Source organism: Bufo gargarizans, chromosome 5, assembly GCF_014858855.1.
Source record: "Bufo gargarizans isolate SCDJY-AF-19 chromosome 5, ASM1485885v1, whole genome shotgun sequence".
NCBI classification, from domain to species: Eukaryota; Metazoa; Chordata; class Amphibia; order Anura; family Bufonidae; genus Bufo; species Bufo gargarizans.
The window spans coordinates 439,537,232-439,609,320 of NC_058084.1; the positions used below are offsets into that span (position 1 = coordinate 439,537,232).

The window sequence follows — 72,089 nt, forward strand, 5'->3', positions numbered from 1 at the left end:
CATACACCCTATAGGCTTCCCCAATCGCATCCAGATAGCAGAATAAAGGGGAACAACATTCCGGACTCTTCTCTCCTATCACACTTGCCAAAATAGCAAAGGCCTGCAACCAATTACTAAATGACCTAGGGATGAGGCGAAAACGACGCTTATCATCCTCTTCCTTCCTTACTCCATCCTTCTTGACCACATCAAGATTAAAGCGTTCCAATGGAAGCAGCGAGAAAATTTCTACATATTCTCCCCTCCAAATTTTCTCACGCACCTCCGTCTTCAAATGCGCTCCCAGGGGACCCTCAAAACAAACATACACTTCCCCTTTTGCGGCGTCATCTAACCTGGGCCTATCCTCATCACCTCCCGCCTGCGTCTGCACTGACACTGATTCCGCTACACCTGTGCTAGCGGTCACTGGCATATTGCTATTGCTAGCGGTCGCCTGTATATTGCTACTTCCCGTCCCCAATCCCCACGCTGCTAAAGGGGTGTTCCCAACTCCCCCCCTATCCTGACTAACCCCAGCTAAACCACACAGCAAGCGCCCCAAACCACCAATAATAGCACTATTGTTCCCCCCCACATCAGGCGCCCCATTAAATAAAGATAACAATGCTCCCAGAGATGCCTCACCTGACTGCCCGGGTGCTGTGAACCCGGCAGCCGCAGGTCCTGGTTCCTGACGGACGACTCCTGGATCCGCGACGGTCCGTTGATGGGAACAGGCACTGTTCGCCGGCAGCACCCCAGCCGGCTCACTGCTGGGCGCGTTAGGGAGTGCTCTGGGAAGACATCTGTCCTCCCCGGTGTCAGGACCAGTAGCAAACTGTCCGCTCTCAGGAAAAGGCCCGTCATCCACATATGCATCTTCGCGGCGGTCTTCACGCCCAAGAGGCCTGCTCTGGGGGGGGGGGGGGCATCCAGAGCAGCCTCGTCTTCCGCCTCTGAAAGAAGTAAATCCTGGCAAGGCCTGCGCCCGTCCCTGGCACCTCCAGGCGCAGCCTCGTGTGCCAGTGAAAGGGGCTCATCCTGTAAGGGCCTGCGCCGGGCCGCCCTGGCCGGCCGCGCAGCCCCGCTGCCGCCTCTGCTGCCTCCACTGCTCCCACGCTGAGCAGGCCTCCGCCCCGTGGGGACCGGGGGGGATCCTGCAGAACCCGGTCCTGATTCCCCTGATGCTGCCGCACTGGGCTGAGGGGAAGGCCCCACAGCCTCTACAGGGCCCCGCCGGACGTGTGGATTCCTCCCACGCCGGGAAGCCGCAGGAGCGTTGGAAGGCCCCCGGCGTGGAGGGTCCCTGGAGGGGCTCCCGACACGGCGCCGGGCCCGGGGGGGTAAATCGGGGCTAAGGCGCGCCGGCGGCCATACCCGCCGCGACCGTGTAGCTGCTGGAGTAGGGCTAGACGTACCCACCTCCGCCCCCCCCAGCAAAGCGGTCACCTGCTGCTCCAGCCAGTCGGCGCCCCTGGTGTCCGCCGCTTGCCTCAATCGCCGCAGCATCGCACCAACTGTTTCCGCCATTGCAGTATGCGATGCTGCAGCTCAGATGCCGGCTCTCTGCTCCTAAAATGGCGGGCGCTAACCTGCCTCACCACCACTTAAGCCTGCTGCTCCCCGCCCCTTCCTGGCTCCTCCCCCCTTTCCCTGCACGCTTCCAATTAACCCTTGCCCTACTCTACCCTCGCTAACAAAACCCCTCATGCCGGCCTCCCCTGACGCGTACCGCTTCGTCCGGCCTCACTTGACTGAGGGCCCTCGTCTGTGTGGTAACGACTGGGTTTTTCAACAGGACAACGCTACAGAACACAATGCCTGCAGGACAAGGGACTTCTTCCAGGAGAATAACTACACTCTTTTGGCTCATCCTGCGTGTTCCCCTGATCTAAATCCAATTGAGAACCTTTGGGGATGGATGGCAAGGGAAGTTTACAAAAATGGACAACAGTTCCAGACAGTAGATGGCCTTCATGCTGCCGTCTTCACCACTTGGAGAAATGTTCCCACTCACCTCATGGAAACGCTTGCATCAAGCATGCCGAAACTAATTTTGGAAGTGATCAACAATAACGGCGGAGCTACTCATTACTGAGTTCATGTTTGGAGGTTGGATTTCTGTTTTGGGGGGGTTTATTTTTATTTTTTGGAGGTGTGGTCCTAAACTTTTGATCAGCTGAAAAACAGCCTGTTTCAGTTTATTCGTTGTTTTCATTAAATTGAATGCTCAAAAAATGTTTTGTCTCACTCCCATTTCTTCTTGTTGCATGTTGAAGCTCTACTTGGAACCTTGTTAAGATCCAGCCATGCTGAATATGCTTTTTTGCAATTTTTCAAGTGGTCTTAAACTTTTGATCAGGACTGTATTATGTAATGTTATGTTATGTATTATACCCATCATAACTGTGTATGGATGGCATTTTTATATGGTACCAAACTTGGTGTCACTAAAGTTGATCTCACTGCTATTGATTTTATTACACCTATTGAGGATTTCAATGTTCAGGTATTGTTTACTTATGTCTACATTCTCCTGAATACACTCACTATCATCCACTGGCTAAAAATTGGTCTAAAAACTGGTCTTAATACTAGATACACCTGGTGTTAATACTATTGATCCAATAGGGGCCAACTATAAATGCCTTCCAGATACCTTTACTGATATTCTCTTCCGCCTCAAGGGGCGCCTCACATTGTGGTCCTTCCCTCTTTTTATCGTCTTCATTTTATGGATGGCACAACCAGGGTTAATACTCCTGGTTCAGCCCTTTGCAGGAGGGATGGGGATCCAAGATTTGACCCCAGCTCAGTTAGTCTAAGGGAGAGTTAATTTAGAAGGAAGTTGTGCCTTATGCTCACTCTTCGCAGGCCCAGAAAGCTTCAGAGACTAACAGATCTCTGTGTAAATTACTGCAAGATTAAGAGAAGGAGAGAAAGATAATTGAGATGAAGGGGAACTTAGAATCTGCATGGCCAAGCATAGGAGTCAGCAAGGTAACTTGCTACTACAGCCATTCAAAGTTTGCAGCTGTGAGGGACACTGTCAAGATACCCTTCACACTTGGACATGTCTTGGCCAGATATGCTTTAAAGACCCTGTAGCCTGCAGTGGACACTACATCTCCTATTTTTCACTTGAGTAAAGAGAAACGCTTATTCTTCTACCTCGGGCCTGGTTTTCTGACTCCTACACCATATGCCGGCCACTGAACTCTACATGCCCTGGCTTGCACCTATAGAGACAGTGAAGAGACAGTCCCATTTGGCTTGCACCTCCTTTTCCCTTATTTGTCTGGTGCTGCCATTTTTCTTTTTTAGATAGATAGATATTAGCTAGAGATAGATAGATAGATATTAGACAGCCAGAGCAGAGGATTTGAGTGGCAGTGGTCCTCATGACATGTTTAGAGATGAAGCGAATTTCTTAAAAGTTCGATTTGGCTGATTCGCCAAATTTCACCCAAAAATTTGCTTTCTGACTAATTACTTTGTCACGAAGCGCATTTTTTTGTAGCAGTACAATGACAGGGAGCTGCGATAGCATTGTACCCCTCAGATGCCACGTTCATACATGATAGCGGCATCTGAGTGTAAAATTAACAATAAAAAATAATAATTACCGGTAAATCAAACTTACCGCCTCCATTTGCTCGTGACGGGCCTGGCCGCTGCCATCTTCCTTGAAGAACGCAGGCTGAAATCCTGTGCGACGCGAGATTTCACTGCAGTGAAAAGATGGTGCCAGAAGTAAAAGAAGAATAGTCTTTCTTAGGGCCCTTGCACACAACCGTATGCCCTCCGAGATATACGGTCCGTGAGCGGGCCATATGTCCCGGAGCGGCATTGATCGTGTGCACGGGAGCACACAGCATCATAGATTACAATCATGCTGTGCACATCGGGTCGCCCGCAGGACTATTGTCCCGCACTCATATGATCTTATGAGTGCAGGACAATATCACCGCAGGTGATCCGACATGCACAGCATGATTGTAATCTATGATGCTGTCTGTTTGCTCCCGTGCGCACGATCAATGCTCACGGACCGTATATCTCGAAGGGCATACGGTCATGTGCAAGGGCCCTTACTAAATGCAAGATGAGTGCAAAAGTACATCCAGCAGTAGTTTGTACAAAGTAAAATTTCTCTCTCCAGATGATGAGGTATGGTGGCTGATGATGGCGCTCTGAGTATACCGTATTTTTCGCCCTATAAGACGTACCGACCCATAAGACGCACCTAGGTTTAGAGGAGAACAATACAATACAAAAAAAATTTCATTACATCTCAGGTCAGACCAGCAGTCAGACCCCGAATGTTAATCAGACCTCAGCTCACAGCCCCTATCAGACCCCCAATGTTAATAAAATCCCAATCAGACTTCAGATAAGAGTCCCATGCCTCTTATCAGCCCCAATGCCTCTCATCAGCCCCCATATGAGCCCTCATGCCTCTCATCAGCGCCCATATGAGCCCCCATGCCTCTTAGCAGCCCCCATATGCCTCTCATCAGCCCCCATTGCCTCATATCAGACCCTATATACCTCTTATCAGCCCCAATGCCTCTCATCTGCCCCCATATGAGCCCTCATGCCTCTCATCAGCCCCATATGAGCCCCCATGTCTCTTATAAGCCCCCATATGAGCCCCATGCCTCTTAGCAGCCCCCATATGATCCCTCATGTCTCTCATCAGCCCCATATGAGCCCCCATGCCTCTCATCAGCCCCCATATGAGCTTTAATGCCTCTTAGCAGCCCCCATATGAACCCCCATGCCTCTAAGCAGCCCCCATATGAACCCCCATGCCTCTTAGCAGCCCCCATATGAGCCCCCATGCCTCTTAGCAGCCCCCATGCCACAGAGAACTTAAAATAAAAAATACACTTACCTCTCCTGCTCCGGACGCCATCGCTCCTCACCCACAGCGTGATCCTCTTCATCCTGCTGCCGGCTGTGCTGTGATCTGACGCGCACAGTGTGAGGTCACAGAGCGCCCTCACGCTGTGCGCAGCCACAGCCGAGGACCAGGAAGTGGTGAGAACAGAGCCTTCATCGCTTCCTGGTCCTCCGTTCTAAATGAGTGCATTAGTATTCACCCCATAAGACGCAGGGGGGGACATAAGACATTGGGGGAAAGAATGCGTCTTATGGGGCGAAAAATACGGTACTTGTCGGCAAAATTCTCTCTCTCCTGATTCTCTTGCTAACATCTATAAATTGGCAATTGTGGCTGTAAATGTCCACTTGTGAAATGCAGGCTTCCGAGTGTACCAGTCCTGTGGTGATGGGTGTCTAAACACGTTTCCCCTCACCTGCAGCAGAGTCTGTATAGCTGTAGTGCTGATTGTCTTTTTGCTGACTGTAAATGCTGTAACTTATAGATCTACTGGTGCCCTGGGTCCCTGTCTCTCTGGAGCTGGATCTCTAGTCCCTAAGGCCCTTGGAGCAGGAGCAGATATGCAGGCTTCCGAGTGTGCCAGTCCTGTGGTGATGGGTGTCTAAACACGTTTCCCCTCACCTGCAGCAGAGTCTGTATAGCTGTAGTGCTGATTGTCTTTTTGCTGACTGTAAACGCTGTAACTTATAGATCTACTGGTGCCCTGGGTCCCTGTATCTCTGGATCTGGATCTCTAGTCCCTAAGGCCCTTGGAGCAGGAGCAGATGGACGTGCTCCCTTACTCCAGGCTTGCGAAACTAACTCTTTTCTCCTGGCAGGCAACTGGGCCAGCCCACTCCTATCGAGGGGGAGATGGTGGAGTGGTTACCTCTATTTCAAGTGCCACCTGTACGCCATCTGCTGGTGTAACAATGCATGGTATATCAAAAACATTACAAAACATTACATAACAAACCCAATCCTTGCAGATACCCCCAAGTCTGTGGTACTGCAGATATATATTAGATAGTTGGGGAGCTGGATAGATAGATAGATAGATAGATAGATAGATAGTCACTGCTTGAGAAAGATCCCATTGAGCGGATCGAAACATCGCGTGTCTGGTGAATAAAGCTATTTTTCTACTTTTTACTACTTGGATGTGATGTGGAATTTTTTATTTTTATACATTGGAGGTGGATCGCCCCCACAGCCGCTGGCACTCCTACCGTACCCTACAGATAGTTGTGCTGCCCACACCCTTCTACCTGTGCTAGATAGATAGATAGATATAGAGGTGGGAATAAAAGTTTTAACAGGTGCCCTACTCAACGGCGGACATGTGGCATCACCTTACATGTTTACATATACATACAGCAGATATATCCAACACACATACACATAAATACACCATATATACACTACACACACATACCACCAAACTTTTAAAAAGTCTAAGGAGCTAAACTATGGAATGGAAGCAGTCATCTCCAACTGCAGCTACCAGAGCACCGGATGGGGTTTCAGCTGGTAGCACGGTTCTCCGATCTGGCTATAATTTTAACAACTGGATCTGGAGAACCTGAGGGAACTGGCTGAATCTGATGCCTGGATAGATAGATAGATATCAGATAGATAGATAGATAATAGATAGATAGATAGATAATAGATAGGCTCCTAGGACCCCAAGGTACAGTAGTGAAGATCCTCAGACATGTCCCTTGTGCCCTCCTTATAATCTGGTTCTGTTCCAAAGCAGATGTAACCTGTCAGGAGACTTGTCCATTCTACTGCATCCACTATTTCTTTAAGTAAAATCTGTATTTTTCACGATAACCTCCTTTACCAACAAAACAGGAAAAAAAAAAAATCCCTCAACCTACTTCTAAGCATTGTCAGCAGGCCATAACTAAATGACTGCCCGCTTTGTAATGTAAATCAGAGAGCCGTCTAGACAAAGTGATCCCCATCCAAATTTCTCCATGCCTTCCGCCGTGTGCCGCAGCGCCTGCCGCAAAATGCGGCGTGCCAAAAATCTGACTCTACAGGACTTAGTTGACCTTGTGAAATGCTCCAAACCTATACAAAAGCATCACAGCGTACAACGTGTCTCCTCTCTGCGATGGTTGGCACAGATCTTGGAAAGTGGACACTTTTGCCCTGTCGTCTCCCACTCGCCTATTTTAGCTCCTTATGGGTCCGGAGAAGCCATTTACGTGATGCATGCAATAAAAATAACCACAGCGACGAGAAGAGCGAGTCCCCTCGCATTGTTACAATTTTGGGATGCGGAGTCGGAAGGCTATTATGACTAATTCATCCTTGAGATCAAAGCCCACACACAGGCAGCTCAGCGGCCTGCAGCTATTTTCCTTTAACTCCGCTTCTTGACAGAGGTCCTTCATATCTACAGCTCTGTTCCCTTTTGAAAAAATATTGCTTCCTTCTTATTAAAAGAAATGGAATCGCCTATCTATAGCGGGCCGGGAAAAATCAGAGCTTTTGAGTGTTGGCGGCTGACGTGGGTACCTGCGAAGGATGGTCCCGTCTTTAATAAAGTCTACAAAAATAGTGCCTTTCATGTACGTATTTGCCAAGATCACATTTGTTTGCTTGCATAGAGGAAAACAATATTTATCCCCCCCCCCCCACCTCCATCATTTGTGTCTGCATCAGGACCACCCAAATAGCAGCATTCAAAGTCAAAGAGTTCAAAGGTTCACCATAGACCCAACCAATTTAATCAAGATTTTCCTTGCCTTTCTTATAACCAGATTGGATGCAAAACAAAATATCCCAAGAGACGAGCTGTCTAGGAGTCTAGGAATTTCAAGAGAACAACCTCACACTCATGTCAGAGGGAGGGGAGTACATTGGGAGACCAGAGCTCAGTAGAGCATCCCCCCCCCCCTCCCTTACAGGAGCTGGAACAAACAGAACCCAGCACAAATACAGAAGCCACATTACAGCCATATTCAGGGACCTGCACTATGTTCGACCATACTCAGTACCCCTATAATTGCTTTAACTATGATGGAGATGAGTATCCGACCTGCAGCTCCGACGAGGAAAAGAAGTGCACCAGGCCGGCCTATAGGTAAGCAGTTTTAGTTTTTTTTTAGTTTTTTTCTAATAGTTTTGCAAGTAGTTGTTCTTTTTAGCCGTCAAGTCTTCTAAAAATGAATTAGAAATTACAGGAAAGCTGAACTAATCTCTTATCTATGGGGATATAATAGTCATAGAAACAATAAGATCTTAGTTTATAGAATATCTAAAATAATATATTATTAGATTATTAACATATTAATATTAAACATTATTTAATAATACTTTATGTATAATTAGCAAACATGAATGATTATAATAATAGAAACAAGAGATTTGTTTATAGTGGCTTATAGAATATCTAAAATAACATATCATCATTATTATTAGTTATTATTTAATCATAATTTATGTCTAATAAGAAACCATTAATAAAAGCAAAATAGTAATTGTAATAATAGAAACAATAAGATGTTCATTTATGGTGGTTTACAGAATACTTCAAATATTATTTAATAATCAATTTATTATTAATATTATTTTATTTAATAATAATTAATAATAATCATCATCATGAAATATTCATTTATTGTGGCTCATAGAATAGCTAAAATGTTAATAATAATAATAATCATCATCATCTATGTATGGTAACAAAACATTTATAAAAACGACATAATTAATATAATATATTTAATATAATAATATATTTTCTGAGATATAATCATAATAATAAAGCAATAATAAAAGTCATATATAGTGGCCTATAGAACACCTCAAAGAACTTACAATCTTAATTAATAATAAAACTTTAGTATTATCATTAATTAAAAATCCTATTAATCGCAATATTTTAGAGTTAAGGTTCTCAGCTTGCGGCACATGTTCCCCAAGGAGTACATGTCGTGTATTTAGGGGGGGCTCACACTGTCCTCGTGCTGTACTTTTGATGTGCAGTACAGTGTATGATCAGAACTGTCATATTACTTTGACGTAATTTATTTGAGTTGGCTTAGGGATGATGAGAAACATGGATCTAACCTGTAGAACATAGATAATCTCGGTGTACTATATAAATGCTACTAATAATAATAACTAGTAATAAACTGAAAAAAAAGTAAGTGACTAAAAATAATACAAAAAATACTAATAAAACAAAACTAATATGGATATATAATTATTTGAATGTATAGTGACCTATGAAACTTCATATAATTTACAATATAGAAATAAGATGAAAACTACAAATACTATTAATAATAATAATAATAATAATAAAGCAATGTTTTCCTATATTTCACATATAATTCTGTACAAATGACATTTTACTTCAACATCCACTGCAGACCTAATCTCACTCCATCTATAGATCACGCAGATCACGCAGTGCAGTTCCACAACATTGTTTTACAATTGTTGATGATTTGTTTTGACTGTATTTTTCATCCACGTCCGATCACTTCAATGGGTCCACAAAAGATGCAGAGAGCGCATCCGCATCCGTAGGTCCGTTCCGTGGCATTCACAAAAATATAGAACATGTCCTATTCTTGTTCGCTTTATGGACAAGGACAGGACCGTTCTATTCTGGCCCCCGACGTTCCGCAAAATGGACCGCAGAAACGGCTACAGCACTTTTTTGGTGTTGGATGCTGCAGAGCTGACACTGTCATTTGTCGGCGACTACTGTCATTCTTTATGAGTTTGCTTCAAGTCCTATACTAGCCAAATGACAAACTTAACTCTGCACCATCTTATAATATTACATCTCCACCGTAGGTTTAAACTCTCCGTAATGAAAGGTCCTAATCTCTGAAGGCTCATGCTGGGAGTTATAGTTCCTCCTCGGCAGGAGAGCTCCAGGTCCCATATACCGTTCCTGAATGACAGTACAGTCTGTGTCATCTATTTCTTTCAGCTACATTGCACTGATTGCCATGGCCATCCAGCAGAGTCCGGACAGCAAAGTCACCCTGTCTGGTATCTATGACTTTATCATGAAGAAATTCCCTTACTACAGATCCAACCAAAGGGCTTGGCAAAACTCCATAAGGCACAACCTGTCGCTCAACAGCTGTTTTGTTAAGGTAAGAAGGAGCTGAATTTGTCAGATGTAGCAGAGCTGATTTCCTCATCAGGCACATTCACACTTCGGTTATTTCCATCTGTTAGGGTCCATTCACACGTCTGCAAAATGGGTCCGGATCCATTCCGCAACTTTGCGGAATGGATCCGGACCCATTCATTTCAATGGGGCCTCAAAAGATGCGGACAGCACACATATGATCTTATGAGTGCAGGACAATAGCCCTGCGGGCGGCCCGATGAGCGCAGTATCATAGTAACCTTTGATGCTGTGCGCGCCATGTATGCCACTCACGGACCGTATGTCTTGGAGGTCGTATGCATGAGCCCTAACTGATGGAAATAACTGACGAAATAACTGGTGTGAACTTGGCTTAAGCGTGCTATATGTAGTTATCCCACTGCACAAGCAATGCAGCTCTAGAGCTAGAGAGAACCCGTCCCCGCTCCTGACATGTCTGTTTTAGTAACTACTTGCATTCCCCATGTTATAAGAATTCTGCAGCATCTGGTCCTATAACTCTGTGTTGTGCTGTTCCTCTATTATTCCTACTACTAGACAGTTATCAGCGAATTGCCAACAGGCTATTACAAGTTTGGGCAGGTCGGCTCCATGCACACTGACAGCACTAAATGGATAGTGTCAGACTGTGCAGGGACTTACCCCCAACTGGAAACACCCTGTTGGCAACTTGTTCATAATTATCTAGTATGAATAATAGAGGAACAGCAGAACATGGAGTCATAAGAATAGATGCCCAAAGAGACATGTCAGGAGAGGTGACAGTTCCTCTTTATATGACTTATTCGGCTCTGCTACATCTCTATAATGCATTGCATTATACGGAAGGGGAAATAGATAACAGACTTATATTATGTACTTTAGACATGTATTGCCCCTTTTTTTAGCAGCAGCAGTAAGCATTACACAGTACTGTGCCCCAACTGTGCCAGAACAGTGTAATGCACTTTATCTGAAGTTTCTTAAAAGTTGTTTTCATCAGGACACAGTTCACACTAAGGCTCCATTCACACGTCCGCAGAATTTGTCCGCATCCGTTCCGCAATTTTGCGGAACGGGTGCGGACCCATTCATTCTCTATGGGGACGGAATGGATGCTGTCTGCATCCGCAATTGCGGAGCGCGTCCCCGATCTTCAGCTCCGCAAAAGATAGAACATGTCCTATTCTTATGGGGGTGGCAGGCTGGTGTGTTGCGGACCCGCAATTTGCGGGTCCGCAACACATCACGGATGTGTGAATGGAGCCTTACCAATTTTCCTCGAGAACAACAGATTTGTCAGTAACCAGGCTTTGTGTGCCCTTTTTTTTTATGGGCAAAGTACCCGTGAAAGTCACACTTCCAAGCTCATCTCATTACGTGAAGCACCTCCTGCCGCTCCTGCCAATTAGTTATTGAAGACGCCGTTAATGTGGGATTTCCGGTAATCAAGACATTGACGCAGGGTTTCCAATGCTGTCTTTTTGAGCCAAAACCAGGAGTGGACATGCTGCAACTGCGACGCGACAGTTGCACAAAAATCCAACTTGGATGGAATTTGTACAACTGTGGCATCGCAGCCGCTGCATGTCGGAGTGTTGCAGTGCGACACCATTGATTATCATTACAAAAACATTTGCGCGACACATGTCACAGTGTAGCCTAACCCTTCTCCCAGGTTGAGCAAATCTTGTGCAGCACAGGTGGCGGTGATGGTGCAGCTGGACAGGACAGGTGCAGCAGAGTTGTACAGCTGATGCAGAAGAACAGCATGCTGGAGACCAGAATAAGGCCTCTTTCACACAAACGTAAGGGCTCTGTGCCCGTCCTGCGGCAGGGGCACCCGTATGCGGATCGCAGCCCCATTCACTTGAATGGGGTCCGCGATCCATCCGTTCCGTAAAAAGATAGAACAAGTTCTATCTTTTTGCGGAACGGAACACCACAGAAGCACCCCGTAGTGCTTCCGTGGGGTTCCGTTTCCTTGCTTTCGTTCCGCACTGCATCTCTGGATTTGCGGACCCATTCAAGTGAATGGGTCCACATCCGTGATGCGTAATGCACACAGCTGGTGACTTGTTTATTGAGGAACCGCCAGTATGCGGTCCGCAGCACAGGCACGGAGCCCTTACGTTCATGTGAAAGAGGTCTAATAGCTGAGTTGATGATGCAACAGAAAATAAGATATAGCGGCGGCGATAATGTAGCAGAAATGAAGATGTAGCGGAGTTGATGATGTAGCGGAACTGAAAATATAGCAAATCCAATGGTATAGCAGACCTGAGTGTGTAGCAGAGCTGATGGTGTAACGGAACTGAAGCTGTAGTAGAAATGCCTGTGTAACAAAACATAAGATGTAGCAGAGCTGATAATGCAGCAAAACTTGTTATGTATCAGACTAAATAATGTAGCAAACTTGAGATGAAATGGAACTGACGGTGCAGCAAAACTTGACATGTAGCGAAGTTGATAACGTAACGAAACCTGAGATGAAGCAGAGTTGATAATGTAAACAACTTGAGATGAAACAGAGCTGAACCCATCATAGTGTGGAAGGAGAAGGCGCAATACTGTAACACCAGAACTAATCCGAATAGTCAGACAAAGCCCCGCCACCCAGGCTGCCTTCAATAGTGGACTGACATCATTACTAAGGCAAAGGAGAAGAGACAGAGCCGGGCCTAGGAGGGGGAATAGGCAGCATGTGGCTCTGAATGGGGGGGACAGGTGAGTACCAGACTCACTTACTGTTTCTGACAACTGTATTCATAAAGGGAGGTCCTCTGGTCAAGTTCGTCATCTCTTGGCCGGAGTGGAGAGCAATTACAAAGAGCCCCGGCCGTGTATATGAACAGTGTATAATTTGATGGAAAATTTAATCAAGCCAGCAAAGTAGGCAATATGGAGAATCACAATACATTAGTAAGTGCTTTGTATTTGCTTTGTCCTCACAATAAATGCCATTTGCTGAAGTGAGACAACCCCTTTAAGGCTAAACCTAAGGGTCTTGTCCTGGCGGCTCCCTGGCTTTCACCCTTTAACCCCTATACGGGGATTTTGTCTTTGCTGCAGGGAACACACCAGGTTGCTACCTCTTGGAGTAGTCTCCATGTGGCTGGCTGCTGACCCACGGAGATCAGAGACACAGGTGCGTGGCACCGAGGGATCAAGTAAACTCGTAGTCAGAAACAAGCTGAGGTCAGGGCAGTCAGAGTTGGAGGGGACACATGAAACAGCTCAAAGGTCAGGGCAGGTGACAGTGTGGCAAACAGGTACAGGTCAGGTCATACAGCAGAGAGTCAGAATCCAGGGATCAGGCAGAAATTGGTACATAGGAAGACAAACAGATTATAGCATTTTTACAGGCTTTGACAAGTTAGAGAGAAATAGCAAGACCTGTGCAGAGGAATGAGAGAAGCAGCAGAGCTTATATAGGCCAGGTTGGTAGGCAGTTAGAATCAGCCTAGCAGCAGCACACAGAGCATGAGGAGGTTAACCCTAGCAGTACTGCAACAGAGGAGGGATACAATGAACAATAGCCCTAATTCACACAGGAAACGGGCACCTGTGCGCACAAGACAGCAACGGCCATGAACCGCCATTGTAACATTGTTAAGGGACCCTTCTTTCAAGTAGGGATTGCCCAAAGCAGAGAGGCCCCTTTAACATCAATAGAACTGTAATGTACATGTGCAATACCACAGAAGGGGCTATCTGCAATTGTTTATTATGGATTGTTATGTAATGACACATTATGTGTATCTGCCTTGTGCTTCAGGAATCATACGGTGTGGTTGGCATTAGGAATGGAACTTACCATTCCATTCCTTTCCTCTTCCTGCCAGGACGCGGGAGTTCTGGGGAGAGTTAGCTTGGCAAGCCTGGAGTGAGGGAGCAGGTTCATCTGCTCCCGCTCCATGGGCCTTGGGACAGCTCATCTGTGAGGACTTCTACTCCAGGGAGACTACAGAGTCCCAGGCCACCAGATCTGCAAGCTACAGCATATAAAGACAGCATTATGATCAGCACTACAGATATACAGACTCTGCTGCAGGCAAGGGGCTAACAAGTTAAGACACCCATCACAGTTCAGCGCAGGCACATGCAAACGCCTGCATTACGCAAGTGGACACCTATAGCCACAAGTGCCAGACATTGCACGATGCACAGACGACAGCTGGATGTACTGTAATTCAACCTCTGCACTCAGTAAAGAAAGGCGTTTTTATGTCCTCCTACCGTATGTCTGCCTGATTCCTGCACCCCACCTTTTCACTGCACCGAACCGCAAGGAGCGACGGCCTGAGGGAGTATACTGTCACATATCATAGGGTCACCACCACGCCCATCCTCTTTACCTGCTCCTCAGGGGCTCGGTGCACATGCTTAGCATGTCTATATCTTGACGTTTCTATATCTATGTACTGTATAGCTCTATATGTTGACAGTGCTTGCATTGAAATCAATCAACAGTAATTCACAATAATTAATGAGTATACTGTCAACTTTAACGGAAATGCTTTTGAAGTTTTTGGGAATTTAATATCATGTTGTCCTATCCTCAGAATAGGTCATCAATATCTGTTAGGGTTTGACTCCCGGAACCCCATCTGATGAACTGTTTGAAGCAGCTGCTAATTAATATGTAACTGGTTATTATTTATTACCAGTTGGGGATTTGTCCCTGCACAGGCTGACATTATCCCGTCAGTGCTGACAGTGTCAGTCTGTGCAGGGACACCCCCCCAACTGGTAACACCTAGTTGCAGACCAATGAATAAACATCTAGTTGAAATAACTGAGGAACAGAACAACATGTTATACGAAAAGATGGTGCAGAATTGTTATTACATGGCAAATAACATTTTATACTGATGGCACAATGGGGGTCAAATATATATATATATATATATATAATATATATATATATATACTGGGGGCACTGTGGGGGACATTATATATACTGAGGGCACTGCAGGGGCTGGGATTAGTGATGAGCGAAGTATTTAAAAATTAGTTTTGGCTGCTTCGCCAAATTTTACAATAAAATTAAAGTAAAAAGTAAAAAATTGCAGTACTTTTTCACGAAGTGCATTTCTTTGTAGGTAGCGGGTGCAATGACAGGGAACGACGATTGCTCTGCTCCCCATCCTTGTACCCCTCAGATGCCACGTTCATACATTTCATACATGATTGCGGCATCTGATATTAATAACAGAGTGTAAAATAAAATGAAATAAAATACTTACCTGATCCATTTGCTCACGACGGGCCTCTCGCCGCCATCTTGCTTGAAGGCCTGGAGCGAAATCTCACGCAGCCCGAGATGACGTCATCATGGCAGCCGGCGCAGTGACCGAATATGTCACCGCGCACGGGATTTTGGTCAAAATCTTAAAGCAAGATGGCGGCGGCTTGCCCATCGCAAGAAAATGGGGGGGCGGGTGGTTGAGTCCACTTTATTTTGAGCTGTAGCTGCGCTCAGTTTGCATCAGTTTGTGTCACTTCTGTCGGGTTTCTGTTATTTTTGATGAAAGAAAAAGTAAAGCAGGCAAGACTTTCTCCCTTTAAAAATAGCAGAAACCTGGCAGAAGTGACACAAACTGAGCATAACTGTGAACTCCGCATTGACTTGAATGGGTCGGCGACCATGTCCTATGTATTGCGATGCAGAGACATGGGCACAAAAGGGCTTCTGTGTGTTTCCGTGGGCTTCAGGTCCATGCCTCTGACTACGCAAAAGATAGGACATGTCTTGAGGATCGCGGACACATTCAATGTCAATGGGTCTGCAACGCGGTGTGGAGTTCAGATGGCTGGTGCCCATGTTTTGCAGTCCACAACACGGACATGGCGGTTATATGGTCTGTTCTTCTGACAAACCAGAAGAATGAAAAGTCCAGGGGTGAATACAGCCTTAAGACTTGTTGATACGAATGTAAGGGCTCTGTGCCCATGCTGTGGACCGCAAATTGCGGTCCGCAATGCACGGTTACCAACGGTGGGGCAGCCGCATGTGGATCGCAGACCCATTCACTTGTTCTATCTTTTTGTGGAACGGAAGCACGGAACAGGAACACCACAGAAGCACTCCGTAGTGCTTTTGTGGGGTTCCGTTCTGTGCTTCCGTTCCGCACCGCATCTTCAGATTTGCGGACCTATTCAAGTGATGCGGAATGCACACGGCTGGTGACCCGTGAATTGTGGAACCGCCGTATGCGGCCCGCAGCACAGGGACGGAGCCCTTGCGTTCGTGTGAACGAGGTCTTATACTGTGGTTGTATCTCACAGGGGTAACATTTCTAGATGACATCAAACAGTTGGGTTTTGGAAGTTTATTTGCTTTTGTAGATTTGGACTCATATGGTTTATTCATATGCCGAATTCTGACAGCATCTTCTCTGTGCCCACAGGTTCCACGAACAGAAGGGAATGACAAAGGGAAGGGAAACTATTGGTCTTTTGCTTCGGGGTGCGAGTCGATGCTTGACCTTTTTGAAAACGGGAATTATAAAAGAAGAAGAAGGAGACGAAATATGAAAAAATCTCAGAAAGACAGAAGACAAAGCCTGACTAAAAAACATCATTCTGGAGAATTTACCTTGATGGGATCTTCAGAACAAACAGCCCCCAGCCAAGAAAACAGAACTGAACCAAGAACCAGACCGGTGGACTCTCACATTATGTTCTCCAGCAACATCTCCACCAGACAGAGTCAACCGAGCTCAGGCCTTGGAAAAACAGAAGAGATCAAATTTAGTATTGATTATATTTTATCATCTCCAGGCCCTTTACCGATTCTGAGACCCCAACATAATATTCTTGAAAACAAATTCCATATTTTGGACTCTCATTCGAGGAACCTTCACCTCTGGAATCTATGACGTTTAACACGTGAAATCTTCATCTTAGCGTTTTGTCTTTAGTGATTTCAAGTCATATTTGGCACTGAACACTTTAATAACGCCATCTGGTTTATTGGGTCAGTTAGATGTACATTTTGGATTGAAGTAGAAAATAGTATAAAAAAGGAATAAAAAGGGCTATGAATAATTAAAGGAATATTCTCATATTCTCATCCCAGACATTGATGGCATATTGGAAATATATGCCAGAATGGATAGGTGCGGGTCCCACCTCTAGGAGCTGCTCCTATCTCCAGAATCGGTCCCTCAAAGTGAAAGAGAGTTTCCCGTGCAAGTGCAGCCACCCTTTATTGACCACTATGGAAGGTCCAAAATTATTTCCAGCAGTCCCACAGCGGTGAATATAGAGGTAGTCGTGCATGCGCAGTGATCTCTACATCCGCGTCTATGGGACATACTAAAATAGCCAAACGCACTCGTTCAGCTATTTTTGGAAGTCCCATAGCAGTAAACGTAGAGAACATTGCACATGCACGGCCACCTCTCCATTCACCGATGTAGGACTGCCGAAAATAGCTGAACCTGCATTTGGCTATTTTTGGACCTACCATAGCTGTCAATTGAGGGTGACAGCGCATGTGTGGTACATTCTCATTCACTTTGGAGGCCCCGTTCTGAAGATAGGAGCAGCTCTTAGAGATGGGACCTGCACCTATCTGACATTGATGTCCTATCCTAGCAATATGCCACCAATGTTTGAGATGGCTTTAACCCTTTAAGCACTAAAATAAAAAAAATAAAAAAATTGTAGCTTATTTCCGAGCTCTGTCGGAAAACATGGGTGCATAGGCACCTATTTTAGTAGAACCAGGTTCTCATCTTCATAAGCTCTACTTCCCATTGAACTTCTGACCCGTTTTACTCTTTGCTGCTTCGTTGGAAGCCCAAACTATATGGCTTCCAATGTTCTGAGGGTTGTTGCTTTAGCTATGTTATCATAAGGTCAGGTTCACACTGAGCGGCTGAATGTAGATTTCACGCAGTGGGTTTTTTAACATTTATTTTAATGCAAAACAAGAAGTGGATCTTAAAGGGAGCTGTGATAGGACACTCATTGGGGTACATAGGGTTTTAGGCAAAGCTAGAGGGGTTGGAGTAGAAGCCGTGCCATCTGGCAGGCAGGAAGACATCAGTATTATAAATGTTGCATGGTTGATGGAGGCCCGGTTAAAAATGTTGAATTGTGCCGGATGGGAAAATACAAACACTGAACGCCATCGCAGACATAATGGATTGAACTTGTTTAACCCTGAACAGATCCTAACGCATTCTGTATTGCTGGTGTGAATGAGGCCTTACACTTTTACACTATAAAACTCCGTCCATACATTTCCTTATTTATTCGTACATAACTAATGTCTAGTCTGATTCCCATAGAGACGTAAAATCTGAATTAAGTTATTAAATACATTATTATACAGACATCTATTTTTCTAGCTTATTATTTTAAATAAAAGGATGTGCTAATATAATGTAGGCAGCATGTGAGGCCGGACGTCAGTGTCTGATGTCAGATATAGGTGTTCCAGTACTTTGTATGTCTTACTATGTAAATATACTGTGTTGTAACCTTATTATGACTTTAATTTTAAAAAAGTGTCCGTCCCCCCCTTTCCCTTCCAACCGTAAAAATGAAATAAAAATCACCAGTAAATATAATTATTAGCTCGTCTTCTTCTGCCGTTAAGAGTCACAGCCATAATGGCTTCCTGGATTGTCATCCATGTTAATATATCCTTGCCCACAGATCAATGCCCAAATAAGCAGATTTTCTGTGCAGGATTTTAGGAAAGTTGGTGTCATGCTGCCTTTCAGTAAAAACGAAAGAAGCACTCTCACAATAGTTAGAAAGATACATGATGTAAACTGTAGTGATAGGAATCTTCTTACCAGTGACTGTATTTGTGAGTTATAACCTCCCTTCCGATCCTCAACTGTGTCATGTGACCAGCACTCTGACTTTCCAAATAACACAGCATCTTATGTGTGGACAGGAGGCCGGTTTCTCTATGTATTCCTATGGGAGCCTCAATGTCAGTCTCATAGGAATGAATACAGAAGTACCTGACTTCCTGTCCTGTGTCAGTTGGAGATCAGAGTGTTGGTCACATGACACAGCTGAGGATCAGTAGGGAGGTTATTTATTTATTTATGTTATGCACTTATATAGCGCTAACATATTTCGCAGCGCTTTACAAACATTAGCATGATGCTGTCACAATCTAAGTATGTCATCAGTATGTCTTTGGAGTGAATAAAAATATTTGTGGGAGTGCTACTTTAAAGGGCATCTGTCAGCAGTTTTGTACCCATGAACTGGCTGACATGTTACATGTGCACTTGGCAGCTGAAGGCATCTGTGTTGGTCCCATGTTCATATGTGTCCGCATTGCTGAGAAAAATGATGTTTTAATATATGCAAATAAGCCTCTAAGAGCAACAGGGGCGTTGCCGTTACACCTACAGGCTCTTTGCTACTGCCGAGATCTCTGCACTTTGATTGACAGGACCAGGCAGGGAAAACATCATCACTCATGGCCTTGTCAATCAAAGTAGAGAGGGCGCGGCAGTTAGAGACAGAGGAGCCTTTAGGAGTAATGGCAACTCCCCTGTTGTTCCGAGAGGCTCATTTGCATCTATTAAAACATAATTTTTCTCAGCAATGTGGGCACATATGAACATGGGACCAACACAGATGTCTTCAGCTGCCAAGCGCACTTGTAACAGGTCAGCCAGTGTCATAGGGACAAATCTTCTGACAGATGCCCTTTAAGGGTGAATTCTGATTTCAACCAATAAAGGTTATTCTTTTATTCTATTTATTTTGAAAAGGTAGACCATTTTCCAAATTAATTTCCATATCAATTCCTTTCACTTGTTTCAAAATATCTGCTTGCTGTCAATTAATAGGAACCTTCCTTGGTTACTTCCAGTCTATATTATGTGACTGTGTCACACAATGCACTTCTGATAAGTGTTCTGGGACATTAAGATGTTGACAGTAGGGATAACTGAGGGACACATGTTTACAGGTGATGTTAGCTGTACACAGGGGTGCACCTAGCCTTTCTGCTGCCTGAGGCGAAAATTGAAAAAGCGCCCCCCCCATACCAAATTCTCAACCTAAACCCTTCCCTCCTAACATTACATATATCACTACAGAACATACAGGGTAATACAGCGCCACATACCTCTTACATCCAGTGACGTCTCTTTGATGTAGATGTTCTCTTTCCTCATCTTCTCCTTTCAGACCTTCAGACCAGACCACCATTTTTTAGCTATTTCTCGTCTCTGCAGTTTGACAAAAAAAAGTCTTAGTTTACTACTTTTCCATCATCCTCCCATCTTCTGGACAAATCATCCTACCACCCAAAATACTGTGCTCACTGTGCTCCTCAATATTATACTGCAGAAACAGCTAAACCCCCTGATAATACTAGTACCATGCAGATAGTGCCCTTCAATAATTATTGGCACACAGTGCCCTAAAATAACTGCACCCAGCAAATAGTGCCCCTGACACTAATAGTGTAAACATAACGTCCCCCCCCAGAAATTGTGGTGATACTGTGCCAAGGTGCCCCCACAGTAATTTTGCTCCCAAAAGTCCCACCAATATTAATAATTATCTGCTAGAGCACACATGGTATTAATAGTGCTCCTACAGTGCCCCCAACATGTCCCCACTGTGCCCCTGAAGTAATAATGCCCGCTAGTGCCCATACTAGTAATTATGTTCCCCATAGACCCCTAGTAGTAATAAAGCCCATCTTAATGCCCCCCAGTAATAATAATTCTCCTTATAATGTGACAGTGCAAAAAATACCCCCTTTTAATGCCCCCAGTTGAGCTAATGTCCCCATAGTGCCCCCATAATGTGCCAGTATAAAATATAAAATACCCCTATATAGTGCCCCCAGTAAATACCCCCATAGTGCTCCTCTCCCTTCTTCCTCCTAGTGCCCCCCATAATGTACCAGTATAGAATGCCCCTATATAGCTCAGTGTCCCCCATAATTTGCAAGTATAAAATACCCCTTCTTAGTGCCCCCCGTAGATGACCCCATAATACTCCTCTCCCTCCTTCCCCATAGTACCCACCATAATGTGTCCCAGTATAAAATGCCCCTATACAGAGCCCCCCCATATAAAATACCCCTTCTTTGTGGCCTCAGTAGATGCCCCCATAGTGCCACCCAATAATTTGCCAGTAAAAAATGCCCCCATGAATGCCCCCCAATAGTGATGAGCGTCAGGAGCAATATTCGAATTTGCGATATTTTGCGAATATTTGTGCGAATATTTATCATATATTCACGAATCGAGAATTCCCGATTATTTTCTTGATTGCGAAAATCGGCAATGTAATATGCGCGCATTGCGCGCGCAATACAGGCGTAGGTCACTTTTGCTACATTTTTCAAGCTTTTAGAAGTTTCCTGAGGCTGGAGAAAATGGTTGGCACGGAAGAACATTACAATAGCTTTATATGCAGATAGAGTGCTCCAATATCTTCGCAATTGCGCAAATCTGTAATTAATGATGCGCATATTTTGCCGCAATACGGGCAACTTTACATTTTAGCAGGTCTGACTACATATTACTGATTAGTGCACTAAGTATTGTTGTGGACTTGTGACATCACAGCACTATGTCTGTAGCATGTCTGTATGGACAGCAGAACCTATTACACTGCCTAACACCCTGCACTGGAACCTCTCAGCTCCACTATATAAGGATATAACCTACACTGACTATCTCCCACTAACTATCTGTATTATATATATGAGCTAACTAACTATCTAATGTAAAGCACAGAGCACAGCAATGACACTGCTGTCTCTCTTAGAACTCCATAAAACTACAGAAAATGGCTTCTGGGGAGGTTCTTATATAGTTAGGGGTAGGCAACTTTCCTATTGGTTGCTAGGGATGTTACTAAGCTCAGACAAAGACATTGCAGCCTTCTCATTGGCCCACAAGGAAAAGGGGAGGTCACTGATGAAAAAAAATCTAGAATATTTGGGAATACGAATATATAGCACTATATTCTAAATCTTTGTGAATTCTCGAAGTGGCGATATTCCTGATGAAAATTCGCTATTTGAATATTCGCGCCCAACACTACCCCCGAATAATGTGCCAGTAAGAAGTGCCCCCATAGATGCCCCCCAATCATGTGCCAGTAAGAAGTGCCCTCCCATAGATGCCCCCCAATCATTTGCCAGTAAAAGGTGCCCCCGCAGTGCCCCCATAGCGCTCCTCTCCTGTATTGTACCATATAAAAAAAATAAACACACATACTTACCTCCATCAGGCTGGCAGCGATGCGATGCAGGCCTCTTCCGGCCTGTGTCCCGAGCTGTACGGCTCAGACGGCGCAATGACGTCATCGTGCCGCCTGCCCTGGCCTCTGATAGGCTGCAGGCCTAGTGCCTTCAGCCTATCAGAGGAACAGGGAAGGGAGACGCCTCTTCCCTGCCCCGCCGCACCATTTATTTGTATCGCTGTGCTGAGGACAGCGATACAGATGACTATGGAGATGAGCGCTTCCACAATGTAAGTGCTCATCTCCCTGTGCCCTGCCACCCCCCCCCCACTTGTCACCAGGGCCGCGCCGCCTGAGGTGATCGCCTCACCTTGCCTAATTGGCGGTGCGGCCCTGGCTGTACGTACTGTAATGTATGCTTATTACCTCCTACATATGTCTTACGTCTTTCTTGTGGATGTCTACGTCATTGCTGGTATTATACAGAAGCGCTGCATGATCTGAATGTATTACATATTCTCTGCGTTGCAGTCATGGCTGCGTTATTAGTTAAATTCACAATTCATTCTCAAAAATTTTTAAAAAAAATCCTAAATTTCATTGGCAAATACAAGTCCCTGGAAGAGATTTATCAAAACTGGTGTAAGGTAGAACTGGCTTAGTTGCCCATAGCAACCAATCAGATTCCACCTTTCATTTTCCAAAGAAGCTCTGAAAGGTGGAATCTGATTGGTTGCTATGGGCACCTAAGCCAGATCTACCTTACACCAGTTTTGATAAATCTCCCCCATTCAGTTTTCCACTTCTGATAAGGATTCTATTGAACCATTTCTTATTTACACGGGGGTCATTAGCTCCTAGAGGGTGGTCACCCAGCTTTCCTAATGTCCAGAAAAAACCATGTGGATCACTGTATAACTACTGTATATGTTGGGTGTAGGTCCGACCTACCTATTCTCCTACACACCAGCACTGCTGGCCAATTGCAGGGACATTAAAATATATTTACAGCTCTTTTTTAAAGGAAAGTGGTCTGACCCAATCAAAAATCACATTATTACTGCTGCGGCCTACGTAGCCCTAGTCGTTAAATAGCACTTGTCAGCAGGGTCAACTCTATTAAATCCTGCTGATTAAAATTAAATCTGTCTTTTGAAAACTAGTTGTGGTTGACTTTTATTCTTGATGGAGGGGTTCAGTGCATGTATTATTTTAATCCGCAGGAGAAACACTGCCAGTGCTTTAGTGGGGTTGATCCTGCTGATTTCCACTTAAAGAGGTTGTATTCACTTAGAAGAAAGAGTATTTTTTTTTTTTTTTTTTAAATAGCTACAACCTTGGTCATAGCTGTGTCTAGTGTTTCAGTATCGAATTTTAATTTAACTAAGCTGCAGTACCAGGCACGGCCCATAGATAAAAGTGGCGCTGTTCCTGGTAAAAAAAAATTGATCCTGTTTTTCTAATGTTATGCAGCCTCTTTATAGGTGCTCTCTATATCCTGTTGAATTATACCACCCTAAATTCATGTTGTTCACCCCCATGTCTGCTGTAAATATCATGTCAATGACCTCTAAGTAATGAATATACAGGTTGCATTGCATTATGAGCTGTATATAGCACAGAGTTAACAAATTGAATAGCAGTGTCCGTTAGGTATTGGCCATTTCCTTTACAATTGGTTAGATTTTCATTTTTATGGCACTTTATTAATAGATATGGATAATTAAAGGGGTTATCCCATGACTAATGTAAAATATAAAATTCAGACATCATATAGGACATGAAAATCTCTTTCTAACAAAGCTAGAACCAGCCCTGCACCTCACATGGATCCAGAGATCTCCCCATTCATTGCTCTGCTAGATTTATATCAAGCTGGCAGCTCACAGGGAGTGTCTTTCCTGCTGCAGCTCAGGGGGCGTGTCTCAGCTCTCCCTATCACAGCTCAGGGGGCGTGTCCATGCTCTCCCTATCACAGCTCAGGAGGCAGTTGAAGGATGGAACTGAGCATGTGCGGCCATCTCAGTGAGCAGGACAAAGAATTAAGAAAGAAAGCAAACAGCAGGTGGCGCTATACAGATACATTTTATTGAGTAGCTCAGTGGCTATGCAAAATTTTATGTTACATGCAATTACAAAAGTATTCAGATCCAGGTTCTGGTATGAAGGCTGTAGAATATTTTTCATGGGACAACTCTTTTAATAAGTTATTCGATATTATCATTAGATATTGTATATTGTAAGCTCTAGATAAACAGCAATGGCGTATAATAAGTGCATGCTATATATATGTAGTAATAATAGTAGCAAAATAAAAGAAGATTGAAGTGAATGAGAGCAGGGCTGCAGTTACCAACTCTGTCCACTACACACAGGGTGGAGCTGTGGAGCACTGGCACTAACTTCCAATGCTAAAACTATCGATGGAGGTGCTGAGTGTCGGATCCCTGCGCCAATCTGATATTGATGACCTATCCTCAGAATATTACAATTCTGGATAACCCCTTTAAAACTGTTTTTACTATTGCTGGGAACTAAAGTGATCAGCTTTAACCTGACAGCAAGTGTTCTGTGTCCCTGCAGCTCCTCCATAGGTGGAATAAAGCATTACATGTTGTCCAGAGAAATCAGTGGACCATCTGTATAATGTATGGATGACCCAAGTTCTCCGTAGTGAAAGGTGTTTTTTTTTTATTTTTTTTTTGCAGCATCCCTTAATAAATTAAGGTCACTAAATAGAAGACCCCCTCTATTACCTATACTATAGCTTTTCTAACCAACACTTTAATTATTGTATTAGGAAACTGCATAGCTATCAACTCCCTAAAGTGGGAGCGCTATGATTAGTTGTGAATTTGTACAGTTTCTCAGAGGCCGTATCATTCGAATTTCTCTGGGTTTTTAAGTTTCACGCAGCTTGTATGGTATATAAAAGCCTCAGGATAGGCCATCAATATCTAATCTTTAGGAGCAGGGGCGTACATAGAAATCACTGGGCCCCATAACAAGAACCTAAATTGCACCCTCATGCCCCATTCATAGCCCATCCCATTACCCGTTCCTGGCCAGTATATACAGCAGTGTACTGATAAGTGAGGTATGAGGTATAAATTACAGCTTGTACCTCACATATCAGTACACCGCTGTATATACATACAGTGGATATAGAAAGTCTACACACCCCTGTTAAAATGTCAGGTTTCTGTGATGTGAACAAATGAGACAAATATAAATCATTTCAGAACTTTTTCCACCTTTAATGTGACCTATAAACTGTACAACTCAATTGAAAAACAAACTGAAATCTTTTAGGTGGAGGGAAGAAAAGATATAAAAATAAAATAATATGGTTAAACTAATACTTTGTTGAAGCACCTTTTGATTTTATTACAGCACTCAGTCTTTTTAGGTATGAGTCTATCAGCATGGCACATTTTGACTTGGCAAGATTTGCCCACTCTTCTTTACAAAAACACTCAGATTGCGAGGGCATCTCCTGGGCACAGCCCTCTTCAGATCACCCCACAGATTTTCAATCGGATTCAGGTCTGGGCTCTGGCTGGGCCATTCCAAAGCTTTAATCTTCTGGTGAAGCCATTCCTTTGTTGATTTGGATGTATGCTTTGGGTGGTTGTCATGCTGAAAGATGAAGTTCCTCTTCATGTTCAGCTTTCATGCAGAAGCCTGAAGGTTTTGTGCCAGTATTGACTGGTATTTGGAACTGTTCAGAATTCCCTCTAGCTTAACTAAGGCCCCAGTTCCAGCTGAAGAAAAACAGCCCCTTGGCATGATGCTGCCACCACCATTCTTCACTGTGGGTATGGGGTTCTTTTGGTGATGTGCAGTGTTGTTTTTGCGCCAAACATATCTTTTGGAATTATGGCCAAAAAGTTCAACCTTGGTTTCATCAGACCATTACACCTTTTCCCACATGCTTTTGGGAGACTTCAGATGTGTTTTTGCAAAATGTCGCCTGGCTTGGATGTTTTTCTTCGTAAGAAAAGGCTTTCGTCTTGCCACTCTACTCCATAGCCCAGACATATGAAGAATACGGGAGATTGTTGTCACATGTACCACACAGCCAATACTTGCCAGATATTCCTGCAGCTCCTTTAATGTTGCTGTAGGCCTCTTGGTCGCCTCCCAGACCGGTTTTCTTCTTGTCTTTTCATAGATTTTGGAGGGACGTCCAGTTCTTGGTAATGTCACTGTTGTGCCATATTTTCTCCACTTGATGATGACTGTCTTCACTGTGTTCCATGGTATATCTAATGCCTTGGAAATTCTTTTGTACCCTTCTCCTGACTGATACCTTTTAACAATGAGATCCCTCTGATGCTTCGGAAGCTCTCTGTGGACCATGGCTTTTGCTCTGGGATGCGACTAAGAAAATTTCAGGAAAGACCAAGTAGAGCAGCTGAACTTTATTTGGGGTTAATCAGATGCACTTTACATGATGGCAGGTGTATGCTGACTCCTATTTAACATGATTCTGAATGTGATTGCTTAATTCTGAACACAGCTACATCCCCAGGTATAAGAGGGTGTGCACACTTATGCAACCACATTATTTTAGTTTTTTTTCCTTTTCTTCCCTCCACCTAAAAGATTTCAGTTTGTTTTTTAATTGAGTGGTACAGTTTATAGGTCACATTAAAGGTGGAAAAAGTTCTGCAATGATTTATCTTTGTCTCATTTTTTTACAGCACAGAAACCTGACATTTTAACAGGGGTGTGTAGACTTTTTATATCCACTGTATGTAAGATATCAGTAAAATGGGGGAATGGGGTGAAAATGAAGAGAAAGGAAGAAAGGAGGAGGACCTCCTCTTATCACTCAATTCTATTCTCAGTGGAGAGCTCATCCTGCAGTTCTTCTCCATGCTGTTGGGGGTTGAAGGACCTGTGATGATGCTCTGTGCAGCTCCTCTACTAAACGTACAGGACATGTGATGCTGGAGATTATGTCATCACAGGTCCTGGCGGTTGCTCCTAACCTGGGAACTACACCATTCTTTGTGCAATTCTTTTACTAGCTGTATAGGACCTGTGATGACATAATCACATGTCCTTTAGCTTTCTCCACTAATGATAGGGATACTATACTGTAGCTGGACAGTAATGTGTGTAATTAGGGGATGGGGCCTTTCATTCACTGCGGGCACCTTTTCCCCCCAGGCCCCATAGCGGCTGCACGGTCTGATTCTATTGGAGGTACACCACTGACTAGGAGTCCACAACCTACCGATAAGCTGTTCCAAAGAAGCTCGACCGTCGGACAACTTGGCTCCACCAGTCACCTCAGTGGGAGCAGTTCTGCAGTTACCAGCAACGTCCACTACATAATGGATGGAGCTCCCTCAGAACAGCTGATCAGTGGAGGTGTGGGTTGTCAGACCCTCACCAAAAAGATATGGATGGCATTTCCTGAGGAAATGTCAACACAAAATTCCTGGACAACCCCTTTAAAAGGGTTGTGCGAGAATGGGGGAAGGGGAGAGTTTGGCAGACCCCTCCACTGTTCCGGACCTGTAAAGGTAAGATTACTTACCTGCTTCTCGGTGCTGGCTCCTTCTCCTCCAGGCCTATGATGCTTCACTGGGCTCCCTTAATGTAAATATCTGATTTGACATCGTCGCAGCCAATCACTCACTGGCTGTGGCGTTGACCAGCTCTACTTGTGTCATAATAAATGGTCCCTTGACGCAAGAGGATCTGGTCTCCACCAGCGATTGGCAGCGGCGATGTAAAACCAGATGTTTACATAGAGGGAGCCCAGCAGACTATCACAGACCTGGAGCCAGCACCGGGAAGCAGGTAAATAATCTTCCCTTTATGGGTATGACACAGTGGGGGGGGGGGGGGGTTAACAAATCCCTACCCCCCCCCCCCCCTTCATTCTTGCACATCACCTTTAAGGTTGTAAAGCAATGTTCCTGAACCCCATTATTCAGATACTTTGTTTCAGACCCTCTTCGTGCTACCTATAGTGATGAGCGGCAGGGGCTATATTCGAATTCGCGATATTTCACGAATATTTGGGCGAATATTCGTCATATATTCGCGAATTCGTGAATTCGAGATTATTTTCTTGATTGTGAAAAATCGGGAATGTAATATTCGCGTAATGCGTTGCAAAATACAGTCGTGGGTCACTTTTGCTACATTTTCCAAGCTCTCTCAGAACTTTAAAAAACTGTAGAAAATGGCTACTGGGGAGGTTCTTATATAGTATGGGGTAGGCAACTTTCCTATTGGTTGCTAGGGATGTTGCTAAGCTCAGACAAAGACATTGCAGCCTTCTCATTGGCAAGAAGGGCGGTTACTGATGAAAAAAAAATCTAGAATATTCGAAAATTACGAATATATATCACTATATTCTAAATATTTGCGAATTCTCAAAGTGCCGATATTCGCAATTAATATTCACGATTCGAATATTCGCGCCCAACACTAGTTACCTACTGAGCCAAATGGAATTGTCAAGCTCTGAGGTGTCGAGGTATGAGAACGAGTAGGAGGATGCCTGTAAGCCACAAACGCGCTGTATATATTACATTATTGTAATAAAGTAATAACATCGTGCACTCATAACTGCTGGCATTTCATTTCTGACGGGATATCAATCATTTTTCACAAAGTGATGGCACAGATTGTGATTTTCCATCCTGCCAACAGTCATGTACGGGACTCGTGTGAATGGCGTTTTAATATCGAGCAACACAACACAGGTGCAGGCGTCGTGACCTTATTTAAATGTCGGAGCCAGCAAACACCGTTCCCGGTGCAATTATAATTTCATTTCATATGCTTCTCCTGCAAATCTCCTGATCGATCACTGATATTAACATTAATATAGTATTACCCCTGAGCAAACGTCAGCTTCTAGATGGATACGGATCACCGGCTTTCTATTAAAAAAGTCCCAGGCTGAGCCTTATGCCGTACGCAGTCAAATTAACATAAATTAATCTGTCACCCAAGGATCTGCCCTTGCTGTAATAGAGGATTTAGATACAGATCAACCTAACCTCTGACTGATGGGTCCTGCCTAAAAAATAAATTCTTAAAACTACTATGCATTTTTTCCAGAGAGTTTTCAGCCAAAAAAAATAAATAAAAATTCTGAATATTTTTGTCAATTTTTTGTACAATAATTTTTCATTGAATACAACACAACAGTGAAAGAAGAGGGAGCATAACAGTCAGTAAACCAGGAGATGAGCCTAGATGGTCATGATAATTATTAGAGATGAGCAAATCGCTCAAAATTTGATTCAGGTTCGTTCAACCTCACTAGTCTAACAATTTGATTTGGGCCTCAAATCGATTATTTCCAAATCGAAAGTGCTCCAGTCTGAAAATTCCCGTTCGTCTCACTTTTCTCTCTCTCCTCTCTCTCCCACTGTCCTAAAAATTCACCTGAATTGAATCACCAAAAATGTTGACGTGTAGTGTCCTCCTTCTACCATAGAGGCACTCTGCAAAAGGGTGAAAAATGTGTTTTTATGTGGTATGTGAATTTACTGTACTTATTGCATGCAAAGAGTTATCAGACCTTAGGAACCAGTTGCTAGGTATGGCTGGTGTCACCCTCTCCATAGGGAATGGTTAGAGGCTTTCAATGTAGAGATGTGGATGTCTGTCTAGTGTAGTGTGTGCTGAGGCAGCACAACAAAGGCCTAGGAAAGCTAGCCCAGAAGAAAACTTAAAAATTGGAAAACGCAGAGAGAAAATAATGTATGTTTAAGAAGCATTCCAATGTCAAGAGGAGGTGCGAGTACAAGCCCTGTGGGGATAAACTGCTTAGCAAGAAGCTTATAGACTCCATAATAGACATTTTTAAGAAACAGAAAGGCTTCGAGCCCTGGACAATCCTAAAATGCAGAATCCAAATATGCCCACCATACTACAGGGTGGGCCATTTATATGGATACACCTTAATAAAATCGGAATGGTTGGTGATTAGGGATGAGCGAACTCGAACTGTATAGTTCGGGTTCGTACCGAATTTTGGGGTGTCCGTGACACGGACCCGAACCCGGACATTTTCGTAAAAGTCCGGGTTCGGGTTCGGTGTTCGTCGCTTTCTTGGCGCTTTTGTGACGCTTTCTTGGCGCTTTTTGAAAGGCTGCAAAGCAGCCAATCAACAAGCGTCATACTACTTGCCCCAAGAGGCCATCACAGCCATGCCTACTATTGGCATGGCTGTGATTGGCCAGAGCACCATGTGACCCAGCCTCTATTTAAGCTGGAGTCACATAGCGCCGCCCGTCACTCTGCTCTGATTAGCGTAGGGAGAGGTTGCGGCTGCGACAGTAGGGCGAGATTAGGCAGATTAACTCCTCCAAAGGACTTGATTAACTGATCGATCTGCAGCTGTGGATCATTGAGCTGCTGATCCTCAATTGCTCACTGTTTTTAGGCTGCCCAGACCGTTTGTCAGTCACATTTTTCTGGGGTGATCGGCGGCCATTTTGTGTCTTGTGGTGCGCCAGCACAAGCTGCGACCAAGTGCATTTAACCCTCAATGGTGTGGTTGTTTTTTGGCTAAAGCCTACATCAGGGTGAAGCTGTCACACCAAGTGCATTTAACCAGCAATAGTCTGTTCATTTTTTGGCCATATACAAAATCAGGGGCAAGCTGCGCCTGTCACCAAGTGCATTTAACCCTCAATGGTGTGGTTGTTTTTTGGCTAAAGCCTACATCAGGGTGAAGCTGTCACACCAAGTGCATTTAACCAGCAATAGTCTGTTCATTTTTTGGCCATATACAAAATCAGGGGCAAGCTGCGCCTGTCACCAAGTGCATTTAACCCTCAATGGTGTGGTTGTTTTTTGGCTAAAGCCTACATCAGGGTGAAGCTGTCACACCAAGTGCATTTAACCAGCAATAGTCTGTTCATTTTTTGGCCATATACAAAATCAGGGGCAAGCTGCGCCTGTCACCAAGTGCATTTAACCCTCAATGGTGTGGTTGTTTTTTGGCTAAAGCCTACATCAGGGTGAAGCTGTCACACCAAGTGCATTTAACCAGCAATAGTCTGTTCATTTTTTGGCCATATACAAAATCAGGGGCAAGCTGCGCCTGTCACCAAGTGCATTTAACCCTCAATGGTGTGGTTGTTTTCTGGCTAAAGCCTACATCAGGGTGAAGCTGTCACACCAAGTGCATTTAACCAGCAATAGTCTGTTTATTTTTTGGCCATATACTACATCAGGGGCAAGCTGCGCCCGTCACCAAGTGCATTTAACCCTCAGTAGTGTGGTTGGTCAAGCTGTGACACCAAGTGCATTTAACCAGCAATAGTCTGTTCATTTTTTGGCCATATACTACATCAGGGGCAAGCTGCGCCCGTCACCAAGTGCATTTAACCAGCAATAGTGTGGTTATTTTTTGGCCATATCCCAGTCTAATTCTGTCACTAAATCCATACCGGTCACCCAGCGCCTAAATACTAGGCCTCAAATTTATATCCCGCTAAATCTCTCGTTACCGCTGTCCTGTTGTAGCTGGGAAAGTTATTTAGTGTCCGTCAAAGCACATTTTTTGTTCTGGGTTGAAGTACAATTCCCAATTTAGCAATTTCATAATTTAGTGGTTTCTGCTATATCAGAGCTATTTGAAATCTATCCCTAAAAGGGTATATAATATTCAAGGTGCACATTGGGTCATTCAGAATAACTTCACACACACCCGCTACTGTGTATTTTCAAGTCTAATTCTGTCACTAAACCCATACCTGTCACCCAGCGCCTAAATACTAGGCCTCAAATTTATATCCTGCTAAATCTCTCGTTACCGCTGTCCTGTTGTAGCTGGGAAAGTTATTTAGTGTCCGTCAAAGCACATTTTTTGTTCTGGGTTGAAGTACAATTCCCAATTTAGCAATTTCATAATTTAGTGGTTTCTGCTATATCAGAGCTATTTGAAATCTATCCCTAAAAGGGTATATAATATTCAAGGTGCACATTGGGTCATTCAGAATAACTTCACACACACCCGCTACTGTGTATTTTCAAGTCTAATTCTGTCACTAAACCCATACCTGTCACCCAGCGCCTAAATACTAGGCCTCAAATTTATATCCTGCTAAATCTCTCGTTACCGCTGTCCTGTTGTAGCTGGGAAAGTTATTTAGTGTCCGTCAAAGCACATTTTTTGTTCTGGGTTGAAATACAATTCCCAATTTAGCAATTTCATAATTTAGTGGTTTCTGCTATATCAGAGCTATTTGAAATCTATCCCTAAAAGGGTAGATCATATTGAAGGTGCACATAGGGTCATTCAGAATAACTTCACACACACCCGCTACTGTGTATTTCCAAGTCTAATTCTGTCACTAAACCCATACCTGTCACCCAGCGCCTAAATACTAGGCCTCAAATTTATATCCCGCTAAATCTCTCGTTACCGCTGTCCTGTTGTAGCTGGGAAAGTTATTTAGTGTCCGTCAAAGCACATTTTTTGTTCTGGGTTGAAGTACAATTCCCAATTTAGCAATTTCATAATTTAGTGGTTTCTGCTATATCAGAGCTATTTGAAATCTATCCCTAAAAGGGTATATAATATTCAAGGTGCACATTGGGTCATTCAGAATAACTTCACACACACCCGCTACTGTGTATTTCCAAGTCTAATTCTGTCACTAAACCCATACCTGTCACCCAGCGCCTAAATACTAGGCCTCAAATTTATATCCTGCTAAATCTCTCGTTACCGCTGTACTGTTGTTGCTTGGAAAGATATTTAGTGTCCGTCAAAGCACATTTTTTGTTCTGGGTTGAAGTACAATTCCCAATTTAGCAATTTCATAATTTAGTGGTTTCTGCTATATCAGAGCTATTTGAAATCTATCCCTAAAAGGGTATATAATATTCAAGGTGCACATTGGGTCATTCAGAATAACTTCACACACACCCGCTACTGTGTATTTTCAAGTCTAATTCTGTCACTAAACCCATACCTGTCACCCAGCGCCTAAATACTAGGCCTCAAATTTATATCCTGCTAAATCTCTCGTTACCGCTGTCCTGTTGTAGCTGGGAAAGTTATTTAGTGTCCGTCAAAGCACATTTTTTCTTCTGGGTTGAAATACAATTCCCAATTTAGCAATTTCATAATTTAGTGGTTTCTGCTATATCAGAGCTATTTGAAATCTATCCCTAAAAGGGTAGATCATATTGAAGGTGCACATAGGGTCATTCAGAATAACTTCACACACACCCGCTACTGTGTATTTCCAAGTCTAATTCTGTCACTAAACCCATACCTGTCACCCAGCGCCTAAATACTAGGCCTCAAATTTATATCCCGCTAAATCTCTCGTTACCGCTGTCCTGTTGTAGCTGGGAAAGTTATTTAGTGTCCGTCAAAGCACATTTTTTGTTCTGGGTTGAAGTACAATTCCCAATTTAGCAATTTCATAATTTAGTGGTTTCTGCTATATCAGAGCTATTTGAAATCTATCCCTAAAAGGGTATATAATATTCAAGGTGCACATTGGGTCATTCAGAATAACTTCACACACACCCGCTACTGTGTATTTCCAAGTCTAATTCTGTCACTAAACCCATACCTGTCACCCAGCGCCTAAATACTAGGCCTCAAATTTATATCCTGCTAAATCTCTCGTTACCGCTGTACTGTTGTTGCTGGGCAAGATATTTAGTGTCCGTCAAAGCACATTTTTTGTTCTGGGTTGAAATACAATTCCCAATTTAGCAATTTCATAATTTAGTGGTTTCTGCTATATCAGAGCTATTTGAAATCTATCCCTAAAAGGGTATATAATATTCAAGGTGCACATTGGGTCATTCAGAATAACTTCACACACACCCGCTACTGTGTATTTCCAAGTCTAATTCTGTCACTAAACCCATACCTGTCACCCAGCGCCTAAATACTAGGCCTCAAATTTATATCCTGCTAAATCTCTCGTTACCGCTGTACTGTTGTTGCTGGGCAAGATATTTAGTGTCCGTCAAAGCACATTTTTTGTTCTGGGTTGAAATACAATTCCCAATTTAGCAATTTCATAATTTAGTGGTTTCTGCTATATCAGAGCTATTTGAAATCTATCCCTAAAAGGGTATATAATATTCAAGGTGCACATTGGGTCATTCAGAATAACTTCACACACACCCGCTACTGTGTATTTCCAAGTCTAATTCTGGCACTAAACCCATACCTGTCACCCAGCGCCTAAATACTAGGCCTCAAATTTATATCCCGCTGAATTTGAATACAATACATTGGGCCAAATAATATATTTGTTGTTGTGGTGAACCATAACAATGAGAAAAACATCTAGTAAGGGACGCGGACGTGGACATGGTCGTGGTGGTGTTAGTGGACCCTCTGGTGCTGGGAGAGGACGTGGCCGTTCTGCCACATCCACACGTCCTAGTGTACCAACTACCTCAGGTCCCAGTAGCCGCCAGAATTTACAGCGATATATGGTGGGGCCCAATGCCGTTCTAAGGATGGTAAGGCCTGAGCAGGTACAGGCATTAGTCAATTGGGTGGCCGACAGTGGATCCAGCACGTTCACATTATCTCCCACCCAGTCTTCTGCAGAAAGCGCACAGATGGCGCCTGAAAACCAACCCCATCAGTCTGTCACATCACCCCCATGCATACCAGGGAAACTGTCTCAGCCTCAAGTTATGCAGCAGTCTCTTATGCTGTTTGAAGACTCCGCTGGCAGGGTTTCCCAAGGGCATCCACCTAGCCCTTCCCCAGCGGTGAAAGACATAGAATGCACTGACGCACAACCACTTATGTTTCCTGATGATGAGGACATGGGAATACCACCTCAGCATGTCTCTGATGATGACGAAACACAGGTGCCAACTGCTGCGTCTTTCTGCAGTGTGCAGACTGAACAGGAGGTCAGGGATCAAGACTGGGTGGAAGACGATGCAGGGGACGATGAGGTCCTAGACCCCACATGGAATGAAGGTCGTGCCACTGACTTTCACAGTTCGGAGGAAGAGGCAGTGGTGAGACCGAGCCAACAGCGTAGCAAAAGAGGGAGCAGTGGGCAAAAGCAGAACACCCGCCGCCAAGAGACTCCGCCTGCTACTGACCGCCGCCATCTGGGACCGAGCACCCCAAAGGCAGCTTCAAGGAGTTCCCTGGCATGGCACTTCTTCAAACAATGTGCTGACGACAAGACCCGAGTGGTTTGCACGCTGTGCCATCAGAGCCTGAAGCGAGGCATTAACGTTCTGAACCTGAGCACAACCTGCATGACCAGGCACCTGCATGCAAAGCATGAACTGCAGTGGAGTAAACACCTTAAAACCAAGGAAGTCACTCAGGCTCCCCCTGCTACCTCTTCTGCTGCTGCCGCCTCGGCCTATTCTGCTGCTGCCGCCTCGGCCTCTTCCTCCGCCTCTGGAGGAACGTTGGCACCTGCCGCCCAGCAAACAGGGGATGTACCACCAACACCACCACCACCACCTCCGTCACCAAGCGTCTCAACCATGTCACACGCCAGCGTTCAGCTCTCCATCTCACAAACATTTGATAGAAAGCGTAAATTCCCACCTAGCCACCCTCGATCCCTGGCCCTGAATGCCAGCATTTCTAAACTACTGGCCTATGAAATGCTGTCATTTAGGCTGGTGGACACAGACAGCTTCAAACAGCTCATGTCGCTTGCTGTCCCACAGTATGTTGTTCCCAGCCGGCACTACTTCTCCAAGAGAGCCGTGCCTTCCCTGCACAACCAAGTATCCGATAAAATCAAGTGTGCACTGCGCAACGCCATCTGTAGCAAGGTCCACCTAACCACAGATACGTGGACCAGTAAGCACGGCCAGGGACGCTATATCTCCCTAACTGCACACTGGGTAAATGTAGTGGCAGCTGGGCCCCAGGCGGAGAGCTGTTTGGCGCACGTCCTTCCGCCGCCAAGGATCGCAGGGCAACATTCTTTGCCTCCTGTTGCCACCTCCTCCTTCTCGGCTTCCTCCTCCTCTTCTTCCACCTGCTCATCCAGTCAGCCACACACCTTCACCACCAACTTCAGCACAGCCCGGGGTAAACGTCAGCAGGCCATTCTGAAACTCATATGTTTGGGGGACAGGCCCCACACCGCACAGGAGTTGTGGCGGGGTATTGAACAACAGACCGACGAGTGGTTGCTGCCGGTGAGCCTCAAGCCCGGCCTGGTGGTGTGTGATAATGGGCGAAATCTCGTTGCAGCTCTGGGACTAGCCAATTTGACGCACATCCCTTGCTTGGCGCATGTGCTGAATTTGGTGGTGCAGAAGTTCATTCACAACTACCCCGACATGTCAGAGCTGCTGCATAAAGTGCGGGCCGTCTGTTCGCGCTTCCGGCGTTCACATCCTGCCGCTGCTCGCCTGTCTGCGCTACAGCGTAACTTCGGCCTTCCCGCTCACCGCCTCATATGCGACGTGCCCACCAGGTGGAACTCCACCTTGCACATGCTGGACAGACTGTGCGAGCAGCAGCAGGCCATAGTGGAGTTTCAGCTGCAGCACGCACGGGTCAGTCGCACTACAGAACAGCACCACTTCACCACCAATGACTGGGCCTCCATGCGAGACCTGTGTGCCCTGTTGCGCTGTTTCGAGTACTCCACCAACATGGCCAGTGGCGATGACACCGTTATCAGCGTTACAATACCACTTCTATGTCTCCTTGAGAAAACACTTAGGGCGATGATGGAAGAGGAGGTGGCCCAGGAGGAGGAGGAGGAGGAGGAGGAAGAGGGGTCATTTTTAGCACTTTCAGGCCAGTCTCTTCGAAGTGACTCAGAGGGAGGTTTTTGGCAACAGCAGAGGCCAGGTACAAATGTGGCCAGCCAGGGCCCACTACTGGAGGACGAGGAGGACGAGGATGAGGAGGAGGTGGAGGAGGATGAGGATGAAGCATGGTCACAGCGGGGTGGCACCCAACGCAGCTCGGGTCCATCACTGGTGCGTGGCTGGGGGGAAAGGCAGGACGATGACGATACGCCTCCCACAGAGGACAGCTTGTCCTTACCCCTGGGCAGCCTGGCACACATGAGCGACTACATGCTGCAGTGCCTGCGCAACGACAGCAGAGTTGCCCACATTTTAACCTGTGCGGACTACTGGGTTGCCACCCTGCTGGATCCACGCTACAAAGACAATGTGCCCACCTTACTTCCTGCACTGGAGCGTGATAGGAAGATGCGCGAGTACAAGCGCACGTTGGTAGACGCGCTACTGAGAGCATTCCCAAATGTCACAGGGGAACAAGTGGAAGCCCAAGGCCAAGGCAGAGGAGGAGCAAGAGGTCGCCAAGGCAGCTGTGTCACGGCCAGCTCCTCTGAGGGCAGGGTTAGCATGGCAGAGATGTGGAAAACTTTTGTCAACACGCCACAGCTAACTGCACCACCACCTGATACGCAACGTGTTAGCAGGAGGCAACATTTCACTAACATGGTGGAACAGTACGTGTGCACACCCCTCCACGTACTGACTGATGGTTCGGCCCCATTCAACTTCTGGGTCTCTAAATTGTCCACGTGGCCAGAGCTAGCCTTTTATGCCTTGGAGGTGCTGGCCTGCCCGGCAGCCAGCGTTTTGTCTGAACGTGTATTCAGCACGGCAGGGGGCGTCATTACAGACAAACGCAGCCGCCTGTCTACAGCCAATGTGGACAAGCTGACGTTCATAAAAATGAACCAGGCATGGATCCCACAGGACCTGTCCGTCCCTTGTCCAGATTAGACATTAACTACCTCCCCATAACCATATATTATTGGACTCCAGGGCACTTCCTCATTCAATCCTATTTTTATTTTCATTTTACCATTATATTGCAAGGCTACCCAAAGTTGAATGAACCTCTCCTCTGCCTGTGTGCTAGGCCTAAATATATGCCAATGGATTGTTGCAGTGGTGGCTGACGTGAAGCCTCATTCTCTGCTATGACATGCAGACTGATTCTCTGGTGACATGAAGCCAGATTGTCTGTTACGGGACCTCTCTCCTCTGCCTGGGTGCTGGGCCTGAATTTATGACAATGGACTGTTGCAGTGGTGGGTGACGTGAAGCCTGATTCTCTGCTATGACATGCAGACTGATTCTCTGGTGACATGAAGCCAGATCCTCTGTTACGGGACCTCTCTCCTCTGCCTGGGTGCTGGGCCTAAATTTATGAAAATGGACTGTTGCAGTGGTGGGTGACGTGAAGCCTCATTCTCTGCTATGACATGCAGACTGATTCTCTGCTGACATGAAGCCAGATCGTCTGTTACGGGACCTCTCTCCTCTGCCTGGGTGCTGGGCCTAAATTTATGAAAATGGACTCTTACAGTGGTGGGTGACGTGAAGCCTGATTCTCTGCTATGACATGAAGACTGATTCTCTGCTGACATGAAGCCAGATCCTCTGTTACGGGACCTCTCTCCTCTGCCTGGGTGCTGGGCCTAAATATCTGACAATGGACTGTTGCATTGGTGGCTGACGTGAAGCCTGATTCTCTGCTATGATATGAAGACTGATTCTCTGCTGACATGAAGCCAGATTGTCTGTTACGGGACCTCTCTCCTCTGCCTGTGTGCTAGGCCTAAATATATGCCAATGGATTGTTGCAGTGGTGGCTGACGTGAAGCCTGATTCTCTGCTATGACATGCAGACTGATTCTCTGGTGACATGAAGCCAGATCCTCTGTTACGGGACCTCTCTCCTCTGCCTGGGTGCTGGGCCTAAATTTATGAAAATGGACTGTTGCAGTGGTGGGTGACGTGAAGCCTGATTCTCTGCTATGACATGCAGACTGATTCTCTGGTGACATGAAGCCAGATCCTCTGTTACGGGACCTCTCTCCTCTGCCTGGGTGCTGGGCCTAAATATCTGACAATGGACTGTTGCATTGGTGGCTGACGTGAAGCCTGATTCTCTGCTATGACATGCAGACTAATTCTCTGCTGACATGAAGCCAGATTGTCTGTTACGGGACCTCTCTCCTCTGCCTGGGTGCTGGGCCTAAATTTATGAAAATGGACTGTTGCAGTGGTGGGTGACGTGAAGCCTAATTCTCTGCTATGACATGAAGACTGATTCTCTCCTGACATGAAGCCAGATTGTCTGTTACGGGACCTCTCTCCTCTGCCTGGGTGCTGGGCCTAAATTTATGAAAATGGACTGTTACAGTGGTGGGTGACGTGAAGCCTGATTCTCTGCTATGATATGAAGACTGATTCTCTGCTGACATGAAGCCAGATCCTCTGTTACGGGACCTCTCTCCTCTGCCTGGGTGCTGGGCCTAAATATCTGACAATGGACTGTTGCATTGGTGGCTGACGTGAAGCCTGATTCTCTGCTATGATATGAAGACTGATTCTCTGCTGACATGAAGCCAGATTGTCTGTTACGGGACCTCTCTCCTCTGCCTGGGTGCTGGGCCTAAATTTATGAAAATGGACTCTTACAGTGGTGGGTGACGTGAAGCCTGATTCTCTGCTATGACATGAAGACTGATTCTCTGCTGACATGAAGCCAGATCCTCTGTTACGGGACCTCTCTCCTCTGCCTGGGTGCTGGGCCTAAATATCTGACAATGGACTGTTGCATTGGTGGCTGACGTGAAGCCTGATTCTCTGCTATGATATGAAGACTGATTCTCTGCTGACATGAAGCCAGATTGTCTGTTACGGGACCTCTCTCCTCTGCCTGGGTGCTAGGCCTAAATATATGCCAATGGATTGTTGCAGTGGTGGCTGACGTGAAGCCTGATTCTCTGCTATGACATGCAGACTGATTCTCTGGTGACATGAAGCCAGATCCTCTGTTACGGGACCTCTCTCCTCTGCCTGGGTGCTGGGCCTAAATTTATGAAAATGGACTGTTGCAGTGGTGGGTGACGTGAAGCCTGATTCTCTGCTATGACATGAAGACTGATTCTCTGCTGACATGAAGCCAGATCCTCTGTTACGGGACCTCTCTCCTCTGCCTGGGTGCTGGGCCTAAATATCTGACAATGGACTGTTGCATTGGTGGCTGACGTGAAGCCTGATTCTCTGCTATGATATGAAGACTGATTCTCTGCTGACATGAAGCCAGATTGTCTGTTACGGGACCTCTCTCCTCTGCCTGTGTGCTAGGCCTAAATATATGCCAATGGATTGTTGCAGTGGTGGCTGACGTGAAGCCTGATTCTCTGCTATGACATGCAGACTGATTCTCTGGTGACATGAAGCCAGATCCTCTGTTACGGGACCTCTCTCCTCTGCCTGGGTGCTGGGCCTAAATTTATGAAAATGGACTGTTGCAGTGGTGGGTGACGTGAAGCCTGATTCTCTGCTATGACATGCAGACTGATTCTCTGGTGACATGAAGCCAGATCCTCTGTTACGGGACCTCTCTCCTCTGCCTGGGTGCTGGGCCTAAATTTATGAAAATGGACTGTTGCAGTGGTGGGTGACGTGAAGCCTCATTCTCTGCTATGACATGCAGACTGATTCTCTGCTGACATGAAGCCAGATTGTCTGTTACGGGACCTCTCTCCTCTGCCTGGGTGCTGGGCCTGAATTTATGACAATGGACTGTTGCAGTGGTGGCTGACGTGAAGCCTGATTCTCTGCTATGATATGAAGACTGATTCTCTGCTGACATGAAGCCAGATTGTCTGTTACGGGACCTCTCTCCTCTGCCTGGGTGCCGGGGCCTAAATATCTGAGAATGGACTGTTCCAGTGGTGGGTAACGGGAAGCCAGATTCTCTGCTATGATATGAAGACTGATTCTCTGCTGACATGAAGCCAGATTGTCTGTTACGGGACCTCTCTCCTCTGCCTGGGTGCTGGGCCTAAATTTATGAAAATGGACTATTACAGTGGTGGGTGACGTGAAGCCTGATTCTCTGCTATGACATGAAGACTGATTCTCTGCTGACATGAAGCCAGATTGTCTGTTACGGGACCTCTCTCCTCTGCCTGGGTGCCGGGGCCTAAATATCTGAGAATGGACTGTTCCAGTGGTGGGTGACGGGAAGCCAGATTCTCTGCTATGGAACCTCTCTCCAATTGATTTTGGTTAATTTTTATTTATTTAATTTTTATTTTAATTAATTTCCCTATCCACATTTGTTTGCAGGGGATTTACCTACATGTTGCTGCCTTTTGCAGCCCTCTAGCCCTTTCCTGGGCTGTTTTACAGCCGTTTTAGTGCCGAAAAGTTCGGGTCCCCATTGACTTCAATGGGGTTTGGGTTCGGGACGAAGTTCGGATCGGGTTCGGATCCCGAACCCGAACATTTCCGGGATGTTCGGCCGAACTTCTCGAACCCGAACATCCAGGTGTTCGCTCAACTCTATTGGTGATATTAACTTCCTGTTTGTGGCACATTAGTATATGTGAGGGGGGAAACTTTTCAAGATGGGTGGTGAACATGGCAGCCATTTTGAAGTCGGCCATTTTGAATCCAACTTTTATTTTTTCAATAGGAAGAGGGTCATGTGACACATCAAACTTATTGGGAATTTCACAAGAAAAACAATGGTGTGCTTGGTTTTAACAAAACTTTATTCTTTCATGAGTTATTTACAAGTTTCTGACCACTTATAAAATGTGTTCAATGGGCTGCCCATTGTGTTGGATTGTCAATGCAACCCTCTTCTCCCACTCTTCACACACTGATAGCAACACCGCAGGAGAAATGCTAGCACAGGCTTCCAGTATCCGTAGCTTCAGGTGCTGCACATCTCGTATCTTCACAGCATATGCTGTGCAGCACCTGAAGCTACGGATACTGGAAGCCTGTGCTAGCATTTCTCCTGCGGTGTTGCTATCAGTGTGTGAAGAGTGGGAGAAGAGGGTTGCATTGACAATCCAACACAATGGGCAGCACATTGAACACATTTTATAAGTGTTCAGAAACTTGTAAATAACTCATGAAAGAATAAAGTTACGTTAAAACCAAGCACACCATTGTTTTTCTTGTGAAATTACCAATAAGTTTGATGTGTCACATGACCCTCTTCCTATTGAAAAAACAAAAAAGTTGGATTCAAAATGTCCGACTTCAAAATGGCCGCCATGGTCACCACCCATCTTGAAAAGTTTCCCCCCCCTCACATATACTAATGTGCCACAAACAGGAAGTTAATATCACCAACCATTCCCATTTTATTAAGGTGTATCCGTATAAATGGCCCACCCTGAAGATCCCACAGTAGAAACCTGTAGTAACTGAGACAGTCAGGATGGCAAACAAAGGTGCACAACTTAGACTGACATTGGGGTCTGTCCTGTGGTTGCATAGAGAAAATGAGAAGTGTTGCACCCCTATTTCTGGATGTTTACACTAAAGTTAGCTAGACAAGTGCAGTGTGAGGAGGATTGTTTTAAAGAGACATCTTGTCCTATTAACTGTTACTGTAACCCGTAAGAACTGTGGAAATTGCACTCTGCGTAAGAACTGCCAGTCCATGTATGCTCAGATCTGTAACCGATGTGCTTGAACTTGATTCTTCAGTAAATAACGGTTCTACTGCAAAACTTCCTCATCATTGCCTCCCCCCTGCGGGGGACCTTCTCTCATACCTCGCAATTCATCCCCATCAAGGGCACCCTAAACCAACACCAGGCACAAAAACCTAGAGACCAAGGTGTGCCCAAAAGGGAAAAAGAGGCGTGGCCTTCCCTTCATGGCACAATAGCAATTATTACACTCTGGAGGCCCCCCAGAATTTACTAGGTCATCATTGGTAAGACATAAAAGTTGTCAGATGGACACTTCTGAATGATCAAACAGTGGGAGAAGGAAATAAAGACAAAAAGAAGAAAGCAGCAGAATTAATTTAGCTAAGGGGCATAACTATAGGAGATGCGGAAGTAAAGTCGTGTCCAGATCCTGGTGTTTAAGAAGGCCCAAAAGATCCTGTAGTACCCCAGACCTGGGGGTACTACTATTGTATTTCTTTAATTGTGGCATTCTTGTATGTGTTTCAATGCAATGCTATGTACAGTGAGATGTACCATGTTATTTAATTCAGCAGGGGAGAGAATGGTGGGCCATGGCTGGTTTTAACAGAGCTTCCACCTTGTCCCCTTCCAGTAGAGTGGGCTAGTTCAACTTCCTGCCAGGAGGGGGAAGTCTAGAGTTAGTTTAGAGCAGTCTAGAGGAGAGTCTCGGGCGGAGAGGGGACAAGAAAGGTCCTGTCCTGATACTGGAGGGAGTTGGGAGGCAGCTAGTGGAGCATCATCTCCGGAGTAGGGAAGCAGGTCACAGAGCACCCACTCTGAAGAGCCACTTCTGAGAAACAGGATCCAAATACCCTTCTCCTGCCAGAGAGTTGGAAAGTAGCTTGTAGAGCACAAACTCTCAAGAATTGAATGAAAAACTCAAGTGAAACCTTGAGATTCCAGACAACAGAGTGATCTGCAACATCGCTCTTACAAGCACTGCTGTGAGGTTAGGAACTATGGCTAAAGACACCCTTATTAAAAGAATACCATGGGAAAATCTAAATGCTAAAATGCAGCCATCCATTTGCCATCATATCTCCTCAGCTAGTCCCAGAGAAGCCTGCTGACGAATGTATTTCATTTTCTACGTTGCACTCAGTAAAAGAGATTTTGTGAAGTTTAACTCTGGCTTCATTCTTCAGTGCTATAAATTTCACTGCAACGGAGCCCAGGGAGTGACGGCCTGAAGTAGGACACCGTGACATCACAACCCTACATCAGGGCCAGTACCACTCCCATCATCTACACCAGCCCTCACGGGGGCTTGCTGCACTATTACTATAAATGGCACATAGCAGGTGGTGGACCTAAAACAGATTCAGACTTACAAAAATTTGGGGTAAATTTGGGCATTTAACCCCTTAAGGACCAGGCTCATTTTCACCTTAAGGACCAGGCCATTTTTTGCAAATCTGACCAGTGTCACTTTAAGTGCTCATAACTTTAAAACGCTTCGACTTACCCAGGCCATTCTGAGATTGTTTTTTCGTCACATATTGTACTTCATTACACTGCTAAAATTGGGTCAAAAAAGTTAATTTTTTTGCATAAAAAAATACATTTTTTACCAAAAATTTTGAAAAATTAGCAAATTTCAAAGTTTCAGTTTCTCTACTTCTGTAATACATAGTAATACCCCCAAAAATTGTGATGACTTTACATTCCCCATATGTCTACTTCATGTTTGTAGCATTTTGGGAATGATATTTTATTTTTTGGGGATGTTACAAGGCTTAGAAGTTTAGAAGCAAATTTTGAAATTTTTGAGAAATCTTCAAAATCCCACTTTTTATGGACCAGTTCAGGTTTGAAGTCATATTGTGAGGCTTAGATAATAGAAACCTCCCAAAAATGACCCCATTCTAGAAACTACACCCCTCAAGGTATTCAAAACTGTTTTTTCAAACTTTATTAACCCTTTAGGTCTTCCACAAGAGTTAATGGCAGATGGAGAAACAATTTTGAAATTTCTATTTTTTGGAAAATTTTCCAATATAATAAATTTTTTCCAGGAGTAAAACAAGGGTTAACTGCCAAACAACACTCAAAATGGGTTGCCCTGATTCTGTAGTTTGCAGAAACACCCCATATGTGGTCGTAAACTACTGTTTGGCCGAACGGTAGCACATAGAAGGAGGGGAACACCATATGGGTTTTGGAAGGCAGATTTTGCAGGACTGGTTTTGTTTATACCATGTCCCATTTGAAGCCCCCTGTTGCACCCCTAGATGAGAAATTTCAAAAAACTGACTCCATCTAAGAAAGTACACCCCTCAAGGTATTCAAAACTGGGTTTACAAACTTTGTTAACCCTTTAGGTGTTCCACAAGAGTTAATGGCAGATGGAGAAACAATTTTGAAATTTCTATTTTTTTGAAAATTTTCCAATATAATCAATTTTTTCCAGGAGTAAAACAAGGGTTAACTTCCAAACAACACTCAAAATGGGTTGCCCTGATTCTGTAGTTTGCAGAAACACCCCATATGTGGTCGTAAACTACTGTTTGGCCGAACGGTAGCACAAAGAAGGAGGGGAACACCATATGGGTTTTGGAAGGCAGATTTTGCAGGACTGGTTTTGTTTATACCATGTCCCATTTGAAGCCCCCTGTTGCACCCCTAGAATAGAAATTTCAAAAAAGTGACTCCATCTAAGAAAGTACACCCCTCAAGGTATTCAAAACTGGGTTTACAAACTTTGTTAACCCTTTAGGTGTTCCACAAGAGTTAATGGCAGATGGAGAAACAATTTTGAAATTTCTATTTTTTGGAAAATTTTCCAATATAATCAATTTTTTCCAGGAGTAAAACAAGGGTTAACTGCCAAACAACACTCAAAATGGGTTGCCCTGATTCTGTAGTTTGCAAAAACACCCCATATGTGGTCGTAAACTACTGTTTGGCCGAACGGGAGCACATAGAAGGAGGGGAACACCATATGGGTTTTGGAAGGCAGATTTTGCAGGACTGGTTTTGTTTATACCATGTCCCATTTGAAGCCCCCTGTTGCACCCCTAGAATAGAAATTTCAAAAAAGTGACTCCATCTAAGAAAGTACACCCCTCAAGGTATTCAAAACTGGGTTTACAAACTTTGTTAACCCTTTAGGTGTTCCACAAGAGTTAATGGCAGATGGAGAAACAATTTTAAAATTTAAATTTTTTGGAAAATTTTCCAATATAATCAGTTTTTTCCAGAAGTAAAACAAGGGTTAACTGCCAAACAACACTCAAAATGGGTTGCCCTGATTCTGTAGTTTGCAGAAACACCCCATATGTGGTGGTAAACTACTATTTGGCTAAACGGCAGGACATAGAAGAAGGGGAACGTCATATGGTTTTTGGAAGGCAGATTTTGCTGGACTGGTTTATTTACACCATGTACCCTTTCAAGCCCCCTGATGCCCCCCTAGAGTAGAAACTCCATAAAAGTGACCCCATCTAGGAAACTACGGGATAAGGTGGTTGTTGTTTTGGGACTATTTTTGGGGTAAATTTGATTTTTGGTTGCTCTATATTACTCTTTTTTGAGGCAATGTAACAAAAAAATTAAATTCTAAAATTGTTTCTACATTCGCTATTTAGTTTTGTGGAACACCTAAAGGGTTAACATAGTTTGTAAAGTAACTTTTGAATACCTTGAGGGGTGTAGTTTCTTAGATGGGGTCACTTTTTTGGAGTTTCTAGTCTAGGCTACATCAGGGGGGGCTTCTAATGGGACATGGTGTAAAAAAAAAAACTGTCCATCAAAATCTGCCTTCCAGAAACCGTATGGAGTTCCCTTCGTTCTATGCCCTGCCGTGCGGCTATATAGCCATTTACGACCACATATGGGGTGTTTCTGCAAACTACAGAATTGGGGCAATAAATGTTTAGTTTTGTTTGGCTGTTAACCCTTGCTTTATTACCGGCAAAATGGATTTAAATTTAAATTTTGCCCAAAAATAGGTGTTTTGGCACCGTTTTTATTTTATATTTTTAACACCGTTCATCCGAGGCGTTTGGTAAAAAGTTATTTTTATAGCGACGACTTTTACGCACGCGACGATGCCCAATATGTATGGCTCTCAGACTTTGGAGACACTAAGCAGGCATCCTAAAACTGCGGCCCTCCAGATGTTGTAAAACTACAATTCCCACCATGCCCTGATGATGGCTGTAGGTTGTCTGGGCATGCTGGGAGTTATGGTTTTACAACATCTGGAGGGCCGCAGTTTGAGGATGCCTGCACTAAAACTAATATTTTTTGGGGAAAGAAAAATTGTTTTCGTGTCTCCAAAGTCTGAGAGCCATAGTGTTTTATGTTCTCTAGTGAACTGTTGGGGATTATAAAAATTTAGTACTCCATGGAAGTGTGATACTCCCTGAAGCAATCGATAATGCAGAGGCCCGGATGATCGGGGCACGTATCACATTGAGTGGTGGTGTCCTTCCGTATCCCCCTCTTGTGACACACTCTGCACTTTTTTTCGGTTCGTCCCTTCTTTCCAGTATGGGGGACCACACCTGGAAAGTGTTGGCCAGGGACGATCCGGGCGCCTCCAGTTCCCGAGGTACTCCGGCCTGCTCTTTCCCGGTCCGAAAAGATCAGGTCCTTGAGGACTGCCTCATAGAATTGGAGGAATGTCCCTGTGCTGCCAGCGCTTCGGGATAGTACAAAAGAGTTGTACATGGCAACCTGCACCAAGTAGACCGCAACTTTTTTGTACCATGCCCGGGTTTTGCGCATGGCGTTATATGGCGTGAGGACTTGATCAGAGAGATCAACTCCTCCCATATACCGATTGTAGTCGACGATACAATCGGGCTTGAGGACCGTTGCCGCGGTACCTCGCACAGGGACTGGGGTGGTGCTGTTACCGTGGATTGTGGACAGCATAAGGACATCCCTCTTGTCCTTATACCTGACCAGCAACAGGTTTCCACTGGTAAGTGCACGGGTCTCACCCCTGGGGATAGGTACCTGGAGGGGGTAGGCAGGGAGGCCGCGTTGATTTTTCCGCACGGTCCCACAAGCGAACGTGGATCTGGCGGCAAGGGACCTGAACAAGGGAATGCTGGTATAAAAGTTATCCACGTACAAGTGGTAACCACTATCCAGCAGTGGGTACATAAGGTCCCACACGAGTTTCCCGCTAACACCCAGAGTGGGGGGACATTCTGGGGGTTGAATACGGGAATCTCGCCCCTCGTACACACAAAATTTGTAAGTGTACCCTGAGGTACTCTCACAAATTTTGTATAGCTTCACGCCATACCTCGCCCGCTTTGTGGGAATGTATTGGCGGAAACTGAGTCTCCCCTTGAACGCAACGAGAGACTCATCAACCGCGACCTCCCTTCCAGGTACGTAGGCCTGCTGAAATGTGGCCCCAAAGTGATCGATGACCTGCCGTATCTTATACAGCCGGTCATAGGCAGGATCACCTCGGGGTGGACATGCTGCATTATCGGAATAATGCAGACATTTCCGGATGGCCTCAAACCGGTGACGTGTCATGACCATACTGTACAGTGGGGTCTGGTACAGGACGTCCCCACTCCAGTATTGCCTGACACTGGGTTTTTGGACTAGACCCATATGCAGCACGAGGCCCCAAAATGTCCTCATTTCGGCTGCACTGACCGGCGTCCAGCCACCGGGTCTAGCCAAAACTGAGCCTGGGTTTTGAGCGACGAACTGTTGGGCGTACAGATTCGTCTGCTCCACCATCAAATTCACCAGTGGGTTACTGAAAAAAAAACTAAAAAAGTCTATTTCAGTAAACCCCACTGTGGGAATCTGGATTCCAGGATTGCCAGCGAAATCCGGAATCTCAGGCTCAAAGTCCACTGGGGGACACCAGCTAAGTTCATCGGCAGGGGGCTCCGGTGGACTTATTTGGTGGGCCGGGAAACCAGTACGAACCCCAGGGCGGCTCGTACTAGGGTGGGCCACAGGATCCCTAGCATGTGCGGCCCCTGGCTCCGCCTGGCGGCGTCTCCGCCGCCTTGGTGGCTCATCGTCATCCAATGATGATGAGGAGGATGCGGATGATAAAAGGAATGTGGGGTCATCCTCATCCTCACTGGGGCTCTCGGAGTCGGCCGAGAACACCCGGCGGGCCATGGGTGTGTGTGCGTGTAGGTGTGCGTGTGTGGCAAACTTTATTATATGTGCGTGTGTGTGGGGGCAACGGGTGTTCGCGTACTAGAAAAGGCAAGAAAAAAAGGGCAAGTTAAAACTTGCTAATCAGCGGTACAACACTGATCAGCGGTGGGGCGGGCGATGCGCTAACAGTGGACGGACGCTAAAAAGTGCCGGCCAGTCAGCGCACGCAGAAAAAAAAAAGTGGTGGTGGGGGGGGGCAAGTGGCAGGGGGGGTCGGGGTTAGGGTTAGATGGATAGATGGAAGTTTGGAAGTTTGGAATAAAAGTACTTTTTTTTTTTTTCCTAACTTACTTTTCCCTTCTTTCCCTGCCTAACGGTGCCTCTCCCTCACTGACCCTAACCTACCTGGGTGGCGATGGGTGCAGGAGGGTGATGGATGGCGATTAGGGGGACACAGGAGCTGGTGCTGGACGATGCTGCCGGGTGCTCGTGCAGAACAGGAAGAGGAGGGGAGAGAGGAGCGCAGGAAGTTTGAATCTCGCGCCTCTCTCCCCTGCACCAATCAGCACCCTGGACAGCAGTGTTCAGCACCAGGGCCAGCACCGCCTCCTCAAATCCTCGGACTGCGATTGGTGGTGTAAAATTACGCCACCGATCGCAGTCTTTTTCCGGTTCATCGGGTCACAGGACACCTGAATGGACCGGAAACGCAGAAAACCGCAGGTCTGAATTGACCTGCGGTTTTCTGCGATCGCCGATACGGGGGGGTCCAATGACCCCCCCCTGCGTTGTTACGGGATGCCGGCTGAATGATTTCAGCCGAAATCCCGTTCCGATTAACCCCCGCGGCGCCGGAATTACATTTTTAAGTCAGGACGTACCGGTACGTCCTCGGTCCTTAAGGACTCGGGAAATAGGGCGTACCGGTACGTCCTATGTCCTTAAGGGGTTAAAAGCCATCCTCAACATGTCCCCAAAACACCTATTTCTTATAAATTCAGGACTGTTGGCAACTATGCAGATAGTGTACTGGGACCCTGGAGCTTGAAGTTGCCCTGCAGCTAAACATCATGTACGTTTATATGTTCAGATGGGTAATCGACCCCCACATATGTTAAGGTAATATGGAAATACGAAATACATAAGTTGTCATTCAGAGTTTATTACATTGTGGATCCGTGGCTTACATCACATGAACGAATCACATAAATCACACAGCACAGAGTGCCAGATCCTTGGTTAGGATGGCTAAAGAAGGAGGTTGGGTCTGGACAGGAAGTAGGCAAGAAGAACTGCACCATCATGCACGGAGATAGAGGGTATAACTTACTCAGACACAGAGCTTGAGTATCACAGGAGAACAGGAGCCAAAGAAGGAGAAGTTACGGCCTCCTATTCAGAATATCGACAGCAGAGTGTCAGAACCAGCTGGATACCAGCAACAGCTGGTATCAAGCAGAGCTTAAAGAACATTTTTCTCTCTACTTTTCAGAGACAGACAAATCTTCAAGAACCATAATGCAAGCCTTAGATTCTGCAGAGAGAGAGATAGACTTTTTGAAAGATAGAGAGAAGGAGCAGTATAACACCCATCATTGCTCATATGTATACAATACGATAGGGGAAGATTTGCACTGTGAATTGTTTGGAACTATGTTTGATACCGTTGGGCATACTTTAACTCCCATTCTGCCCTTTAGTAAGGAGAGGCTTGTCTATTTTCTACAACTGGCCTGGTTACTGACTCCAGCACTATTCGCCGTCCACAGCACCTACTGTACATCTCCTGTCTTGTTCCCATTCCAAATGCATAACACCAGGTGCCCCCCAACTACCGTCAGGTAGGAGCCCCAACATCGGATTGTGTGCCCTGAAGGAAGAAAGTCATTGCCTGGCACTTGGGAAGATCTAAGGACTTCCACTGTGATTTACTGTATATGAATAACTGTTGCAGCCAGAGCCACTACCACTCCCATCCTTCGCTCCTTCCGGGCTGCCGCATAAGCTGTAGTTGTAAGTGTAGCTGGCCAGCTAAGACCTGTCCTAGGTTGCTAATATAGTTTATATGTTTATACCGCTAGACCTGCCAATAACCTTAATACAGTTCCTATGTTTGTGTGTTAAATACAAAAGCAGAGTTAATTACAGTGACTTCATGTTTGGGTGTCATAATGTCACGGCGGACAGGATATCAGATACACAGATAAATAAAGCAACAAGTATCTAGGCGAGAAGCTGGGGATAAGGTCACCTCCTAGCAAATCCCTAACAGCTCTCCCTATACTGCTATGCCCACATTCAGACCCTTAAGGTGGGAATAATGTGTCCTCGTGCCTGGGATGAAAATACCCTAGAATCCCTGAGATGGTGAAAGGGGAATAGGGGCAGCCTGTTCCCTCAGAACCTGGAGGGGACAGACGTAACTCAAACAGCCTAGACAGCAAACAACAAGAAATCAGAAACCAACTTATCTAATATGAGCAGGAACAGCCAATCCTTCCTTCCTTGCTTCCAGACAGACAGAAGCTATAACCCGCACGGAACACTGGAAGTAAGAGTAATTTAAACCAACGACCCCACCCAGTGCACCTGAAGGGAGGCGGATCTAGCATGACTCCAAAACAAAACAAAAAACTAAACACGTGCTGCTAATCTGGCAGACCTCCGCACATAGTCAGAGCAGGGCATGACACATATATTGTGTTCACAGAAGCAGAAAAGATAATATGCCTTTAAGATACATTATATCGATGTGAGGTAAGCTCAATGACACAGCAGAAATAACAGAAAGCATAGAGTTAAACTGTTGTTGCTGGGCAGGAGTCTAGACCAATACTAGCCAGCCTCACACAGCCCAGAAGTTTTGACCAATTACAGCCAGCCTCACACACAGCTTGTGTGGGAAATTCCCCTAGCAGGAGCTTCTGGAATCATTATTCCCCAGAGAGAGAAGCTGAACAGACATTCACTCCACTAAGAGATGTGTTTTATGGAAGCAGAGAGGCCAAAATAGGTATTTAAAACAGTTATATAATGTTCCTACTGTTAATATAGTGATTAGAACTGTATACTGAACCAGTTATATGTGTGTTTACTTACAGTTCCACCAAATTCAATTGCATACAAACTACCGAGCCATACAATCATACAATTGCAAACTACAAAGTTCACAATCCAAATCCAAATTCCATATTGCAATCCAAATTGCATACAACCATATCAGATCATACTCAACCAATCTGCAAATAGTTACTACTAACTGCATACTTCAAATTGCGACCAAATTCAGCAAGTGAACTATTAGTTAGACCTCAGATATACCTCTCAGAGAGATCATAAAGTGCTTAAATAACTTAAAGTGAGAGTAAAGATACTCAAGAGAGAAATACTGTATATCCACCATTTTATGTTGAATGACAAGATTGAACAGTTGAACCACCATCTTATATATACCGCTATTTTGAGATATCTTTTTCACATGTGTTTTGTACATGGACTATCTGCTGCGGAGGCGGCAGCGTTATATATGAAGAAAAGTTGAAGTTAATAAAGAAGTTATTTCAAGCATTTGGTGTGCTCTTTAAACCTACTGTTTCCATAGAACGGCGGTAGAGGAATTACAGAGTAATAGACAATCTGGTTAGACTAAAAGTCAGAGATATCAAAATTCTTCTAATGCCACAGCGCAAAAAGCACTTCATAGTGCTGCGTCTGCCACAGTGAGGCCTGCAACCTACAATCCCCCTTTTATAAAACAGTCCTGAGGGCTTCTAAAATGTTATGTTCTTCAGCATCTCTTGAAGTAAGAGGTAAGAAGTCCAAGTAAACAGCCCAGTACTCTGATCTACAGTATGAAACATTCCTTTTAATGAGAATTTTAGGCATCTGCTCGCTAAAAGCATGGAGCCAACGTAATGGCTTTATTTTTCACATTGCTGCTTGGAACACAGTTGCCATTTAATATTTTTAAGTCTACACAAGAATTAAAGTACTAAACTGAAGCTGTGAACTTTAATCCAGTGCTGCAGCACAGAAATATACTTTCTCCTACAGTTCCATTCAATGGACTGATGATCTCATAAAAGATCCTAAAAACCTACACAACAGAACACTCTAGCTGCTGGTACCATATAACATTAATCAGTCTGTGTCTGTGTATATGTGAAAGGGATAAATATGTTCCTTATCTTACTAAGTAACATCTCGCTACCACTGTCGTAATGCTCACCTGCCCTCCTGCTTGGTGTTCCCAGCAGCCTGTGTCTACCAAAATATCTTTACTCCTTCTTGGCAGGCATAGCCAACAGAGTAGCACTGCTCCATCCACACCACGTATGCTGAGACCTGTTTCTTGCCTGCAGTGTCTCTTGCTGCCCTTAAGGTGCGTACTCACCCCCTCAGCTCTTAGTGGTGCTGTATGTCCACCCCAGGGTTTTTAAGGCACCTTCCCTGTGGGAAGGTGCCTGAGCAATAGGTTTAACCAGCATGCCTAACTACCCAATTTGGCTTTCTGTTGCCTGACCTTATTTCTGCCTGATCCCTGTTACTGTTGCATGACCTTGGCCTGTTACCAGATTGTACAAACTCTGCCTGCCCCAACCTCAGCTTGTTCCAACAGTATTGGAACAGCAGTAGCGAGAGAATTGGTGAGGTGAGTTATGCTTTTCTGGGACCCTCAACTATCTACACAATGGGGTTCTCCAAACGCGAACAGTGAGGAGACTTTGCCTCTACATCCAATTAATGGAATAAATGGAGAGGTAGCTGCCCACCTTTCTATTTGCTTCCATGGTAGTCATAAAACATCCAAGCAAGTTCTACCCATGACTGTTCGGCCCCTATATATATGGCAAATGTGGCCATGCCTGTCCCATCTCTTTCAGTTAAAAGAGGATTTCCAAGATTTGAAAAACATAGCTGCTTTCTTCCAAAAACAGTAATACCGATGTCCTGCGGTAGTGTATTGGCTCCATTGCAGTTGATAGGGCAGAGCTGCAATAACGCACATAACCTGTAAACGGGGTTGTGCTGTTTTTGGAAGAAAGCAGCCATGTTTTTTTTAAATCCTGGACAGCCCCATTAAGTCTATGGAAGATGTGTAGAGAGAGCCAAGCAACCTTGCCCAGGTCTTTTTATAACCTTCTTAGACCTGAATGGAAAGAGTCAGGCTTTAATCTATGGCTTGATGTGGCCTCCTGGCCTGGCTGATCAAGTGTCAGTAACCTCCATTTACCTAATAGGTGGAGATCCCATAGGTGAGACCCCCCCCCCCCCCCATCTACCAGACATTTAGAAATTTTCCTATGGATATGCCATACATGTTTGAGATGTGTGAACCCCTTCACGATGTTTCTTTATATAACACATTAACATAGTATTTAAGGCAAAAAAAAGATATTTGTCCATCTAGTTCGGCCTGTTATCCTGCAAGTTGATCCAGAGGAAGGCAAAAAAAAAAACTGTGAGGTAGAAGACAATTTTCCTCACTTAAGGGGAAAAAAATTCCTTCCCAACTCCAATCAGGCAATCAGAATAACTCCCTGGATCAACGACCACCCATGTCTAGTAGCTATAGCCTGTAATATTATTACACTCCAGAAATACATCCAAGTCCCTCTTGAACTCTTTTAGTGAACTCACCATCACCACCTCCTCAGGCAGAGAGTTCCATAGTCTCACTGCTCTTACCGTAAAGAATCCTTTTCTATGTTTGTGTACAAACCTTCTTTCCTCCAGACACAGAGGATGTCTCCTCATCACAGTCACAGTTCTGAGGATAAATAGATGATGGGAGAGATCTCTGTACTGACCCCTGATATATATATATATATATATATATATATATACATAGTAAATAGTAGTGTTGAGCGCTAATATTCGAATTACAAATATTTATCTTGAATATCACAACTTCGAGAATTCGCAAATATTTCGAATATAGTGCTATATATTCGCTATATCGAATATTCGTCATTTTTTTACATCTGAAAACATGATTCCTCCCTGCTTCTTGCTTGTGGGCCAATGAGTCATTGGCCCACAAGCAACTTAAGCAGGGAGGAATCATGACTTTAGATGGGAAAAATGCCGAATATTCTAAAAAAAAAATATATAGCACTATATCGAATATATTTGTTTTTTAGAATATTCGTCTTTTTTTTTTTCAATCTGTACAGTTGTTCCACTTCAGCATACTCCTCCCCGACAAGCGTCCCCATCACCATGGGAATGCCTGGGGTTTAGAATATACAATCGGATATGAGTTTTCACTGAGATCATGAAAATCATATCCGATGGTATATTCTATCCCCCAGGCGTTCCCATGGTGACGGGGACGCTTGTCTGGGAGGAAAATGCCGAAGTGGAACGACTGTACAGATTGAAAAAAAAAAAAGACGAATATTCTAAAAAACAAATATATTCTATATAGTGCTATATATTTGTTTTTTAAAATATTCATAATATTCTAAAAGAAGAATATAAAGCAATATAGCGAATATTCGAAAAAACTAATGTACAGCAATTTAGCTAATATAGTGCTCTAATCTTCTTTGTCTAATAGTTGTAATTATTTTTCTCATCTGAAGTTCAGATTGGAAAAAAATTACAACTATTAAAAAAAAGATTATAGCACTATATTAGCTAAATTGCTGTATATTCGTTTGTTTGTTTTTTCGAAATATTCGCTATATGGCTATATATTCTTGTTTTAGAATATTACCAATATTCTGAAAAATGAATATAGCACTATATTAGCTATTTTGCTCTATATATTCATTTTTTAGAATATTCGTAAATTTTTCCCATCTGAAGTCATGATTCCTCCCTGCTTAAGTAACTTAAACAGGGAGAGAATCATGACTTCAGATGGAAAAAAATGACGAATATTCTAAAAAACGAATATATAGCACTAAATTCTATAGTGCTATATATTCGTTTTTGACCCGCGCCTGTATTGATCGCGTCATATATGCATATAACGCGATCATTACCTTGCCGATGTTTCGAGTAAAAAAAGGTAGAAAAATAATAAATATTCGAATTCAAGAATATTCGACGAATATTCACAAAATATTGCGAATTCGAATATGACCCCTGCTGCTCATCACTAGTAATTAGATCTCCCCTCAGTCGTCTTTTTTCTAAAGGGAATAACCCTAATATTGATAATCTTTCAGGGTACTGTAGTCCCCCCATTCCAGTTATTACTTTAGTTGCCCTCCTCTCACTGGCAGATCCGGGGGGGGCAACAAATCAATTGCTTTTCCCCCCGACCTGGCGGTGCTGCCCTGGTGAAAAGTGGGGGGGCGGCGCTGGCAGGGCACAGGGAGATGAGCGCTTCCATTCCAAGCGCTCCTCAGGACAGTGATACAGATGGCTGTGCTGCGGCGGGCAGGGGAGAGAGAGTCGTGCCCCTTCCCTGTTCCTCTGATAGGCTGCCGGCACTAGGCCAGCAGCCTATCAGAGGTAGTTGCAGGCGGCGCGATGATGTCATTGCGCCGCCTGAGCCATACAGTGCTGGACACAGGCCGGAAGAGGTCTGCATCGCATCGCTGACATGTAGGTAAGTATAACTGTTTTATTTTTTATATGTACAATACTTTTACTGGCACATGAGGGGGGTCTCTTGTTACTGGTACATGATGGGGGTGTCTCTTGTTACTGGCACATGATGGGGGGCTCTTGTTACTGGCACATGATGGGGGGGTCTCTTGATACTGGCACATTATGGGAGGTGCTGATATTACTGGAACATGATTGGGGGAGCTCTTGTTACTGGCACATGATTGGGGGGCTTCTATGGGGCAAATATTATTGGCACATGATTGGGGGGCTTCTATGGGGGCACATTTTACTGGCACATTATGGGGGGCATCTATGGGGGCACTTATTACTGGCGCATTGTTGGGGGCACTTATTACTGGCACATTATTGGGGGCACTTTTTACTGGCACATTATTGGTGGGCACTATAGGGGCATCTACTGAGGCCACAAAGAAGGGGTATTTTATATGGGGGGCTCTGTACAGTAGCATTTTTATACTTGGACACATTATGATGGGTACTATGGGGAAGGGGGAGAGGAGTACTATGGGGTCATCTACAGGGGCACTAAGAAGGGGTATTTTATACTTGCAAATTATGGTGGACACTGAGGGCATCTACTGGGGCACTATATATGGGGCATTTTATACTGGTACATTATGGGGGGCACTAGGAGGAAGGGAGGAGAGAAGAACTATGGGGGTATTTACTGGGGGCACTATATAGGGGTATTTTATACTGGCACATTATGGGGGCACTATGGGGACATTAGCTCAACTGGGGGCATTACAAGGGGGACATTATAAGGAGAATTATTTATACTGGGGGAGGGGGCATTATGGTGGGCTTTATTACTCCCCCATGGTATGAGCCCCCTAGTAGCAGCACCAGCCTCTCCCTGCTCTGCAATTCCTCTGCCCCTTCTCCAAATCCTTATCATGAAATCTTTCTCATTAGGATAAAACACAACATCAGCTCCACCGAGCCCCCGGCCAAAGTGTTAAAGTGGTGTCCGAGATCCCCAAGGGCCAAGCCAAGTAATTGTAAGTTTTCATGTGAAATATGTTTATGTTGTACACATATAGCATACACTGTGCCACACAATATACAGTATACCTCTACACTGTGCAGTCTGTTCTATAAGCACCATTGTTTTGTGGCTGCAGACAGAAAATAATCTGGAAGTACCCCTCCTGAGACCAGGCTCTGGATCCGCCACTGCCTCCTTTGTACAATCTCCAGCCCTGCTATGTCTGCCTTGTTCACAGGAGCCCAGTATGCCCCTTTGGATGCAAACCATTATCTTATTAGCTTTGGCAGCAGCTGCCTGACACTGGTTTTTACAGCTTAGTTTGCTGTTCACTAAAATTCCATGGTCCTTTTCCATGTCAGTGTTAACTAGTGTTTTACCATTTAGTATGTACGGCTGACTTGCATTATTCCTTCCCATGTGCATAAGCTTAAATGTTTCAGCGTTAAACCTCATCTGCCACTTATCTGCCCGAGCCTCTAATCTATCCAGATTTATATGTAGCAGTATACTGTCCTCTTCCGTGTTAATTACTTTACACAGTTTAGTGTAATCTGCAAAAATGTATATTTTACTGTGCAAGCCTTCTACAAGATCATTAATAAATATATTGAAGAGAATAGGGCCCATGACTGACCCCTGAGGTACCCCACTAGTGACCCAATCTGAGTGTGTACCGTTAATAACCACCCTCTGTTTTATATCACTGAGCCAGTTACCCACATACAGATGTTTTCTCCCAGTCCAAGCATTCTCATTTTATATACTAACCTTTTATCTGGTACAGTGTCAAATGCTTTGGAGAAGTCCAGATACACGACATCCATTGATTCGCCGCTGTCAAGTCTAGAACTTACCTCCTCATAGAAACTGATTAAATTAGTTTGACATGACCGATCCCTCAAAAGCCATGCTGAAATGGTGTTATTTGCTTATTTTCCTTGAGGTAGTCCAAGATAGCATCTCTTAGAAAACCTTCAAACAGTTTACCCACGACAGATATTAAACTTACTGGCCTATAGTTTCCAGGCTCTGCTTTTGGACCCTTTTTGAATATTGGCACTGCATTTGCTATGCGCCAATCCTGTGGAACACTCCCTGTCAGTATGAACTCCTAAAATATCAGAAATAAGGGTCTGGCTATGACATTACTTAATTATCTTAGGATACGGGAGTGTATGTCATCTGGTTTATCTATTTTTATCTTTTTAAGATGCCGCTGTACTTCTTCCTTGGTCAGACAGGACACTTTTAATGGGGAATTAACTTTTAAATTCTGCATTTCATCTGACTGTTTATTTTCTTCAGTGAATACAGTGGAGAAAAAAAAATATATAAAACTTTGCTTTATGCTTATTGCTCTCTGCAACTCCCCCCTCATTACTTTGTAGAGGGCCGACACCTTCAGATTTATACTTTTTACCAGTTATATAATTGAAAAACATTTTAGGGTTAGTTTTGCTCTCTTGGGCAATTAATCTTTCGGCCTCTAGTTTGGCTGCTTTTATTAGTTTTTTACATATTCCATTTTTTTCCTTATAGTTTTTCAGTGCTTCCTTGCTACCCTCCTGTTTTAGTGATTTAAATGCTTTCTTTTTATTCATTTATTGCTTTCATTACAGTTCTGTTTATCCACATAGTTTTTTCTTGCTCCTTAACCTTTTATTCCCATAAGGTATGTACCTCTCACAATTAGATTTTAGGATGCTTTGAAAAATATCCCATTTTGTGGGTGTATTTTTATTTTTAAGAACTTTGTCCCAGTTACTTAGGCCTATGGCCTCTCTTAGTTGGCTAAATTCAGCTTTTTTGAAGTTTGGTATTTTTGTTCCTTTCTGAAGAAACACTCTTTTGAATGATAATTGGAAGGTTATTACTTTATGGTCACTATTTACCAGGTGTCCCCCGACCTGCACATCAGTTGTTCTGTCAGGTCTATTGGTTAATACTAAGTCCATTATGGCCATCCCTCTAGTCAGGTCCTGAACCAGTTGGGAAATTTGGTAATTGTCTTTGGTTATTGCCAAGAACCTGTTTCCTTTATGAGATATACAGGTTTCAGTTTCCCAGTCTATATCTGGGTAGTTGAAGTCCCCCATAATAACCACCTCATTACGATTTGCTGCCTTGTCTATCTAGTTTAGTAGAAGATTTTCTGTGGACTCTGGTATATTAGGTGGTTTATAGTAAACTCCTATTAGTAATTTATTATTGTTTTTTTTCGATGTATTTCTACCCACAGTGATTCCACATGTTCATGTCCCTCACTTATATCTTCCCGGAGTGTGGGCTTTAGACAGGACTTTACATAAAGGCAGAGCCCTCCCCCTCTCCGGTTTTGGCAATCTTCTCTAAACAGACTGTAACCCTGTACATTAACAGCCCAGCCATAGCTATCATCCAGCTATGTCTCAGTTATTCCCACTATGTCATAGTCCTCCTCACACATCACTAATTCCAGTTCACCTGTTTTATTAGTCAGGCTTCTGGCATTAGTATACATACATTTAAGAGGTTTATGTATATTTTGTACCCTACACTTTTCCTTCTGAGCTGTTCTAGTCCCTCCTTCCATTTCTCCCCCAGTCCCATTACCTTGCACCCGGTCTCTATCTGCACTATCTTCCCATCCTATAACGCAATTACCCTCCCCCAGTCCCTAGTTTAAACACTCCTCCAACCTTCTAGCCACCTTCTCCCCCAACACAGCTTCCCCCTCCCATTGAGGTGCAGCCCATCCCTACGATAGAGCCTGTAACCAACAGAGAAGTCGGCCAAGTTCTCCAGGAACCCAAACCCCTCCTTCCTACACCAGTACTTGAGCCACTTGTTACCCTCCCTAATCTCCTGCTGCCTATTTTGTGTGACTCGTGGTACTGGTAGTATTTCATAAAATACTACCTTTGAGGTCCTTGCCCTAAGCTTTTGACCTAAATCCCTAAAATTATTTTTTAGGACGCTCCACCCACCTCTAACTTTGTTATGACCGCTGGATCTTCTCCAGCCCCTCCCAGTAATCTGTCAACCCAATCCGCGATGTGTCGAACTCGAGGACAACAGGAAGACAACACACCATTCAACGATCCCGGTCTTTGTGACAGATTGCCCTATCTGTACCCATAATAATTGAGTCTCCCACTACCAGCACCTGTCTGGCTTGCCCTGCTCTCCTGGTTCCCTGCTTACTGGAGCTGACAATTCCCTGACTGGCAGAGGAGGTGTCTGGCTGCAGCAGTGCTCTCCCTGAACTGACATCCCCCTCATCTGCCAACCTTGCAAACTTGTTGGGGTGTGTCAGATCAGGGCTAGCCTCCCTGGCACTCTTCCCTCTATCCCGCTTTCTAACTGTTACCCAGCTAGCTACCTCACTTTCCTGAGCCTCCTCGCTACCACCCTCCCCCACATCTACCCCATAGAGTGCTTGCTCAGTGAGCAGCAAACTCTTTTCCGAATTATCAACGCTTCTCAGTGTTGAAATTCACCCGTTTAGATACTCGATGTGCGATTCCAAACAGGCAATTTGCTCACATTTTAAACAAAGATATGCACCGTCAAATGGCTGTTCCAGGACTGCATACATTAGACAAGATGTGCACTGGACTGCGCTGTCAATAATGGAACACATACTAAGTGGGGATTACGCAAGAAAAGAGAAAAATACAATATAGTGCAGTGATAAGAATCTAACTTACTGTAGTCCCCTCCTAAAGACCCAGAATATCAAGTCAAGTAATCTAAAGTCACACACTTAATACAAACACACACTTGAACTCAAACACGTGAACTCTCACAAACTCGCGTTATTTGCCTGCTTGTATAAATTGCAGCTCTCAAACCAGCCTGCTTTTTTCCTCTGGATTTAAAGCAATCTTTAGTTTCTTCACATACCACTGTTTTCCTTGAGTTTTTCCCTTAGTTACGGCTGTTTAAGCATTTACAATATGAGGACCTTCTCAAGCTGGTTCCTCTGCCAGTTCTCTGAGGCCAAAACTGCTTTCTCTCACTTCCCATACACACTTGCTGTAGACAGCAGCTCCCTGCCAGCCAATCAGATTGGATTACTGAGAGACACGCCTCCTCACTCTGAAGCCTAATGCAGGCATGCAGTGTGAAGGACCGCCCCTCTGTCTTCTGTTAATACTAAAAGGAAGACAGACAAGCCATAGCAACAGTCTTTTAAGAGAGCAGTGGAAAGGGGTAGAGGACATTAATGAAAGCTGTTATTATAAGGTAATTACAGATCTTTTGCCAATCATGGACAGACTAACTCAGGTATACATGCCTAGCTCTAATAAACTAGCAAATAAAATAAAAAATATGAGTTATCCTTTAAATGAATGCCCCCCATAGACTTCTCCACCATGACTTTTATCCCCTTTACTTTTTCCTGGTAGCAGAATTGGGATCAAGAGAGCTCCAGTTGTTTGATCATGCCAGAAAAAAACACAATTAGCTTCGTCTGCTGCTCACAATGAGCGTTGAGGTTACTGAGTTATAAAGAACAGGCGAAAACAGAAAATGTGAGACTATTAGATGTAAAGGTTAATACATAAATCAAATAGAAATGTCAAACGTCTTTTAACGTTGATTGAGATGTAATTTAGACTTTGGAACGATATTTTTCTTACACAAATTCATGAAGCCATTTAAGTCATGTTACTGAAAAAGCCTTCGGTAATAGGAAACAAATCAGACCCGGTCTTATGATTTATTTTACCTCCTACATAGCTCAAAGTTTAACCCTGTGTACTGTACCTGGCACCATGACATATTCACTGCAAATCCGAAACAGAACCATTCATTACAAGCTCAGTGTATTATAATCCTTCATATCTATAATACACAATATACTGCAGAATTTGACTTCAGAAGTGGACATGCTCTGTAGCTTTCCTACTCCCTTCCCCTCATGGTGAAGTGACTCAGGCACCTTTCAATCTTTCATTTGTACCTCTAAATTCATAGAAGTATACACAGAAGCTTTATCTCCTCTAGAGAGTAGAATAGAACATTGTGGGGACATTACATACCATAGGTAAATCTAGGGTTATATGTGGGGGACTATTTTCTTGCAGAGGTTAGAAGAAGGGGTTGCCAATTTCGAATTGCAATGTATCCTAGGAGATGCGTTTGCTTGATGAGCTGCTGTCCACCGAAAGAGAAGGAAAGTCCTGCAGATAAGTGAGCCAAAGAGTTTTAAATTTGTTGGATAACTCCTTTAATCAACGTATAGTGAACAGTTCTGAAACTTTCTAATCTACTTCACGTTTCAATTTTCAAGATCTCTGCATGTTGTCAGTGAATCGGATCAGTCTCAGGGCTGATTATAGGGACACCTCCGGGAACATGTGCCTGGGGATTTTCTACCACCTTCAGGTGATAAGTAGGGATACACATGCCCCGGGGACCTCTGTCACCTTGAGGTGCTAGGTACAGATGCTCACAGGGCATCTGCTTTGAGACTCACCACATTGAAGAGCTAGGGGACCTTCACCATCCAATTTCTCTTCCTTGTTGTTTCACTCATCCTTCCTGCCCAGTTCAATATTTATAAGGGCAATGTATAAAGTCCTCACCTCTAGAAAAATGCATTTCTCCCAATGGTTGTTTGTCAATCCTTACCCGTTGAGGAGTAGGGGTGGTCATCTCTATGGCTCTCTTTTTAAGTGAGTTGCTGAGTCTGCTGTCTTCATGCACTTTAGTGGAAATTGCCATGTGCAGCCATCTATTCTATGTGCGGTTGCAATCGCAGATTGGGTGGAGTTTGGATCCTATAAGTTAGTTGAGGGTCCTATAAGTTAGTTGAGGGCATCGTCTACCCACTGGGACCCCATGGCTCCTTAAATGCTGGAATCTCCACAAAAATGGGAAGGAACAGGTAGTTGTATCCCCTCCCAGCTGTCATGTAAGTCTTCTTGGTTAATCGGATTGGCTAAGTGGAGACACTAATTTATATAATAAAGTGTGTGAAATGTTTCAGCACCTCCAAATTGGAGGATCAGAGGGACTGTTTAGTTAAAGACCTTTATCAAGATTCTAAAATTCATTTCCTATTCTCAGGATAGGTCATCAGATCGGTGGGGGTCTGACACCTGAGAACTCCAAGACGGATCATTTGAGGAGGCCACAGTGCTCTGGTGAGCTCATGGCCTACATTGGATAGCGGCTGTGCTTGGTATTCCAGCTCATCCCCATTCAGCTGAAGGGGACTGAGCTGTACTTAGGCCACTTGAAGAATGTGACGTCACTGGTCTAGCAAAACAGCTGGTGTCCCAGGTGTTCGACCCCTGCTGATCTGAAATTGACGGCCTATCCTGAGGAATTCAATCAGAAGTTTAGGAAAAATTCTATTCGTCGCGAAGGCAAATTTCCTAGTGCTTCGTGGTAACTAAACAATTTTTCATAAAATGGTGGCTGAAAATAAAAAAAAATTATGTTCACCTCATCCACTAGATCGCAGAGAGGCCGTCCGCTCCCATCTTGATTAAGGAAACCCTGCCAAAGGGCCTGCGGCAAGCGTGAAGACTTCACCACGTGATCACGCTCGTTGCGTGCAATGACGTCACTGTGCGCGGCCAGCGTGATGACGTGGTGACATCATCACGCTCGTCGCAGGTCCTTTGGTGGGTTTTCTTCAATAAAGAGAGAAGCCGGCGGCCTCTTCACGATCAAGTAGATGAGGTAAGCATTTCAATTTTTTTTAAAACTTCAGATTAAACCCCTGAGCACCTGGATGAAAGAGTCTCAGATGCCACGATCAGCGTTGAACATGGCATCTGATGGGTTAAATGAAGGGGGGCGGCGCAATTACCGTTCCTCATCATTACGCCTGCTCCATGCAATGAAAAGCGATTCGTGACAAAGTAATTCGTAAGGAATCACATTTCTTGACGAAGTACAGTAAAGTTGCCGAATCAAATTTTTGAAAACTTTGCTCATCTCTAGTCATCAATATCAGAATCTCTGAAAACCCCTTCAATGCCCATATCCTCAGTGAATTCTGTGTATTAGGACATCTCATAGATGACCAAAAATTAAGGGGTGAGTCCAGCAATTAATAACCTTAAGGGGTTATCCCATTAATAATGTAAAAAATGAGAATCAGACATCATATAGTACATGCCAGCCCTGTACCTCACATGGATCCAGATATCTCCCCATTCATTGCTTTTTTAGGTTTATATCAAGCGGGCAGCTCAAGGGGAGTGTTTTATTATAATTTTTTTGCTGCAGATCAGGGGGCGTGTCTCAGCTCTCCCTATCACAATTCAGGAGGCAGTTGAAGGATAAAACTGAGCATGTGCGGCCATCTCAGTGAGCAGGACAAAGAAATAAGGAAAACAACAAACAGCAGGTACATTTTATTGAATATCTCAGCGGCTATACAAAATTTTTAATTATATGCAATTACAAAAGAATTCAGATCCAAGTGCTGGTTTGAAAACTGTAAAATATTTTTCGTGGGATAACCCCTTTAAGTAAGTAAGCTATATTGCTAGGATATGCAATAGGATATATCACTGTATAATGGGTAGCAATCTGACCTCTAGGACCTCCACTGATCCTGAGAATAAACTGACTGCAGCTATGTTTTGGGGCTGCAGACCCCGTTGCTTCTTGCATAGCTGTGTGCCACCCACCAATGTTGTGTGGCTCCTCATTCTCATGACTGGTGCTGGCCCCAGAAGTTGTACCTCCACTGATCATAAACTAATGGCATATACGGTTGCAAGAAAAGTATGTGAACCCTTTGGAATTATATGGATTTCTGCACAAATTGGTCATAAAATGTCATCTGATCTTCATCTAAGTCACAACAATAGACAATCACAGTCTGCTTAAACTAATAACACACAAATAATTAAATGTTACCATGTTTTTATTGAACACACCATGTAAACATTCACAGTGCAGGTGGAAAAAGTATGTGAACCCGTGGATTTAATAACTGGTTGAACCTCCTTTGGCAGCAATAACTTCAACCAAACGTTTTCTGTAGTTGCAGCTCAGACGTGCACAACGGTCAGGAGTAATTCTTGACCATTCCTCTTTACAGAACTGTTTCAGTTCAGCAATATTCTTGGGATGTCTGGTGTGAATTGCTTTCTTGTGGTCATGCCACAGCATCTCAATTGGGTTGAGGTCAGGACTCTGACTGGGCCACTCCAGAAGGTGTATTTTCTTCTGTTTAAGCCATTCTGTTGTCGATTTACTTCTATGCTTTGGGTCGTTGTCCTGTTGCAACACCCATCTTCTGTTGAGCTTCAGCTGGTGGACAGATGGCCTTAAGTTCTCCTGCAAAATGTCTTGATAAACTTGGGAATTCATTTTTCCTTCGATGATAGCAATCCGTCCAGGCCCTGACGCAGCAAAGCAGCCCCAAACCATAATGCACCCACCACCATACTTCACAGTTGGGATGAGGTTTTGATGTTGGTGTGCTGTGCCTATTTTTCTCCACACATAGTGTTGTGTGTTTGTTCCAAACAACTTAACTTTGGTTTCATCTGTCCACAGAATATTTTGCCAGTACTGCTGTGGAACATCCAGGTGCTCTTGTGCATACTGTAAACGTGCAGCAATGTTTGTTTTGGACAGCAGTGGCTTCCTCTGTGGTATCCTCCCATGAAATCGTAGATTTGCTAACAGGGATGTTAGCATATGCCTGAGACTCTTGTAAGTCTTTAGCTGACACTCTAGGATTCTTCTTCACCTCATTGAGCAGTCTGCGCTGTGCTCTTGCAGTCATCTTTACAGGACAGTCACTACTAGGGAGAGTAGCAGCAGTGCTGAACTTTCTCCATTTATAGACAATTTGTCTTACCGTGGACTGATGAACAGCAAGGCTTTTGGAAATACTTTTATAACCCTTTCCAGCTTTATGCAAGTCAACAATTCTTAATCGTAGGTCTTCTGAGAACTCTTTTGTGTGAGGCATCATTCACATCAGGCAATGCTTATTGTGAAAAGCAAACCCAGAACTGGTGTGTGTTTTTATAGGGCAGGGCAGCTGTAACCAACACCTCCAATCTCATCTCATTGATTGGACTCCAGTTGGCTGACACCTCACTCCAATTAGCTCTTAGAGATGTCATTAGTCTAGGGGTTCACATACTTTTTACACCTGCACTGTGAATATTTACATGGTGTGTTCAATAAAGACATGGTAACATTTAATTCTTTGTGTGTTATTAGTTTAAGCAGACTGTGATTGTCTATTGTTGTGACTTAGATGAAGATCAGATCACATTTTATGACCAATTTGTGCAGAAATCCATATCATTCCAAAGGGTTCACATACTTTTTCTTGCAAGTGTGCTAGCAATTGGAATACTGCAGGAAAAACTGAACCACTGTATGATACCTGATGGGATTGTCTATAGCACTAGAGTACAAAGAACACCAAAGAGAGAGCTTCTTTGTCAAACTCAGAACCTGCACTAGGCATCACACAGTGTAGCACTTTCTTTGGAGCGTTCCTTTAAAGAAGTTAGAAATGTACAGTAACTATATTTATCTTTTTTTTTTCAATATGCAAATGGAAATGTTGACTTCTGCAGCCATAAAAATTGTTTTCAGTTTATAGAATATCAAAGTACGTGTTTACAGCAGAAGAATACCATAATCCTGATTCCATGCAGAGGTTAGCAGCAGGTGAAGCCAAGCAACAACTTGAAATACAATCTATTTTTCTCATGTGAAAGTAAAGTGTTCTCTGGACTGGGAGACTGGATGTCTCCAAACAATTAAACAGTCTTGTTCCTAATGTGCCAAATGATTTGCCACGGGTTATGAAGCAGTTGGATTCAATCCTACAAGATTTGCGGCTGCAGACACTTTTGAAACGGTTCTGTAGACCTTGCTGTAACTTTGCCCAACTAGCACTTCTTAAGGCAGCAAGAGGTTGACAGACGAATTATCAGAGACCAATTCACTGCTAACTATATTCCTCCTGATTAATCACACCTAGCTTTCAAAGTGTAATGCTTAGGCCTCATGCACACGACTGCTGTGTGCATCCGCGTCCGTTCCGTCATTTTTCACAGTTTAGCGGAGGTCCCATTCATGTCTATAGAGCTGTGAAAAAAACTGATAGTCCTCTGTTTTTTCTCCGCGTCCATGATTCCAGTCCGTCCAAAAAATATAACCTGTCCTATTCTTGTCAGAAAAAACGGAGGATGGATCTATTCAAGTCAATGGGTCCGTAAAAAAAAAACGGATGCACAACAGGTATGTCATCCGTGTCTGTGTCCGTTTTTCTCTACAAGACCTTGGTGCAATAAAATTACACTTTTCATTAACCTTCCTAGGAAGAAAGGAAACACAACTGAAGCAAAATCGGACACGGACCACTGAAGCCAAATCACTGACAGTGATCGTGTGCATGAGGCCTTAAAGGGATTGTCCGGTTTGGACAATCATGTTTTGCTAAAAGGCTCCCATGTATATAAGCTGATTAGGAATGAGCGAATCGACTTCAGATGAAACATCCAAAGTCGATTTGCATAAAACTTTGTTCCAATACTGTACGGAGCAGGAGCTCCGTACAGCATTAGAACATATTGGCTACGATGAACCGAAGACTTCGCGCAATAACTTCATAAATTAATTTGTACCACTTGGAACTGAACCCGAGGTCGGGAAATGTTTTTTTTCCAGTACAAATTAATTTATAAAGTTATTACGGCTCAGTGGAGCCAATACATTCTAACAATGTACAGAGATCCTGCTCCGTGCAGTATTAGGCTACATGCACAGGAATGTTGTTTTTTTTTCCGTGTCCGTTCCGTTGTTTTTTTTTTGCGGATAGGATGCGGACCCATTCGTTTCAATGGGTCCGCAAAAAACGCGGACAGCACACAGTGTGCTGTCCGCATCAGTATGTCTGTTCCGTTGCCCCGCAAAAAAAAAAGTGCATGTCCTATTTTTTTTCTAGTTTGCGGACAAGGATAGGCATTATTACAATGGAGCCGCAAAAAAAAAAAATGATCCGCAAAATAACGGATGCCATACGGAACGTCATATGGTCGTGTGCATGTAGTCTTAGAATTAAGTTTTATGTGAATTGACTTCGGATGTTTCATCCGAAGTCGATTCGCTCATCCCCAAAGCTGATCTTTGCTTGTGTCACTGCAGTGATCAGCAGACATCTGTTTGGAAACCTAGAAGCAAGTGTTCAATTTCTCTGCAGCGCCACCACAGGGGAAATTAAGCATTACAATGTTTCTACTAAAATCTATAGGTGCACCATATAATAAACGAGTGTGCTGAGTCCTCCAGGGTGAGACACTCTTTGTAGCCAATTTCCATCATCAGGAGATATAGATGAGGGTCATAAATGGGGATTATGATTTGTTTCATAAACTTGATCATCCCTCTATCTATATAAATAACACATTATGAAAAGAACTGGCTGGATCATGACAACTTAGGCTAGTTTCAGACTAGCGCTAGAGATCCGTCAGGTCTGGTTCAATTCACTATAATGTAGACCGACGGAAATCCGAATTCATTCGCGAATCGACCGGAAGAAAACCGTTGTGCCAGTTTTCTTCCAGCCGATTCTCGACATATTTGCCAGAATGCAGCCGGATCTCTGCCAGTCCCTATTATGGTTAATGGAACCGGACGGAGACTTTCAAGCTTCGCAGCAATGCCAGAATGATGAGAGATCCAGCAGGTCGTTCCGTGCCAGAACAGCCTGCCAGATCTCTAGCGCTAGTCTGTGTAGTGTCCCGCTAACAGTATGTGTGTATGCACCACTCCGAATTGTTATATGCCCTTTCATGTCATCTTGCATTAACCACTGTATTTTTCTTTGTTCAATGCTGCTAAATTCCTATTACAGGCTGGTTCAATGCATTACACACTACCAACACTAGAGGTCACTATAACACCATGTAGATAGGTCAGACACAGAAAGTTAGAGGGAGTTAGATTAAGAGTTAGGAGGAGAGGAGACCCCCATAATGTGCCAGGATATAGGGCCCAACCCCCCTTTTTGCCATACTGTACTGAAAATAATTAAAACAATAAACACTTATACTTACCTCTATGACACTGCGATGCAGTGGTGGCAGCGGCAGAGAGAGATGAGCGCTTCCATTGTGTAAGCGCTCATCTGCATATTCATCTGTATCGCTGTCCTCAGGCCAGCTATACAGATGAATGGTGCGGAGGAGCAGGGGAGAGGCGTCTCCCTTGCCCATTCCTCTGATAGGCTGTAGGCCTAGTGCCTGTAGCCTATCAGAGGCCGGTGCAGGTGGCGCAATGATGTCATCACGCTGCCTGAGCCGTACAGAGCGGGACACAGGCCGGAAGAGGCCTGCATCGCATCGCAGTGTCATAGAGGTAAGTATAAGTGTTTATTGTTTGAATTATTTTTAGTACAGTATGGCAAAAAGGGGGCCCTATATACTGGCACGTTATGGGGGAGAGCACTATAGAGAGCGGGGGAAGAAGCACTATGGGGGCACCTAATGGGGGCCCTATATACTGGCACATTATGGGGGAGAGCACTATGGAGGGGGGGGGAAGAAGCACTATGGGGGCACCTAATGGGGGCCCTATATACTGGCACATTATGGGGGAGAGCACTATGGAGGGGGGGAGAAGAAGCACTATGGGGGCACCTAATGGGGGCCCTATATACTAGCACGTTATGGGGGAGAGCACTATGGAGAGGGGGGAAGAAGCACTATGGGGGCACCTAATGGGGGCCCTATACACTGGCACATTATGGGGGAGAGCACTATGGAGGGGGGGAGAAGAAGCACTATGGGGGCATCTAATGGGGGCCCTATATACTGGCACATTATGGGGGGGCACTATAGAGAAGGGGGAAAAGAGCACTATGGGGGCATTATATAGGGGCATTTAATACTGGCACCCATTTTGGTGCCACTATGGGGAAGGGAGGAGAGAAGCATTATCTGAGCATCTATGTAGGGCAGTCTATAGGGGCATTTTATACTGCCACATTATGAAGGGCACTATGGGGACGGGGGAGGAGCACTATGGGGGCATCTTCTGAGGGCACTATATAGGAGTATTTTATACTTACACAAATTATAGGGGCACTATGGGCTCCTTAGCTCAACTGGGGGCACTATATGTTTTTTGTAGTGGCACACAGTACAGGTCATTGGATCACATGAGGGCACTCTGGAGACCTTGACACTAAGGGGCACTAAGAGGATTTTTTTTTTTTTAGTTCAGTAGATGATTGGCACTCTTTCTGGATTCACTCTGAAATGTATATTCTCAAATAAAATTATCCATTTATTGGTGAAACGAAAAATAATAAAAATTATAAGAATGTAAAAGAGGAAGGTATAGATAATCACAATATAAATATCAATATAAGGCAATGAGCTCTTAATATTGGATCCTCGATAAAAATCATGAGCATAAAAACCACATTCAATAAATAGCAAAAAGGTCGGTAGATGGTAAAATTGTATATATATATATATACACAATTATTATAGTGGAGTCTGCGCTAAAAAGATTCAAAGCAATTCATGTGTATCCGTATTAAACAATTAATTAGTCAATTAATAGTCAGTATATAGTAATACTACTTCCTACAATAAAATTCACCCTATGGTGGTCTATATCTGTAACAGTGACCGTTTTTTATGTCCTTTTTGGTGGCACTTATTTGTATAACAATAAGGCTGGGTTCACACGGGCGTCATGTTTTGGCTCAGGATGCGTCCTGGGTGCATTGCGGCAAACCCGCGCGAGTAGGTACGCAATTTCAGGCAGTTTTGACTGCGATTGCGTTCCGATGTTCAGTTTTTATCGCGCGGGTGCAATGCGTTTTGCACGTGCGTGATAAAAAACTGAATGTGGTACTGAGACCCGAACTTCTTCACTGAAGTTCAGGTTTGGGCTCAAGGTTATGTAGATGTAATTATTTTCTCTTGCAACATGGTTATAAGGGAAAATAATAGTAGAAGGTCAACTGAGGGTTAAAAAAAAAACAAAAAAAAAAAACTAAAGGGGTTCTGCACTTTCATTTAACTGATGATCTATCCTCTGGATAGATCTTCAGCTTCTGATCAGCGGGGGTCCGACACCCGGGACCCCCGCCGATCAGCTGTTTGAGAAGGCAGCGGCGCTCCAGCAGGGCCGCGGCCTTCTCACTGTTTACCGCCGGCCCACTGACGTCACGACTAGTATCAACTAGCGTGGGCGCGGCTAAGCTCTGTTCACTTGAATGGAGCTTAGCCGCGCCCAGGCTAGTTGATACTAGTCGTGATGTCAGTGGGCCGGCGGTAAACAGTGAGAAGGCCGCGGCCCTGCTGGAGCGGCGCTGCCATCTCAAACAGCTGATCGGTGGGGGTCCCGGGTGTCGGACCCCCGCCAATCAGAAGCTGATGTTCTATCCAGAGTGCAGAACCCCTTTAAGGATGGACTTTCACTTCCAAGTTTTCTTTTATGCATGTTAACAAGGTTATAATGGAAAATAATAGCATTCTTTAATACAGAATGCTTAGTAGAAGGTCAATTGAGGGTTAAAAAACAAAAAACTAAAATTAACTCACCTCCTCCAATTGATCGCGTAGCTGCTGGTCTCCTGTTCTTTCTTCAGGACCTGTCAAAGGACCTGTGGTGACGTCACTGAGCTAATCACATGGCTTATCACCATGGTGATGTATCATGTGATGTATCATTTGATGAGCACAGTGATTTCACGCACCCCATTCACTTCTATGGGGCCTGCGTTGCGTGAAAAACGCA

At 44.4% G+C, this 72,089-nt stretch overlaps 1 protein-coding gene across 1 annotated transcript; it reads left to right on the forward strand.

Annotated features, from left to right (window-relative positions):
* The first annotated feature begins 7,860 nt into the window (after positions 1 to 7,860).
* Positions 7,861 to 16,885, forward strand: FOXL3 (forkhead box L3). Its single transcript, XM_044295569.1, has 3 exons — positions 7,861 to 7,967; positions 9,834 to 10,002; positions 16,415 to 16,885. Exons 1-3 carry the CDS (start codon positions 7,861 to 7,863, stop codon positions 16,883 to 16,885), a joined length of 747 nt encoding a protein of 248 aa, XP_044151504.1.
* Positions 16,886 to 72,089: the final 55,204 nt, after the last annotated feature.

Bases quoted from the DNA above. Each gene is read 5' to 3' on its own strand.
- FOXL3 (XM_044295569.1), top strand. From the start codon at position 7,861: ATGTTCGACCATACTCAGTACCCCTATAATTGCTTTAACTATGATGGA. The intron at 7,968-9,833 runs GTAAGCAGTTTT...TATTTCTTTCAG, and splicing joins TGCACCAGGCCGGCCTATAG to CTACATTGCACTGATTGCCA. The intron at 10,003-16,414 runs GTAAGAAGGAGC...CTGTGCCCACAG, and splicing joins TCAACAGCTGTTTTGTTAAG to GTTCCACGAACAGAAGGGAA.